At 35.9% G+C, this 72089-nt stretch overlaps 4 protein-coding genes across 5 annotated transcripts; all 4 read right to left on the bottom strand.

The window, feature by feature from the left end:
* Positions 1-7120: 7120 nt before the first annotated feature.
* LOC141906151 (uncharacterized) lies at positions 7121-9953 on the bottom strand. Of its 2 annotated transcripts, XM_074795368.1 has the most exons (6): positions 9374-9953; positions 8757-9128; positions 8469-8629; positions 8071-8254; positions 7934-7957; positions 7735-7862 (listed from the first exon to the last, which is right to left on the bottom strand). In XM_074795368.1, exons 1-6 carry the CDS (start codon positions 9902-9904, stop codon positions 7857-7859), a joined length of 1278 nt encoding a protein of 425 aa, XP_074651469.1. In that variant the 5' UTR covers positions 9905-9953; the 3' UTR covers positions 7735-7856. The 2 variants fall into 2 exon arrangements, with proteins under 2 accessions (XP_074651468.1, XP_074651469.1); XM_074795367.1 differs by having other exon boundaries at positions 7121-7957.
* A 5776-nt stretch (positions 9954-15729) lies between these two features.
* Positions 15730-18055, bottom strand: LOC141906251 (G2/M phase-specific E3 ubiquitin-protein ligase-like). Its single transcript, XM_074795497.1, has 4 exons — positions 17990-18055; positions 17060-17249; positions 16693-16896; positions 15730-16500 (listed from the first exon to the last, which is right to left on the bottom strand). Exons 1-4 carry the CDS (start codon positions 18053-18055, stop codon positions 16238-16240), a joined length of 723 nt encoding a protein of 240 aa, XP_074651598.1. The 3' UTR covers positions 15730-16237.
* On the bottom strand, positions 17551-20764 carry LOC141905966 (uncharacterized). Its single transcript, XM_074795096.1, has 9 exons — positions 20714-20764; positions 20511-20638; positions 20002-20307; positions 19842-19927; positions 19442-19517; positions 19205-19266; positions 18838-18969; positions 18646-18674; positions 17551-18035 (listed from the first exon to the last, which is right to left on the bottom strand). Exons 2-8 carry the CDS (start codon positions 20550-20552, stop codon positions 18656-18658), a joined length of 723 nt encoding a protein of 240 aa, XP_074651197.1. The 5' UTR covers positions 20553-20638; positions 20714-20764; the 3' UTR covers positions 17551-18035; positions 18646-18655.
* A 2694-nt stretch (positions 20765-23458) lies between these two features.
* LOC141906250 (proton channel OtopLc-like) lies at positions 23459-66896 on the bottom strand. Its single transcript, XM_074795496.1, has 6 exons — positions 66893-66896; positions 51428-51568; positions 51184-51344; positions 50950-51103; positions 49999-50094; positions 23459-25216 (listed from the first exon to the last, which is right to left on the bottom strand). The coding sequence occupies exons 2-6, from the start codon at positions 51540-51542 to the stop codon at positions 24303-24305; spliced, it is 1440 nt and encodes a 479-aa protein (XP_074651597.1). The 5' UTR covers positions 51543-51568; positions 66893-66896; the 3' UTR covers positions 23459-24302.
* Positions 66897-72089: the final 5193 nt, after the last annotated feature.

The following is a 72089-nucleotide window of genomic DNA, read 5'->3' as shown; positions in this document are numbered from 1 at the left end:
TGATTATTTCAAAAGTTAGGTTGGGTACATGGGGCGAAAACCACTTCAATGCGTAGCTAAGATGCTGGCCTATGAGGCATACGCAGGATTTCCCCTGAATTTACGCGCTTATATGTGAACTAAACGTTTGAATTTCTTGTTTTTACCATAGGATATAGAAGATTTTGGAATAGTGGTCTGAGCTCAAATGGCAAATTCCGCGCAAATTCCAATACAATGAATGTCGTACTCTCAGAACTTAATCTACACCATCTAATCGAAAGATTTCAAGAAGAAAATGTAAGTAGTAGTAGTAGTAGTAGTCCGAATATCAGAGAGTGTATGGGTTCCTGGATCATGGGAATTACCAATTCAAATGATAATATTACCGCTAGATAAAAGTATTGTTTTATTTTTAACCATTTTGTTGTAGGTAAATATTGATATCGTAAAGCATCTTTCTCATGAACAGCTTGTGGAATTAGGAGTCCACAATCTTGGCGACAGAGTCTTACTGATAGACAAGTGCAAAAATCCAGTTCCACGAGAAGTTGGTATGTCATAATATTGAAATTATTTCTTGCTCAACAATTTGAGGCAATGGCCAATAATGAGATGAGATTGCTTGATTATATTCAGTTAGGGAGCATCTCAAAATGTTGATAGTTACTTCAATTAGAATAACTCGCGGAAGGGGATGGGGGGGGGGGGGTAAAGGCCTCCCGCGGATTCATCACCACTGCCGAACTATCGATTTATTGTGGTGCAATAAAGATAACATTGAATTGAACCGTCTCTCGTTTAGATGCTGTTGATATTTTAGATGTATTTTATTTTGTTTATAAAAGTCTATTAGGCTTTAATGCGGTACAGCCTAGATAAAACCTCCCTTGTGGCTGCGACTAAATCGCGACTAAGTATTTTGGTGCGTCCACAAAGCTAACAAAAGAGACGCGCCTTAAGCGCGTCTCTCGCTGCAAAAATCGCGACTTAAACGCGTTCAACAAAAAGACGCGTTCGCAATTTTGCGCGTTTCGTTCTGGCGAGCCAATCAGAGTACACGACGTTGTTAAGGCGAAAGATAATTAATTCCTTGTTTCTCATTTCGGGCTTCCGGTCGCCCACGTAGGAACTACCCCATTCCTTACATAGCTTCCCTATACGTAGGCCTGTCGTCGGAACAACAAAAACAGACCTGAAATATAGAAATTAACTGACTGCAAATTTGATTACAGTTCATACTTAATAGATGTACACGTACCCGGCCGAGTAGGAGAAACAATTAGTAACATTTTTTGCCTTAACGCTCCTGTTGCATTGGCCGCTTACCGCGCACACTTGTTAGAGTTACGCAGTAGGGCGAGGACGCGCACGCAGAAAAAAAGAATGGAGAATATTGTACAGGCCTGGGATCCGGTAACTGGGGTATGGTATTCGGCACTCGCCACCCCCAAAGATGACTCCGATGGTTTGTTCGCGGTTAAATTCTCAGGATTTAAAGGGAAACACAGGGAAGCGATTCTCGAAAAAAGTAAGTCATGGGTACAATCGTAGACCTACTCGTCACGGTTCAGGTGGGCTTGTTTGATGTGATAGCATGTGTAGGGTTTTTGTTGGACGGGCGATGAGTGCGGGCGATTGTAGTGCCTAATCAACAAGCAACTTGATTGGCCAGGTCTGCATTATACATACAGTATTTGGGATTCGAACCGTACTACGTACGTTTATTGTTACTTCGTGGGAATTCCCTGTAGAGGGCACTGGTATTCGCTCGAGGCTTTCCTTCCGACGATTTGATTTGTTTTTGAAAATTTCAGGAAATGACCAATTACCGGGTAATTTTAGTTCTTTTAGCGGATAAATTGGCTAAAGAATATGAACACAAGGTATTTCTTAGTCTAGTATCTAGCCATTGTTCCTCAAAAACAACGTCTAGGGCCAGGCAAAGTGTCATATAGAGGTTAATTTTTGTCGCGAATTTTTACTTGGACGACCGAAGCTTTGAGCATCTATTTCAGCCCTTAAAACACAATCAACCTCCCTCAAACTTACTGTTCTTTAATCCGATGGATGTTGACTGTTGTTTTGGCATACATTTATAATCCAAAGTATGTTTTGATGACAGTAGTAACTAAAAACATTTGGCTAGTCGCCTCAAAAAACTGTTGAAGTGACAAACATGGCAGCATTGAGGGCAAAAACCGTAATGTTTCCAATGTCTCCATTTTTAACGCATGCGCATGATGTATGTGTTGGGAAAATTCTCTGAAATTCTCTAAGTCCAGAAAGCAGTCGAGTGCGCAGGCGTCACTACATGTCATTGAATGTCAGTTTTTCAAAAGTGGGTCATGTTAGTACGCTGCTGAAATGAACCTGCGTGAACTTTTTTTAACTGGATGAGGTATTCTTTTTTTAACTTATAAAGTTCCGATAAACAATTGGCCATTAAGGACCAGTATTGGCGGGCGTGACGCTTTACTATATAAAAATAACAAGGCATGAAACGTATTTGCCTGTGAGTGTATTGATGCGGTGGATACCACTGCGCATGCGCAGCAACTTTCTGAGCTCTCGTGAGCTGTCAATCAAAGTATGTAGCAGATATTATAGTTTTCTTTTTATGTCAATACAAAAATTATTGATTTTCTTATCTATGTAATTCTACTAATTGTATTCGTGTGACAGAATTTTTAAAATGAAAAATCAATTGAACTTGAACTGATCATGAACTTCGGAAAGTTGCTGCGCATGCAGCAAGGTATTTCTGTATTATTTCAAATTTATTTGCTGTTTAAATTTTAGTGCCATTCTCGCGAGATTATCAACAACCATCAACCCCCTGGTTTAAGTTGATACCACTATAAAACCGAGCCCTGGTATACAGATACAGAAGTGTTATGAAAGGGGTACTATATATGATTGTGGTGAGTTGTAAGGTCATTGCTTTCTTAACATAATCACCAGGGGGCGTAGAATATTGAAATATTCACCAAGTTTCTGATTGTTTAGCATTTCAAACCATTTCCATGGACTCGGCGTCCTTGAAACCATAGTTATTTAAATTTGCAATGGATATACATGTACATTGGATTCTTAGCATATCATTTTAATCAACTTCCCAAGTGGACACAGTGGCCCTGCACCCGTAATTAATGACCTATATTATATCATTGCGTCTGTGTTATTTTTAGGTGTCGATTGTGGCAAGTGGCAGTGCTGATACTTCATCTGTTACAGAAGAAGATATCAAGAAGATGATACTGCAAGATAGCCCCCTTAAAGTTAATCTCTCAGAAACGGAGCTAAAACAAGTAAAAACTAAAGTTGAGGATTTCCAAAACAAGAGCAATGACGTGCAGATAATAAATCAACTTAAGGTCACCAACTCAAAAATGGATTTATTACTGGAAATTGGGCAAAAATGTCTTGATATTGTGTCTAATTCTAAAAATATATCGTTGCCAGATCCAAGAAATCAATCAGCAGATGAACCATCTGTAGAGTCCGATTTAGGATCAGATTTCGATTTTGGTGACTCCCTCTTAGATATTCCGCCTTTCCTATCTATAACCACAAAGCCATCAACTTCAACTACTCATACAAGTAGTATCCCGACGCAGTATCCCGGTAGTTGTATTAATTTTTCTTCCCCAAACTATTGTCACGCGAGCACACCATTTGCACCATTACACATAAATGATAGCAATAATTCGGAAGTTATCTTAGAATCTCTGAGTGAGTCATCATCAACAATCGATAGGTCTGGTCCTAATGAAGAAAATCATTTCAATATCGGGATGATCTCTTATACGCCCAATCATTCGTCAATAATCAAAAGTTTAGATTCGAATTATGAATATATTTCACCTGAAATTTTGAAGATTATGTTCGACAAAAGTAAACATTCTAGAACGGCATTTGTTGCTAAACTGACAACAATTTTATTTCCAGATGTCAGTAATATCGTCAATAGAAATGTAAATGGCTTACAGCGTAAGGCAAAATTAGATGATAGAAAAATAGCATACATCAAAGAAAAATGTTTTAGTTACTTCCCATGTCCACCAGCTACTATGGAGATAGTGTGGAAAGAGTGTGTAAAAGCTATCGATCGAACAAATCGTCAGCGTTTGAGAAATTTGGTAAAATGTTAAACTTTCCATTTAAATGTGAAGCGAAAATTTTCAGATAGTGTGCCTGAATGGGTAAACATAGATGAATAGAGTTATCAGGCAAGGCTGCTTGTTTTAGTAAAAAGCTTTTTGATATTTTAGTAAAAAGCTTTTTGATATTTTAGTTCTCTTTCATATGAGGTTTTTATATACATCTAGGGGCCAGTTGCTCAAAAGTTGGTTAAAGATAACCGGCGGATAAATAATAAAGTAACAATAAACTTTTATTTGTCATTATGTCAACAATCCACTTGTTAGGGGTCATTCATTTATTACGTACGCATTAGGGGAGGAGGCAGGGGGAGGGGTCAGTGCAATTGTGTACTGTAATGGCCGATTTTGCTTACAGAGGGGAGGGGGGGTTAAAAATTCAAATTTTATGGTTACGTAATAAATGAATGATCCCTTAGCTTTAACCAACTTTTGAACAACTGGCCCCAGGTATTGCCTTATGAAATTAATTATTATCGTTCTATTTACTTCCCATGTCCACCAGCTACTATGGAAATAGTGTGGAAAGAGTGTGTAAAAGCTATCGATCGAACAAATCGTCAGCGTTTGAGAAATTTGGTAAAATGTTAAACTTTCCATTTAAATGTGAAGTGAAGACTTTCAGATAGTGTGCCTGAATGGGTCAACATAGATGAATAGAGTTATCAGCCAAGGGCTGCTTGGTTTGGTAAAAAGCTTTTTTATATTTGAGTTCTCTTTCATATGAGGTTTTTATATACATCTATGGGCGAGTTGCTCAAAAGTTGGTTAAAGATAACCGGCGGATAAATAATCGATTGCGCAAGTGGCAGTGCTGATACTTCATCTGTTACAGAAGAAGATATCTGTTACAGAAGAAGATATCAAGAAGATGATACTGCAAGATAGCCCCCTTAAAGTTAGTCTCTCAGAAACGGAGCTAAAACAAGTAAAAACTTAAGTTGAGGATTTCCAAAACAAGAGCAATGACGTGCAGATATTAAATCAACTTAAGGTCACCAACTCAAGAATGGATTTATTACTGGAAATTGGGCAAAAATGTCTTGATATTGTGTCTAATTCTAAAAATATATCGTTGCCAGATCCAAGAAATCAATCAGCAGATGAACCATCTGTAGAGTCCGATTTAGGATCAGATTTCGATTTTGGTGACTCCCTCTTAGATATTCCGCCTTGCCTATCTATAACCACAAAGCCATCAACTTCAACTACTCATACAAGTAGTATCCCGACGCAGTATCCCGGTAGTTGTATTAATTTTTCTTCCCCAAACTATTGTCACGCGAGCACACCATTTGCACCATTACACATAAATGATAGCAATAATTCGGAAGTTATCTTAGAATCTCTGAGTGAGTCATCATCAACAATCGATAGGTCTGGTCCTAATGAAGAAAATCATTTCAATATCGGGATGATCTCTTATACGCCCAATCATTCGTCAATAATCAAAAGTTTAGATTCGAATTATGAATATATTTCACCTGAAATTTCGAAGATTATGTTCGACAAAAGTAAACATTCTAGAACGGCATTTGTTGCTAAACTGAAAACAATTTTATTTCCAGATGTCAGTAATATCGTCAATAGAAATGTAAATGGCTTACAGCGTAAGGCAAAATTAGATGATAGAAAAATAGCATACATCAAAGAAAAATGTTTTAGTTACTTCCCATGTCCACCAGCTACTATGGAGATAGTGTGGAAAGAGTGTGTAAAAGCTATCGATCGAACAAATCGTCAGCGTTTGAGAAATTTGGTAAAATGTTAAACTTTCCATTTAAATGTGAAGCGAAGATTTTCAGATAGTGTGCCTGAATGGGTAAACATAGATGAATAGAGTTATCAGGCAAGGGCTGCTTGTTTTAGTAAAAAGCTTTTTGATATTTTAGTAAAAAGCTTTTTGATATTTTAGTTCTCTTTCATATGAGGTTTTTATATACATCTAGGGGCCAGTTGCTCAAAAGTTGGTTAAAGATAACCGGCAGATAAATAAAACAGTAACAATAAACTTTTATTTGTCTTTATGTCAACAGTCAACTTGGTAGCTTTAACCAACTTTTGAACAACTGGCCCCAGGTATTGCCTTATGAAATTAATTATTATCGTTCTACTTACTTCCCATGTCCACCAGCTACTATGGAGATAGTGTGGAAAGAGTGTGTAAAAGCTATCGATCGAACAAATCGTCAGCGTTGAGAAATTTGGTAAAATGTTAAACTTTCCATTTAAATGTGAAGCGAAGATTTTCCGATAGTGTGCCTGAATGGGTAAACATAGATGAATAGGTTTTTATATACATCCAGGGGCCAGTTGCTCATAAGTTGGTTAAAGATAACCGGCGGATAAATATAAAAGTAACAATGAACTTTTATTTGTCATTATATCAACTGTTTTTTCCAAATAAAGTTCTGTTTTTACGGATCTATAATTTTGAAAATACATGGTTTTCTGATGTTGAATATAATCTTGATACTGGTGTCTCTTAAACTAGTGGATTTGCCTGAATTCAGGGCTGCCAACCTTTCAAAATTCCATTTAGGGATGAATGGCAGATTAATTAGGAATATTGAAGGTTTCAATAGGAATATATCGAAACCGAAGAAATTGTGACTTTTCCAAGTAGGAATATTTTGCTTTCAATTAGGAGGTTCGCCATGTCTTCAATCGCATCGATTATACATCGTTTAAGCCGAGAACCAATGAAACAAATGCTCACATAAAAAAACGTACCGCGATTTTACATGAATTGGCTCAATGCCAACTTCATATCGCTAACAAAGGTAAACCAATAAGCAAGTTCTGCAGAATGTATTTTTTCTTTATTATTTTATGAAAGATGAAATTATCTATTAGCAAAATAAAAAATCAGCAAATTCAACAGAATGTATTTTTTCTTTATTATTTTATGAAAGATAAAAATCAACAGTGTTTATCAAAAATATACAATAGACTAAAAATAAGAACATTAAACTGGCATAAATTGTCAAACGAATTACATAACACTATACAGCTGTCATGTGACAGATTGCAATATAAACCCTTAAAATGGAAATACTGTCCTGGCATACTGTACATAGATTGCCTAACTTAAATACAACTACAGTCATGGGTCAAATTTCAACTCTGTTTTCATCTTGCTAAAATAAAAAAATATTCAAATCAACTATTATTATTGAAATCTAATTTAGATTTAACTCCAGAATACTGATAACTCTACTAATTTGAGATTTTCACATTTTTTTCAGAGACAAGAGTCAGTCAGTATAGACCAGAGACATAGTCACCATTCAGATTGTCTAGTTTGTATCAATATTATTCAAAGCATTATATGTCGCACTTTTCACTTTCTTAAGCAAATCTGAGGATGGTTGAAAGTCTTTGCATTGTGTGGATGTTTTCATAACCATCAGTGACTGCAAGGTCTTCTGACCCAAAGCTGCTCTTGAATCCGTACGGTTCTTCCTTACGAAACTAAAAATTCTTTCGCAGCCAGCATTACTGACTGGTACAAGCAATATATGACACATCACCCTTGGCAGCAATCTGAAACGTATCGACCCAACATCATCCAACATCTTATGTATGATTTTCCATTGTGTCTCAACAGTCACTTCTTTTGATTTTTCATCGGCCCTTGCTGGTGGACTATGGAAACCAGATGGAAAATCATCATCATGCAAAGTTTGGAAGTCAGCATATTCGATTTCCAAGTCATCTCTAAAAACAATATCTCCAAGAATTACAGGGAATCTGTCCATGAAGTATATCACTGACTGGAATGATCTAACCTTACGCATCAGTGGATCAGCTACCTACAAAAATTATTATTATCAATCGTTACACAAAAGTTGATAAGTCTATGAAACAATACAATTACGAAAGAATAAATACTCTTTTGAGTTCTCAAATTCAATGAATATTTTACCTCAGCATGACTCCAAAGAGGCTGGTCTTTTGGATTCACCTTCTCCTTCAGGTAGGTGCAGGCAGCTGAATAAAACTTCACAACATCCTGATAGAATTTCTTCTTGGTTTCGTCAGTGACTGTTTCCACCAATTTCCGAGCCTCATCCCCTATGAACAGGTCTTTTTTGTCTTTTATATTATACCTAGGGGTAAAGAAAATTATCATAAATACATATGCAAGGAGCTGAATAAAAGTTACATCAGACAGCATTAATAATAGTTAACAGCAGAAGAAGTAGTGTAATGCAAATGAAACTCACTACATTTCTTTATGTAGGCCTAAAAGAATCTACTCCAGTGAAAAAAATTTATTCACTTACAAAGGAATTACAATGACACTGGATGGATGAAAAATACCTTGAGGTGAAATCGATTGAGTAAGGTGTACAACCCTGGTTAAATGCTGCTGGCTTGCATATACAGAGAAGTAGTCTGTACATAAGTCGCTCCAAAATTCGTTTCACTTTGTGAACCAATGCACTTTCAGTTTCAAGGTATCCATTTGTGCTCTCAAACACCTGTAAAAAAAGAAATCATAAGAGCTTGTGAAATAAAATCTTTTATCAGTAAGAAAGACCCTATAAAACACAAAAAAGTTTATAATCCTAATTATTTAGGGTTATGACTTGGTGATATAATGCTTACCGAGATCGCTTTAATCAGAAATGCAGTGTATAGTTTTGATGTGCGTCTCTGGAAAAACTTGTGTAATTTAGTTTTTATCGCTCCTGCGGTGACAGGGCCATCATCAAAATCGTCGAGAAACTCTTGATCATCATCTCCATCAGTATCATGGCCTATCTCTTTCGCAAAATATCTCCTCAGCGCTTCCCATTGTTCCAGCATCCTGCTAAGGGCTGGGCCCATACTGAGCCAGCGTGTAGCCACATGCTTCAGTATCGTATGATCTGGCAGGCCGCATTCCTTCTGGATGGTTTGAAAACTTGCAGATCTTTTACTCGTTTTGGTTACATACCAATGCAGCTGGCGTAATAGATCATCAAAGTCAAATAAAGGCTGTAAACAAAAGATATGCGCACCGATTTCAAACGATGAAAGTATAACAATGGTACAGCAGAATAGCAACTACAAGTTTCTAGAACTTTAACTTTATTGAGTTTATGTCATTTGATTATGTGTAAACCATAAGGCAGCACGTGTAAGCTGAACGAATAAGGCTATCCTATCTGAGTTGATGAAAATTAGAAGATGGTGAAATTACTACATATTGAAAATGAAATCAAAAGTAAAATCTTAGTTACCTTAATGGCTGTATTCAGGCCTTTCTTCAATGCTAAATGGAGCAAATGATTAACGCATCCAGCGAGGTGTACCTCTTTTTGGTGATCTCTAACATATTTTATTACACCCTTGTGTCTTCCAACATTGCTATTTGTGTTATCACACACAAGCGAAAGTAGATTCTCCCATGGTATAGCGTTCACTTCTAATTCTGCTTTGATTATATTAAATATTGCCTCTCCTGTGTGCGACTGATTCCATATTGGGTTAGCTAACAGGTCCAATTTTGTTTCTAACTGTTCATCCACATATCTCACAACGATTGGATAATATGTCTCTTGTTTGTACGTAGAACCATCTACACCAAGAACAAAGGGAGATGATTTCAATCTCGATACAGTAGATGACACGATATCAGTCGCAACCGCATTCACAATATGAGTTGTTTTGGTGCGACCGCATTTATAATTCGTAGCATTCGGATGGCCAGGGAACATATCTCTGAATAGTTGCCCAGCCTTATCGGAAACTGCGAGAGGTAAACTGTTCATAACCACAAAGACTGTGAATAATGTCTCAGCCTTGATCAAACTTTCTTTCTCCTGCGAAGTACTAAAAAACTTCGAGATTTTTTCTACATTAGCTGCTGACTTGTGTTTAGTTGTGGAAAAATGTTTTTTTTCTATATCATTAAGGCCACCATGCGATATGTTGATATGCGAACCACATCTATCACAGTATGCGTAATAACGGCCTAGCGAACTAGGTTTAATAAAAGAATATTTCTGAGAATATTCGTTCTTAAACCTCTGCTTCGTTTTACTAGATTCATTTTCTTTGGTTTTTTTCGGAGGAGGCTCACGATCGTCATTGGTGTCATCACCAACATCGGAGGGAAAAGGTTCTTCGTCTTCAACTTCAGATCCTGTTTCAGTGACAGTAAATAAATCCATTTCTGTTAATTTCCAGCATTAATTCCACGTACAGAACTGAAAGATACAAACAGTAAAAAGTCTCTAAATCTACATGCAACTCGATGGTGCTGCCATCTGCCAAATATGCGAACTAAAAGTTTACTTTGAGATGCACTGCTCAAAAGCATCTTAAATTATCTTTTTAAATCAAACTAATACAAGAGTGACAACATTAAGGTTCAAACTAACAAAGCAATTGCTTACCGAAACAATTCAACCACAAATAACGAGTCCACACGTTGAAATCTAACCCGGATCTTCGAATGCTCATCGCGTTGCGAAAACGAGCTAATTACCGCAGTAAACCAATTCTTCTCCGAAACGATGCAGAGCAATTTGACAATAACAATCACATTTTGCCACATGTCATAATATTTTCACAAGAATGATTTAAAACAACGTATTTTAAAACGAATGAACTTTATTTTGATTCTTGAAACAAATTAAGAAGCTGCTCTCCTACTACGAAATAATCGTGCGCCATGCGTAGATAAAATCAATAACACAGTTACTCTCATACACACACACACACACACACACACACACACACACACAGCGCTGTTTATCGCCTGACCCACGTACACAGTATATATAGCGACGCACTCATCCGCCGCGCGCGTGCATATATATTCCCCACCTATTCAATTCTGTTCTACCAAGTCATCATACTGTGTTACAACGCGCTGGCGGGTGGAAAATTGGACATCGCCGAAAAAGGAAAAAAAATCGGAATTTTGTATACCCGATCGTATCGTCGGAATTTCTTCACGCAAATCGGGAGGATTCCGAATAATTCGGGAGGGTTGGCAGCCCTGTGAATTAGTTACTGATTCAACCTTTAAGGACTATTGTATAGTCAAAGCCAGGTTAATTTGGATCATAGAATCAGTCTTCTTTTGAGAAATTTAGAATTGAATATTTTACTTATAGGTGAACCACAATCAGTATCCAAATCAGGTCAAAATCTAGATAAAGCGTGTTTGTAATAGAAATGTGGAAAGGAGCTGTTTCTCAAATTGCCTGCCAGAAGTTTTGGTCTAGATCCAAAAACTCTTATTTTCTTATAACTAATGCCACTCAAAATTTTAAAATTTCTAACATCCCATGTTCAAAAAGCGGGTAGTTGAATCCAGCTGAAATAGGTTCATCCCATGTTTACCTCCAGGTAAATTGACAATTTCCATAGTATTTCTATGAATTTGTCCATTTGTTCTGATCCTATTCCGTGCAATAGATGGCATCCTGATCGATTATTGGCTGTCAAAATTTGATGAGGTTTAATATAACCTCAGTAACCTTATCAAGGATTTGTAGAATTTAATTCTGAAATGCGGTAGAACTCACTTAATTCTGATATTGAAATCCAGATTTTTACTTAGTCGGGATGAAATTATTGGTACTATCAATCAGAAACTATGTAAACTATTGTTCATTATTCAGAGAAAAATCTGGACAGTCCCTAGACATCAGAAAAAAGTGAGTTATACTGTATCACAAATGTCGGAAGCATTGAAGGAAGTTTCCATTGGATTGAGTCGACTGTACATGGATTTCAAGTCAGTAACATATTTATTCAGGTCCTTTCAGTCTTAAGAAACAGCTGGGATCCATAGTTACTGTTGTGCATGTACAGCCAGAGATGACAAAAGGGTTAATTCCAACTGCAGAAGAGACTAGAGGACAAATGTAATGAAATATATAGTTTTTGAACCAAAGAGTAACTTGAATATTTTTTTTTCAAAACAAGAGGGTCCTGTAAAGTCGAAGTCGCTTAAGTTGTCAATAGCTGGGACGATCATTACGTTAGCGAGTAATCCAAATGACATAGAACTGAGTAAATTAAACTAGAATACGACTTATCCGAGTTGGACTATATGGCCGATGTAGGTGAAGGAATACTTATTCTTAAATGGACCTAGTTTGAGAAGAGTCTGATGTACATCGAAAGTCAAAAGCAAGCAAAAGCAAGAAATTAATCTAAACATGATTAAATGACAATGTTGGTAGTTAATTTATTTTGACTTGTTTGCATAGCAGGTAGAGCATCTCAAAATTTCGATGGTTGCTTCAATTAGAGGCTAACTCGCAGAAGGGGGTGTAGGGTTGAAGGTTTCCCATCGATTGATCACTACTATAGGATTCGAACCCGCTCTCATAATGGGCGACTTCATATCAAATTGTTTTAATAAAATCAATTAGAGTTTGATAGGTTTTTCAAATTAATTTTTCTATTCCATTTTCAATAAAAAGTTGTTACCAAAATACATTCATAAGAACTTATCCTTAGCGGAGCGCAGATGAGTGACGATCGATCGCCGGTCGCAGCGATTAGCAATCGCGTGCGATTCATTATCCAATGATGGGTAAAACCAGGGACTGTGTGCACGTGCATGCGACTTGCGAGCGGCGATGAGAGCGATTGATAACAAAATGGCAGACATCGAGGATGATTCCTTCAATGCTTTGTTGGGAGCTTATTTGATTTTGTTGTGTTCAGTCGAACGCTCTAAATACTTGGTTCGAAGTTGGATATCAAGCAGGCACAGCCGTGGGCATTATGGGCTGTGTGGCATATTTTTGTAAGAGAAAATATTCAATTACATGTAATTATGTTCCATGAAAATAAAGTCAATGAATCTTAGCTTCATAACAATCTCATAAATGAGCTGGAAGATAGCGTATCCTTTATTGGAAGTACCACGTGATGTATCGGTGGTCGCTGATTGGCCTAAAATTATTTTTCCATCGTGTCGCTAGCTCCCACGACTGATGAGCGATTTCACTGCGACGTGCGATTTTCCGTCGCACAATATTAACATGGTTCCCACAGAACAGGGAAATTGGGAAAAACTTGGGAATTTTGAAATAATAATTCCCGGTTTGGAAATATTTGGGAATTTGAAAAATTCTCATATCAGGGAAATATTTGGGAAATTCATTACATTTCACGTATTGCATTTGCCAAGGGAAACTTTCTTCAGCAGTTTCCCTTGAGAATCACCTTTATCAACCAGTCACTACTAAAATGTTGACTGTAGCATGACAATATGTGTTCATTTGCATTTGGGAAAATTGAAAAGTCACCCATGAAATACTTGGGGAAAACTTGGGAATTTTGAATTCATATAACTGTGGGAACCATGTATTAAACATCCTATTTCTCGAATCACACTAAAATCGCACGAAAAAATCGCCCGTCTTCGCCAGACTTTTGTCTTTGTTCTCATTAGAAAACCAATTGTATCCGATCGACATCATGAGGAAACCAACGCAACATGTCATAAAAAAGCAACAGTCCTAAAACATCAACACGTGAAAGTTACCTTACCTGTAGATACCTGCTGGTAAAACTGCAGATCCGCTTTTATTAGCCGTTGTTGTAACAAATAGTCAGGGTTAACATATGTTTCCTACAACACTATGAATTCATATCATATATTACGTATTTCTGCCATCATACCACCTTTGATTGTAAATTTTATTTCCGGATCCACAAGATTTAACGACGACCTTGAATTGAATTGAACATTATTGACGACTACACTTGCCGCAGGTGGCACTTACGTATGATGATACTGAATAAAATTTAATTGATAATTTGTTCATCGCGATTAAACGCTAGAGGGCAAAATAGTCGCGACTTTTAACACGCGATTTAGGCGCGTCTTATACGCACTCGCGTTTAATCGCGCCTGGAACAAGCGCGCAACAAAGTAACAACTGCGTGTAAAATAATCTTGTTTTAACCGCGGTTTAAACGCGTTTTGTGGGAAGTTTTATCTAGGCTGTACCGTAGGTTTTTCACTTGTAATTTTGTTATTTTATTTTTCAATTAAAAGTTGTGATAATTGCGAAATACACTCGTGAGAATGTCTTATCTTTGTCTGTGGTTTCTCATTAGAAAATCAATAGTTCCAACTTTGAAAGGGTGGGGTGGGGGGTTAGAAAGAATTAGACAGTTATTCTAATTGAAGTAACTATCGAAATTTTGAGATGCTCCCTTTAGTCATACTCGTATGTCTTCTCTTCCTATTAATCTGATGCTAGATAATTAAATTTCAGCAATGGTTCGTGGAAGACCTAAAAGAGAGATACCATATCAAAGTCTTGAATATCTTATTCTACATACATTCACTTATAAAGAGATTGGCATTATGTTCAATGTTTGTGAAAGAACTATTGCTCAACGTGTTATGGAATTTGGACTTCGCGTCTCTAATATGTCAGATAAATTATCAGGTGGGTAAGGTCTTGTAAATCACCTATGATATCTGAATACAGCTACATTGGTTTTCGCATTTCTTTAAACCGGTAAACGCCTAATTCGGTGGAAAAAATTAAAGTCCCAACTGTACTGGTTTAGGCGGAGTCTACTGTATTTCTTACTAGCAAATAAAGCATAATTTTTCTATTTGCAGATGATATTCTTGATGACATCGTGGCAGATGCTGTAGCCATTCATCCTAATTGGGGAGAAAAGCTACATGCTGGTCACATACAAAGTTTAGGCCTTAGAGTTCAGCGTGACCGGATAAGGGAGTCGTTAAGACGGGTCGACCCAGATGGAATCGATGAGAGGAAACGGAAAACACTGAAGAGAAGAGAATATTGGGTTCCAGGGCCAAATTTTATATGGCATGTAAAAAAAAACACATGCACAACTTTTTCAGTAGAATAATTTTTCAGTTAATTTATTTATAATCATATTCTTTATAAATTGGTAATACAAGTTTTGAGCTCAAAATGATGTGTGCCAATTATATTCTCTTTCATTTAGGAACTAATGGCAGCTAACTTGGATGATCACGAGAGAGTTATGGTGCCCTTAACTCCATGTCCCATAGATGAAGCAGATCTACCAGTGTTCCAAGAGTTGTCAAGAAGTTCAATGGAAACAGAACATGACTTAGGAAAAAATGCTTATATTGAAATCCGACAAGCTTTCCTGCATTTATTATTGTAATATACAGTCAACTCCTCTTAATCCGGATCCCATTAATCCGGATTTTTAATTATTCCGTAGTCATTTCAAAGTCCCGTTTTTTCTTGTTCAAATCCTTAATAAATTATTCAGTTAATCCGTATGAAATAATCCGTATTAATTCTTAAGTAATCAATTTACAAGTGAAAAAATTAATAATACACCCCTTAAGGGCTATTTCCTGCCTATACTAGGCCAGGTATTAATATTCTGAGAATTTTCAAATAATCTGTATTTTCAGTTAATCCGTATGATTTTGCCAGGTCCCACTTCTACGGATTAAGAGGAGTTGACTGTAGACTGTAGACTTGACTGTATATAGATAGAAACCAGCTGAATCGTTTATCTGAAACACCAATGTTATGTATTATTTGTTCAAAAAATATAAAAACTTAATGGACTGAATAAATGAATAACGAAGTAGTCTTATGAATAAAACATAAGTTCATAAACTGGAATGTTAATTGTCAATCCACAACAAGCCTTTTGATATCAATATGATTGAACTGAAACCTTGACTGACAAATTCAATGACCGGTTTTCCCTTGAACCTGTTACCCTTTAAAGCCTGGCCCACTCTAGGGATATATCAAAGGTGAGTGTATGATGGCACATTTCCCATCACCTGCCTTTGATAAATTCCAAGAGGGGGCACTTTTAAGAGTCAACAACCAGTATGCTGGGCGGGGACGGAATTTATATTCGTGAGGGATCAGGCCCAATTCCCGACCACCGTCATACTAGCTATTGACAAAAAGGGTGCTTTGAGCTTTAATGGGTAAAGATTCTAGGACTATTATCCGACTTAATACATAGTAAATAAAACATACAAACAAATGGGATGTGTGTCATGAGGATTTCATGTTGATTTACTTCGAATATCCATTTAAAATGAATGCATGTATAAAATCATTTTATATACATCCAAATCACGGGGAATTGTATATACAAAATGTCATCTCCTTGACAAAACTTTTAACCTCAAGCATCTTTTTATTCACTGGAAGTCTTATTACCATGGCACAAGTATTGGCATGTACTAAGTATCCATCACCACTATGATTGAACTCGATCCTAGGCTTGTGGTGGAAACCTATTATTGGTTTCTGAGAAGATCCTGTGACAAACATGTGAATATCCTCCAAGGACAGGGTCATCTCACCAACATCTGTTTTTTCCTTGATATTGCCTTCTGTAACAGAATTTAATGAAAATAACTCATTGTTTGTTTCAATTATCAAGTTCAGAATGCAGAGAAATAATAATTTTGTTACATAAGTTTGTTCTGTGAAAAATAAAAGTGAAATTAAAAAGAATAGCAGCCTTAAAATGGATTTTGACTGTAGATGTATAAATGATAACACCAGGAGGTGCTTAAACCTACCAAATGATTCTTCGAGTAAGAACGTCCAATTCATGATAATTTGTTCTTCTTCTACCCTCTTATTTGATCCAGGAGGGGAGTAATCAACATGAAATAACTGTGTCATGTAGTCTACGGACATTGGACTTGGAGCCCCACTAAAGACCTTTTCGAATGATGAGGGGAATTTGCGGATGAGATCCAGAACTCCGAGAGTCGACATGCCTGCATAACATAAGATGTACAAGAATTCAAACATTGTAGCCCTAATGAACAGAATCGTACCGAGCTCTCTGCGTGAACAGAAAACAACCTTAAACCCAAGCTGAGACCGAAATGTAATATAGCTGCATTCGCAAATTCTACTGCTAAACTGTAAAATACTAACCTTCTAGAAGTTGGTTTAGCTCTGATTTTGAACGGTGAACCAGGGAGTTCAAGGCCAGATACTCTACTATCTTTTGTTTGTCGGACAATTTTATGAAAATAGAGGGTTTTGTAAAGCCCATTTCAAAGCGACATTCTAGATTTTCATCTACAAATTTCACCAATTCAGCTTCGTCACAAATCTCATTTAGCTGCAAAAGAAAGTTGAAACAATCAAAAGTGTATTAGTACTGTCTTATAATGAACCCGAATACAAACTCTTGAACTGAGAGTCCAGGGAAACCATGCCTACTTTGTGAAATGCTTGACAATTTGACAATTCAATATTCAACATCATGGTAAACATATACAAATCAATGAGCTTGAAACTCATTAGGAAGCTACAGGTCGAGGAATTAGCAATAGCCCAAGTGGGCTAAAAAGTGAATGCAACAGCCCACTAGGACTTCAGTACAAATGGGCTAAAAAAATTAATGAATACTACACCTGTTGTAGTTTTTTGCGTAAATCGACATCAGGCACTTCTTCGACAACGATTTTTTTGGCATCATACTTCTCGTACAGGATAATTTTGGCAATTAATGAATTAAAAAAGCGGGCCCCAGCCCCGCCATGAATAAGGTTCAAAGCTATTAACTGGCCAAAATGAAAAACATGATCTGTTATCCAGAGCTACCAAGTCATGACTCAGTGATCTCGAATTTTCTGGCACAAGAAGAAGCGGAGATCTAGCAGCCTCTGAAATGACTAATTCCAGGAATTCCCTTCGAGGACCACCATTGTCAATTCCAGCCTCTCCCAAGAAGGTCACTTGAACAGGCTTGGTTAGTTTTGAAGAATTCGTCCTCTTCAGCTTAGCAACGGCATCTTTAAAGATAAACTTTCTTCTACACGTGAAACTCAATGTCTCTTCGGAATCTTGTTCAACTACCTTGGCAGCGTGGTCTTTTACGATAACCTCAAGAGAACGGCCATCCCTAAAGTGAAAATATTTCATTCTATATTTAACCTTTGAAAATAAATTGAAAAGACCTTAATGAAGTGCAACATAATGATGTGATTTAAACTTGGTTACAGTCGCTTTTGTGAATGTTAACAAATACTTTTTTTGGTTAGGGTTAGAGTGTATGGGGCACCCACACACCGCTACTGCGGCAATCGAGGATTCCACTCATGGCAGGCGAGGATCCGCCAGGTTCGGTGGTAGATAGTTGGTCGTCCGCGTTCAATTTCTTCCACATTTCGATTAATTAAATCTGAATGAATTTTTCTCTCATCTTTCCGATACCTAAGTAAAAGAATGAATTTATTGCATATTTGCATAGTATATGGATTCGCGAGTCTAAAAATTCAGTTCAATGAAATTCAATGAACTGATTTTGAGAACGGAAGACCTGTCGCCATCTGGTGGGTGAATCGCGTTCCATAGATAGCTGGTGTTGTGGGTTCCCCATTGAGAAGGAAAGCATGTACATGTACCATATATAATAAATCTACACACCGATAGCCTAAGAAAGTACACATAGACATATAAAAAGCAGAGACCTGAATATAGACTGGGTAACAAAAATATATCCATGCTACTACCTTTGTTCTTTTAGATAATGATGCCGTAACTGTAAAATAAATTTGGATTATCCATGACAAGTGTGAATGTGGCATCGTGAAAAGCTGATAGGAAATTGTCTATGAATGTTAATGCAAGAAAATATAGTTTTTCAATTTCCTGAGTTTAATACAATTCACGTTGACAGTGAAAAGTTTACGACCGTGGCTTACCGTTCCTCTTTCAATTGTGGTTCCACCACCTCGGCTAAGCTGTTAGCAATTGCCTGATTCAAATCTGCATCACTGTCATCATCTGGAAACATCATATCTAAATCGGTAGTAAGATCAATAAACTCCTGGTGCCTAAAATAAAACCAATTATGCATTTTATATAAGCTAATTTAGTACAAGAATCAGAGGGTGTGTCCAGGATGCTGGAAAGAAGCAAGCCATTTAAGACAATCATCTCGGCTTTTTATGAAACTAATAATGCATTAAATATCTTACATTTACATGTATGGTAGGTAGTATTGACACCTGATGATGAATTGTAAAACATATACAGCGAATATGGAATATAGCTGCTGAAGAAACGTACCTGTGGAAATTGTAGGCTGAATTAGGCCGAACTTGTTTAGGATTTCTTTCTGCATCATTTGTCTGTAATCCATAATAATAATAATCCTTAGGTCCATTATAGAAAACTTATCACTGATAAAATATTTAGTGAGTGTACTTTTTAATTCAGCAGATACAACAAACATAATAAACTGTTATTGCCTGCAATCTGAAACATCTTGTTACAATGTACATGTATATTACAAGCTATACATACAGACGAAATGCTCCTCTTAACAGCAGCAACAGCTGCAGCAGCAGCATTTGAAATCTTCGGTAGATCATCGATCAAACTAGCGATTTAAGAATAATATTTAAAAATTTAATTCCTTTCATCTGTAGAGTGGAATCCTCATCATAACAAACAATAAATCAATTCATCAGATACGGATAACATACATGTATATAGAATTGCGACCCAAGTAAGACAAATTAATTTTATACTGGTTTTAACCAACAGGACCCGGTTCCACAGTAGTGAGTTAGAGTTAACTCTGAGTTAAAATTAGTTCATTTTCAATGTTTTAACTCGGAGTCAAATCTTAACTCACAACTGTGGAACTGGGTTCTGATTTTCTGGTCCTGTGAAGTTCGTTGTAATAAGAAAAAATATATACCCGTCACAGCTTTCAGTGTGTTCCCTCAACAAAGAGAGTGGAAATTCCTGATCGCATTTCAAGCACTTTTCTTTCACTGATTCCGCCTACAACCAGAAACAAATTTTATTCATACTTAAGATCATTTATAAGAACAGCAGAAAATAGTTCATTGACTCACCTTTGGAGTAGTTTGCGACAATATCTCTCTTTGTATGGGGCGAATATAGATTTTTCCTCGAGCCACAAGGCTCTTCAAGGCATACGGTGTGATGGAGCTGCTTTCAATGTCAAGCAGCTCCAACATTTTATTTGCCCTGGCAGCAAGAAACTCGAAACCACCACCGGTGGACAACTGTGGAAACACTTCGAACAATTTACCTCGAAGTTCTATGAATGTTGAATCTTTTTCTATTTCCAATGTTTTCTCGCCCAATCCTGACTGTATCAGGCTAATTCTACTTTCCCTGTCATGCGGAATAACCATCTGGAAGCAATGAAATAAAACCATTATTGAAACAGATCGTATTAGTGATAATTCGAAGATAACTTCTGCAAAAGCAAGTTATTAACTTGAGTTATACAATGTACAGTTACTTTGGTATTTTTTAATCAAAACAGCTTTACAATAGGCCTATTAACTTTTCAATGTCTGAACTGCTGGTATATGAATGAAAATCTATAACTTACACAGTCAGGATTGCCTAGACAAAAGAAAGTTAATTTCATCATAGCCGACTTGTTTTTCGGATCCTTTTTTTTGGATGTAAATAAAGTTTTCCTCTCCTTGCCTATGTCATAGGACGGAATAGGTACAGCTAAAAATTTAAAGCATAGGTTTAGTACTGGTACTCGTTATTACAACTTATGATTGTAAATTCCCATTTACTCACTTGGACGATTAACACAAGTTGATGATATAAAGTGCCGACATTTCACTTTCAGGAGTGCTCGATCGCCCATTCTTGTTACTCCCATGGAGGTGAGGTCAGTGTCGAGCATTGCTACGACAGCTGCTGGAGTTACCTGAATAAGATAATGAAAATATTCTGCAAAACACATTATCTCGCTTGTGCTGTGAGCCCAATTATGTTACCGCTTCGAGAGAGTAGGCCTAGACTCTGCGCCTGGAAAAATGTTGTTACCGGTTATTGAGAAATACCAGCGCCAGAAGAGCACTTAGTTTACATCCTTATTACACGTCACAAGACATTACTTCAGGCTTGTAAAGCTGCCTAGCCTGTCATTAGTCATTATAATAATAAAATGATCTTAACATATCACAATTCATTTCCATCAACAGGAGACGATCGTCCGGGAGTGGGTGCACGTGCCGGGCGACGATATGGTCTGGATCTTCTCCATATCGACGATCCATCCATCCAGATCCATCAACGTATCGTCCGCCGGCAGCGGCACTCGACACTGGTGGTAAGTGGTAGGCCTATGTATATATCTGGATGGATGGGCTTATTGTCCTTATATTGAATAGTTATCCTTACATTTTCCCTCCGGAATGTTTCTATTACTTCATCAAGTTTCAACTCGGAAAGAATTGCATCCATGATTTGTATACCGGCGTGATTAGATTAGATTAGATTCGAAGGAAAGCGCGAAAGTTTCGGATTGTGGCGTACTATGTTGCGTCGAAAAGAGCGATATGATTCAATTAAATTCTAACTTTATTGAATATATAATACCGTGGCGCCACCATACGGTGAACTATGGAACCTTCACGTAAATAAGCTACGTCGTTACAAACTACCCACGTCGCAGCGAAATAGATGCGATGAAAAGTAGACACGTCGCAAATATACTACGGTGCAGCAATTATCCTACGTCGGAGAAAATATACACCGACGCAAATATACTACGGCGCAGCAATTATCCTACGTCGTAACAATGGTCATGTTTATTGCATGAATCGCGTTCCATAAAGAACAACCTTACGCGGTTCTAACTGTTCCTGACGTTTAAATCCCATCCTCGTCGCCAATGTGGTGGATGAGTGGGCCAAGTCCAGAGGATGACAACGGATTTAACCAGGAAATAAAATTTAACAACTTTATTTATCGGCCATATTGTACAAACACACTTCCGGTTTGCTAACTACCGAACATAACCTTCACAGAGCAAACACTACATCTAGTATTTACATTCACATAACTGCTATGAACTGACATTGACAAAAACGGTACGCCTCAAACTACGACATCTGATCCAGCAAGGCAGAATCTCGTTGTCGCTGCTTTGCAGCCATATTTTATTATCTTTTTCTGTTGGTAAAATTAATTCACAATAATCATGATTATCGCATATTTTTTAATGAAAGATTCATAAAAGAACTCTCAGAATAAAATTTAGTAATACATTTTCTACTCACACTGTATATATATTTTATTAGTATAATCATTTTCTATTAAAAAAAAATTCAATTTGTTTTAACCACACATAATGATTCTCATAGATATAATGGGTGATTTTAAAGTCGGTGTTGGTGTTAGTGTTGGTTGTTAGTGTTAGTGTTAGTGTTAATATCTACCAACTTAACAACCGGTGTTGTGTTAACACTAACACTGGTGTTGGTGTTAACACTGATGTCACCACCGTTGTTAGTGCCAAGATCAGCCTGATTTTATCATCAAGGAGGGATTAATATCATCAGTGGCAGAAGGTAAATAAAAATCTTACTTCACCAATCTAGGCATGTTTTTCCATAACAAAAAACAATGACTGTGATCAATCAGTACTGTGTCCAGCAGCTCATGAGTTTCCTGGAAACATGATTCCTTGAATCTCTTCACTGCATGCATGCACTGCAGTCACATCTCATGCATCATGTGTTTCTCTGGTCGCTCTGTACTGAAGGCAGCTCGACGCCGAACAAGATTTGGCCCTCTAACATTTTAAAATACCAGCAACAACTTCTTGAAATGGAACAAAGATCATTTTGTTTGACTTAGCAGCAAAATTTCAGAAGAAAATGGCTGCTAACACTTTTAGAGCCATAAACTGACGTTGATGTTGACGCCTAGAGGTTAGTGTTAGTTGCAATTGAAAACCCATTGAAATTTTCACCAAGATAACACTACCTTGATATTAAGGTCAGTGTTAATGTAACACTAACACTAGCTGGAACACTAACACCGTTGATCACACTAACATTCGTTGTTAACACCAACACCGAGTGGGCAGTTTATTTCTGATGTTAACACTCAGTGTTAACACCTACTTTAAAATCACCCAGTGTATCTATAACATCATTTTGATCTTAATCTTTTGATAAATATAAAAGTTGTGTAAAAGTGAGTTTGTTTACTAATGTAAAATATTTTCGGAAGGAAATAACTAATTCACGTAGTCTAATTTACGTATCAAATTACTTAACGGAATATCCTCCTAGAACAGCTGGGGTAGGTCCTGCACGTTGATCCCGACTGAATGAGGAAACAAACTCCTCCTCCAGGATACATTTTCAACTCTCCTTCCCCCCATGTAGTACATGAATGCCTTTTTCCATTGTCCCAAACGAGGTTTAACCCTGGACGCATTACCGTAACAATCAATACATTAACTGGCGAAACAGCAGGAACCAAATCGATTTATAAACACCAACAAGTCATATGTATGTACCATCACAATGCTTTTTATTTTCACAGTTCCCCAGGATGCAGCACTAATTAGCGTGTACATCATACAGTATAACCGTGATCACACGAGCGTTTTTGGGCTGGGCAATCTCTTTACACGGGCCAAATTTAGCCCGACCAAAAACGTCGGACCAGGCACGAGCCTAATTTTTGGACAAATGATTGCGTTTGGATTGCAACTGATACCGGAAATGACCCACTTCACTTCGTTATATCATTAGTTAGTATCGAGTGACTGCTTTGTGTGTGTGAGCGCTCTCTCTCTCTGATTAGGCAAGGGCCAAATTTGTCCCGATTCAAATCCTGTCCGTGTGATCGTGGCTTTTAAAGACAAAGACGAACTCACTTAAACTTAGATTTTATTGTAATGTTTCTGTAATTTCTGTACTGAATAATAATTTAAACTGTGATCGTTTATCATATACCAACTGAATTTGTGTCTTGTGTGTAGAGTTTAAGTCCACCCTTTGACAGGTAATGATACACATCGTATTTATTTATACTGCATATGTCACTATTATAAATGAATAAAATCGATCAATCATTATAATTCATTGCTCGGGAACCGTATGGCACAGCAAGAATATCGTGTTGACAAAACCGAATTTATGTTCACAAATTACATTATTGGGAGAATTGGGAGAATACAGTACAAAACGTTGTCATGGCTAGGCAAATGAATTCTCGTACAAACAAGACACGTAACGGTGAATATTACAAAAGACGTGCAATGTATCCGGCTGATAATATAAACTTACGAAATTCGAAAAAAAATGTCTATAGTTTATAGTATTTGAGTACAAATTACCAGAGAATAGCTATCAAAATAGATCTATTCTATCTTTCCTCTTTTAATATAAGCCTGGTGCCAAATATCAGATAAGCATACACTCGAATGGAACCGGTAAAATATAACTAACGGAAGACACAAATGCATGATGATACTCCATGGCAAATATGTGTAAAACGAAACGTGTAGTTCTGCTACTTCAGCTTTTTTTACTTCGAAAGTTGAAGTCGCCCACATGGCGAGATTTACCACGAGCAAGAATGTAATTACTGATCGGCCTGGTTTCCTGTTTACGTGATCATCATTTGCGGCACATCGGCTAAAACCATCAAAGATGAAGAAACTTTGTGCAGTCGTTTGTAGGAAACCCATCAATGACATCACGAGGTAAAGAGGTGACAACGGAATATGCTTCGACTTAGCTAATGCATCGGCAGATGCTAGAGCAACAAAGGTTGTAAGCATATAGTAGCCAACTTGAGCAATCATAAGTAACTTATCGTCAAACGTATCTTCATCTTTCCCCGTAAAGTCTAAATTTCTTATCATAAAAATTCCAATTATCGATGCAAAAAAGCTTATAGTGTTTAGGAATATTTCTGAGCACACAAATATTAAGGAAGATATCGTTTTATTTGTGTATTCCGAACGATCAAAAACAAAGAACAAGGCCACACAAACGAGAGTTACCAGAATCATGAATAACCCAAGGAAAAGTCCCTTTGTTGACCGATGACACTCGTCCTTGCTGTGAAAACTCGTAAATTCTTCAATGCTCACTTTTCTCCGGACAATCGCTTTGCCGACGTTCAAAAATATGCGGTAACTGGCAGCAGCTCCTATCAAACTGTACTCAATCATACATGGATAGAGGTAAGGAGCTGACAAGTCAGACAGAGTATGAGTATCGTGGCAATTGACTCGAGGATGTGAATTGTTTGAATGATTGTCAATTACTGAAATAAGAACCAGAAAAAAACCATCATAAGACATACAGATAATTAGATCGAAAATGAGGACGGAAATATCACGAAAAAATGTCTTTTTTTCGAATTATGATATGGAAACGCGTAGGCCTACCTATCTTCGGCATAAAGTTTTTGACAGAATTTCAGAGAATCCGTGCTCCACATAATAAAAAAAGCTTAAGATGTCCCCCTCGATTAAATCCAGAGGTTTTCATGAAAATCTGTCTATTGATACGATCTCCATCACACACAACTGCATGACCATTCATCATGAATATACATGGTAGCGTGTTTTCCCCACTGACTCAAATAGAAACTCTCCACGTTCATGGTGTGACGATTTCTATACACTATGTACGAAGTTTGTTAGACAATTCATTATCGTAAATTGAACAATTTCCAAGTTCCTAATTTTACTGCCCTTCTATGGAATTCATTGCTTTTCACGGCGAGCCGCGACGAACCCTGGCTGTTGAATCATTTTAAGTTTCCAGGAAAACATTAACTAGGCCACGTGCGAGGCGCGCTTTTCATATACATGCACAGATCAATACATCATATAGCAGCGAGTCAGTAACGAGAACGTGTGTGAAGCATGAATATACGTAAAAGGGCATGTGTTTTTCCGAAACGAAATGTAGTTCCAACAACAAATAAATAACTAAATTGATAAATAAGCAACGGATTCCGATGAAATTCAAATAGGGTTAGAGCTTTAATTACTGCATTGAATGTTTTAAAAGTTCCAAAGAGAAACTAAGCCTCGTTTTGAATTTATTTCGTACCAAAGGAAGAAAGTTTCATATGCGATAACAAAATGGACTTTGCTAAAGTGAAAGTCCATAATAAAAGATTTGAAGATTATTTAAAAGCAGTAATATTAAAAAGAACGGCAATGGAATTGTATAAACCGATATTTATTGGTTCAACTGTTTTAGAAATATCAAAATGATTAATGAATGATTTTTAATACAATGTTTTACAACCATATTTTGGTAAAAAACATTTTGAAATTTTACATTTTGATTCTGTAGCTGATACTCCAATATTATTAAAATACAATAACGAAATATTAATACGAAGAATTTCAGAAATAATTCCTAGACAAAATGAACTTTATATTTCATATGGTGTAAAAGAATTAATACAAATAAATTGATTAATTGATGTTTGGACAAAAATGGATGTAAACAATTAAAAAATATAATAAGGTATAAAACAAATAAAAGAATTAACAGAGTTAGAACGAAATAAGAATATTTTCATGTTACCGAAGATCATAGTTCGATTGAAAATAATGGTGATGAAATAAAACCAACATAAAATATAAAAATTGGAGATGAATCATTACATATAAGATTTTTTCAAAAAATGAATCGTATGTCATTTGATGAAATAAATTAACGATATTTATATCATAGAACCTGAAACATTAGAAGAAAAAGAATATTTTATTAAAGGCTTTTAAAGGCTTTTTTAATGGAGATGGTTCACTGGAGTATATAAATATATTAGTGGAAATAAATATTGTTGGTATTTATCTAATCCAGATTTAAAATTATTAGAATGAATAAAGAAATATTGTGAAGAAGTTTACCCAAATAAAGATTTTAAAATCAAAGATTAAATGAAATCATCACAATGTTATAGAATACATGTAAATAATCCTAAAGATTTTTGTATAAAGTATAATGATAAATTGTATATTTCTTCAATAGTTAAAAGTAATGCTTCAAGAAAAAAAATAGTGTCAGATTATGTATTAGATGCAAAATATAATTTGAGAAAATAGAATTTTATAGGATTTTATGCTGCAGATAGCGCAAAAAATTTACAAAGAATAAAAAAATGTTCCTTTGCACAAAAAGGAAAATGTGGTATATCTGGTTTGAATGTGTTCTGTAATTCATTGATTCATTAGGTTTTAATATGCGTTTAGAAATTATAAAAGATGAACCAAATATATTTCAATTAACACATGTAGAAAATGAATTAACCATTAACTTTTCTGTACGAATATGATTTTCGAGTTTAATTCTTTTTTGATAATTTGATAATTCTTCATGCGTTACAGTTTTATGTTCTGGACAGTATGCTAGATTTCTAGATTTAAACTTAATATGTTCAGGATATTCCAAGTCTACAACGAAGAAGAAACCAGTATCTGAATCATCTGCAATATCTAGAATTCTTTTCTTCCAATCAAATTTATCATTATTTTCATACTGTAAAACTTCAGTTATTTCAAATACTCCATAAGGCTGAGGTTCCATCATTGCCCATCTGTCAATACCTTTTCTCCAGAAAGAAGTAACTTATATCCAAGATTATCATTTACATTGAATTATCTATCACCTAATACACCTGAAACACCTCCTCTTATAGATTTTTCAAATAATAATAATTGATCTATATTTGTTAATAAATCCATTTTTATATCTGTAAATTTTAAACCACAGTCCCGAGTTAAACCTGGTGATGAATAACAATGACATGGATCAATATTAAAATATTTTAGATTTACATCTCTAAACCTTGCGAATATATCAGTTAATAATAATACATCTGACTTTAGATATAAATCTACTAATTGTCCATGATTTTTTATTCCAAAATGATTCCAAATATTCAATGTTCTAATATAAACTTCATCTTTAACATAAGGTAACGTGGGGTGACTTGGCCATTGGGGTGATTTGGCCACCATAATCAATAAAAAATTAAGAAGGCACGACCCAAAAAATCAAACTGTGCTTATTATTTTCTTTGTGATATAGTTTTATTGTCATGATCGTACTGTATTATAAATTGATAATTGTCAAGAAGTCACATGACCAGTCATGTGACTTGAAGATATTCAAAATGGCGGACTGCAAACTCACGCTGTGAAGTCAAGGAATTAAGGTAGGAAAAACTTGTAATCATGAGCACTGGAACTGAATTGTTATGTGTCATTATAATTAGTTAGTTAGTGACGTATAATTTAGAAATTGAATCTTCTGCAAGGTATTTTATACTTTAATGTAATCAAGAAATTACTTGTTTTGGGGTGACTTGGTCACGGTGGCCATGTCACCCCACGCTTGTACCTATATAACAAGTGGTCTATGTATAAACTCTTGGATAATAACTGATGTGCTAAACCTTATAAGCTGATAAGGTGCAATCATCGGTAGGTCTACTGGGATCTAGCCTACTGTATACTATCACAAATTTGTTTTTGTAGTACAATACCTGGTAACAGGTAAACAGGTAACCCCCCCCCCCCCCAAATTTGATTTCACAGCAAAATTCAATAAAAATACTTCTATATTCTTATGTTGAAAAACTTGAATAGTTTTCAAAAATTTCACATTTTCCATGGCGTTTTTCACAATATTCACCTTGGATAATCTGTGACTTTTACCAAGCTACGTGCATAGAAATGACATTATTCTGTGACTTTTAGCTACCAACATGCATAAAAATCACATTATCGTAGTTTTGATAATTTCTATAAAGAAATCTAGTTTGTAATGGTGAAATATCTACGTACCCTAAGTAGTATTGTAAAAACTATTATCTGTTTTAATTTAGGTTTTATACTTAAGTTTGATAGAAAACTGATCTGGGGGGGGGGGGGGGGATTTTTCCCATGTCGGATTTTTACCGGGGGGATATTTACCGGTGGGATTATTACCTACATTCAAAATACCTTATTATCTAAGTATTTTTCGTCTTTATTTTCAGGGATGCCACGAGATTATGTTATAAAAGTTGGTGGGCGCCCATACAATTGCTATGATGCTGGTGATATGCAGGCGGCCATTCAAGCCTGCGAAGATGGTCTCTCAAAAAAGAAAGCAGCAGAATTATTCCATGTTAGTCGTACTTCTTTACGTAGACATCTGGAGGCATACAGACGTGGCGAAGAAATAAAAAAACCAGGAGGACAGACAGTTCTCACAGCGGAAGAAGAGGAGTTGGTTGTTCATTCGTTGCAAATCCTCAGCGATTGGGGCTTTGGTTTAGATCGCAATGATATAAGATTGATCGTGAGAGATTTTATAAGAGGCCTAGGAAGAAAAAACCAATTTAAAGGCGATCTACCAGGGTTGGATTGGATGAGACTATTTGAAGAGCGCCATAAGTCTAAAATATCGCGTCGGATTGCACAGAATTTCCCTCTCAATCGTGCCGAAGCATGTTCTCAGAAAATAGTGGATGATTTCTTTATGAAATTAGAAAAACTGTTAGATGAAAACCAGCTGCTGCATAGTCCAGGTCATATCTTCAATATGGATGAAACAGGCTTTCAAACTGACATTGGCTCGAAAAAAGTCCTATGTCGACGAGGTGATAAAAACCCACACGTAACGGTTGGTTCTAGTACCAAAACTATGTACACAGTTGTTGAATGTTGTTCTGCTGATGGTAATTTTCTAGCACCTTATGTTGTCTACAAAGCAAAGAACTTGTATGAGTCTTGGTGCACTGGTGGGCCTGAGCGAGCGAGATATAACGTATCAGACTCTGGATGGATGGAAACTCCTCAATTTTCTGAATGGTTTAAGAAAGTTTTTCTAGAAGAGACCAAAACCATACCTGGAAAAAAGTTACTGTTATATGATGGACACAATTCTCACATCAATTTGGATGTGCTGAACCTGGCTATGCAGAATGATGTGATCATCTTTTGCATACCAGCGCACACTAGTAGTATTCTTCAACCACTTGATGTAGGGGTATATAAGGCGCTAAAACAAAGTTGGCGGAAGGTTCTAAATGAACACTACGTATCAACTAGGTTTAAATCTGTAGATAAAGCTACATTCCCTTCCCTCCTGAATAAAGTCCACCAATCTAGTTGTATGTCGCGAATGAATGCAATCAACGCATTTGAGAAATGTGGAATATACCCGCTTGATAAAACCAAGATAGGCGATGAACTACTCAAGACATCTTGCGCTTTGCCTGAAACTCCCACTGAAACTGTAACTAACGACAACGAGATAACCAGAACTGATGCCTCAAGATCCCGTGAGAATATATCCGTTCAACCGAGAGACCTTCTACGCTCGAGTACACAATTCAGAGAAGGCCCAAGTACAATCACTGTAACTGCTGAAGTCCATAGTAAGCCACCTGGTAGCAACGTCATCACCCCTCGTCCGGAAAGATCGCAAAACTCTGATGTCCTCAGTCCAAAATCTAGTCTTGAGAAGGCATTGCTTGATCATTTCAAGTATTCTGCTCCTGAGCCTCCGAAGAAGAGAAAAAGACTAGACAGGAAATTTGCTGAATGTCTCACAGTAAATGACGTTGTTGAGCGGCTCGAACAGGAAGAACAAAAGAAAGAACAGAAGAGAGCTAAAAAAAAGAAACCAAACTCAAAAATAAGAAAAAAAGTGAACGGAAACAAGGAAAATGTGTCTGATTCTGAAGATGGTAATGAAGAAGAACCGGAAATTGATGATGATAGTGATGACGACATCGGTCAACTGGAAAATGATAGCGATATGATTGGCCAAATGGAGAACATGATAGCTAGAGAGTATGAAATTGGAAAATTTGTTATTGCAGTCTATAATCAAAAGTGGTATGTCACGACAGTGTTGAAATCAAGTCCAGCAATTTCTCCAACTGTATTCTTAAAGTATAAACGATGGCATGGGGTGAATAGGTTCTCGTCACCACCTAAGGATGATATTCTGGAAACCTGTAAGGAAGATATTCTCTGTTCCATCTCTGAGTCAGATATCATCAATGTTGGTTCACGATTTGTAGGTGTGACATCAGAAAAGCTGGCCCTCATAGAGAAATGTTTTTCGAAATGGTGTGATGAGTATGGTGAATAATATTGTTCTACGTACTTGTGTTTTATCGTTATATAGCAATTAGTTGCCGTTATTCATGTTTTGTTGATCGTTAGAATTTTACTAAAATTTGATTGTTTAGTGTTCTTGAATAAGATTGTCTATGAATAGATTTGAATAAATTCTGGCATAACACACAACTGTACTTATGTGAAAAGTTGATAATGCATGTATATAGCATAGATTTATGAGGTATTCTGTCAGATATAAAAAAATATAGCAAGGTTCTGTTTGAAAGATTACATTCCATCAGCCTTCATTACTTTTATTCAAGAGAGAGTCATTTTCAGTTCAGACTATGGTTTTTATAGAGCATGGGATTTAACCCTGTAACGTCAGAGTTATCAAGGTTTCCTGAAGTTATTATGCTAGAATGAAAACACCACAAACATTACACCCTATTTGTAGCGTTTTTATTCTAGCATACCGTTGTATTATATCGGAAAACAGGATTTTCTGCATGTGACTGTCTAATCAAGGGATCCAGAAACAGACCCATTTACTACCCAAGCCTACTAGTCATTAACAACAATGAATTTAGTCGCAGCATGATCTTGTTCAGTATAATGGTCAGTTGTCCACAAGTAACCTATGATTGCAGAAGTAATTGCGGAACACTTCTACTAAGCTTATAGGAGATCTCTGCAATCGCAAAACCATCCTTTTTATCTTTTGACCAAGGTACCGGTGGGTAAAAACATTTTACACCGGTCAGAATAAAACTTCTCCTGAGGGTAGGGCCATGGGTTGTCATATACATGTATTATAGCTAATATGACCAATTCACCCCATGCACTGACCAAGTCACCCATGTTGTATGGGGTGACTTGGTCACACAATAATTCCCGTTTACTCCTGATTATACAAATCATCCATAGCACTTTGGCTAACTAATGACAGGTACAAGATAACCTATGGTCCATACTATCAAACATAATAATTGGGGGAATGATTATGCAATCAAGTGATTAAGAATATCGGATTTAAAAGACATATGGCCAAGTCACCCCACGTTACCTTATTCATTTTTTAATTCATCATAAAATTGTTCTTTTAATAATTCAGTTATGTTAAAATCATTATGATTTTTATAAAATTAATATGGAATCGCGCCTTTATATCTCATTAATTGAAAATCATCATTATTTACATAGTGGTGCTTAAACATTTAATTCATCATCGATTAAACTTTTTGATAAATTGTCTAATGAACTACTTAAAAATCTATATGAATCTATAAATCTTAGACACCCAAATTGAAAAGATATATAATTTTCAGATGTTTTAGCTAACATTTTAAATTTATAAGTTGGTATTTTAGCAAAATCTTTTGATCTATTTGAATTTAATCTTTCTATTTCATTATTGATTTCTTCTATCTTATGACATAGTTGCTTGACGAATAAATGTGTATCATACCCTGATAAGTTATGAAATATTACTGGAACAAAATTGATTTTCTCAGCTTGTAAGTTACAATTCTCATGTGCTGCACCTCTAAACCTTCCATTCAAATGATCATGATCTCTTACTTTTTGGTTGACCTTTGTTGAAGTTGGCATTGAGCCAATTCATGTAAAATCGCGGTACGTTTTTTTATGTGAGCATTTGTTTCATTGGTTCTCGGCTTAAACGACTTATAATCGATGCGATTGAAGACATGGCGAACCTCCGTCGATGACATGGTCAACTACGCCATCTGTCACGAAAAACTTCTACGAAAAACTGTTTTTGGCGGGAAAATTCTTAGTTCTCGCGTATAAAATTGCAACGACCTCGATTGGGGGGCGTTGTCTCTACGAGCGAATGTGATTGACTGTTTTTGGGATATTCCGGCGCTACTAGAATAATTATGGGGAAGCCGTAGAATGGCGAACGTTTCATTGGACAAGGTGCCATATACGTGCGAATTTCAAATGCTCATTACTGGTGAGAATGTAATTATTATCCGCCATAGGTATTGTTTCATTTTAATACCCGGTGATTGTAAGCGAACATTCACTTACACAAGGCCTCCACGTGCGCGCGGAAATCATTAGATTAGACTGTTGCACACACTAACACACGCGTGCACAGTATACACTACTATAGTGATACTGTAACGCTGCTTGCTGGCGCGTTTGACATTTCATCAGAAGAAGATGAGTGCTGTGTTTTCTGTTTGATAGAATTTGTAATAGATTGTAATTTCTAGTGACCTGAAAATACTAAGCAGCAAACCATAGGTATAGGTCGAGGTCTGAATATTGTAGTGGTAAATTCCAGGATTTAAAACGATCTAATACGCCGATTTCTTACTGCACCGGTATTTTAGCCTCCGCGGCCATACAGCCACCCTCTGATATGTGACATCATATGAATTTTATTTGAATATTTTTTCATATTATGAAAAATATTTCTTTGAAAATATAAAATAGTTTCCATGCCGCGCCTACATGTACCCTACGAAATTTTGGATGTGTACCGTAAACAAATGTATATCTTTGGTCTTATTTGACTACAAAATAATCCTTTAAGCAAGATAAAATACAATATTTAAACTTCAGAACTTTTAAACGTAGAACTTTGAAGTCACGAATTAAAAAGATTTTTCAAGCATTGCCCTTACCCCAAACAACCTCTAGCTTTCAAGGTAAACCACACTTTGCCCATGGGCAATTTATTTATCTTTTAGATTAAATAGTTTTAGATTAAATAGTTAAACATTTATCTAAAAACTCAAATTCTTCTTTATCTTCTTCTGTCATTATAATTTCTTTATTTTCATTTGACAATTTATAGAATTTTATTTCATACTCAATTAACAAGTCACAAAAATCATTGATAACATTCTCGTTTCTATAATCATAATATTCACTTTTAATAAGTTCTGGATAATCAGATTTAATATATTATCCAAAAGCTGCAGCACTTTGATGAATCTTTTTAATAGTATTTGTTATTAGAGGATCTGAATAATCAATAACATCATTTTCATTAGAATTTAATTTCTTTCTTTTATAATATATTTCTTTTCTATCTTGGTCAGTTAATTCTTTATTTAATGATTCAAAATCTCCATATATTACAAATGGTACTTTATTTTTGTAATCATATTTTTTGAATTCTAATATCTTTGGTAAAATCATTTTACAATAATCATGATTATCACATAATTGTTTATGATTTAATAATGCAATTTCAGATCTAAATTTATGTAAACATTTTCTACATAGATATATTTTAGTATCTAAATCATTTTCTGATTTGAAAAATAAATCAATTCTTTTAATCCACATATAATGATTTTCATAATATAATATATCTATAACACCATTTGAATCATAATCTAATGATAAATACAAAGGTTCTAATGTATAATGTTTTATATTATTACCTTTTGTTTTTGGTAATTTGATTAAATCAAATACATTTATTTCTAGATTATTATCTTTTTCTATTTTTGGTATTTGTTTAATTCTAACAGGATAATTATCTATCTTATAATTATTTTCAAATGGCTTATAATTTGATACTCTACGAATATAATCAGTTGCAGGATGTAAGCAACTAATAATGGACCATAAAAAAAACATTTATCATCAGAATTTTATACATTTATAACAGCATTAGTTTTAAATGGTAATTTGATATAACTTGATGCTTCAATATCTGGTTCTTTATAATATGATTAATTATTTTCACCAATTGGTTTTGATTTAGTTAATTTATTATATTTTGTGTTATACACATGTTAAGTCATAAATATTATTTCTTCAAATATTAAACCTGATCCTTCAAAATATTTCTCTTCTATTTTATTTTTTATTTCATTATAACATTTATCTAATCTATCATCTATATGTTGTTTAGATATAATATGTTGTGAATGGGAATTTATATTATATATTGGTTTATCTTCAGATTTTATGAATTTAACTTTAACTGATATGCTAATTTTAGGGTATTCAACATCAGTAATTTTTCTTATAATATTTTTCATATTCTTAAATGTTTTTTATTTTCATCTAACGTTTGACCTTTATAAAATTTAAATTCAATAGCAGCAGGTCAAATATCGCTTTTAAATGCTTCAGTTATCTCTATTTCTTTTTTAATATCTAATGAATTGATATAATTTCTTACATCTTCCATGTATGGTCTTTTGTTGTTTAATATATATTTTTTATTCTTTTAATTGTCTTCTGTTTATTATCAATATGTTTGTCAAAATAATCTTCACCTAAAATTTCATTATTATTATTTCTAATATGACTTTTAGATTTTAAATGTTCTTTAAAATATCTTTTATCACTGAATGATTGGTTACATGTATCGCATTTATATATTTCTTTTTCATTCTTTAATTCCTCTAATTTAGTTTCTAATATGTCATCTTTATATTCTAACATTAATTTATTCTCTAAGTGAGATTTAGTTTCATTATGCCTTGCTTTTTGAGATTTATCTATATTGATTTTACATGTTGGACAGTAGAACTTCTTATTTGCTTCCATTTATTACATAATTTTTTATTGAAATTGATTTTATATTATTCGAAATCTATTTCATGGTGCCCTTTTTATTCTTACCCTTATATATCAAATAGAAATCACCAGAACATAATTCTTCTAGATCTTCACTTGATAATCTGTGAAATCTATCTGGTAAATATGTTCTGAAGTTATATTTATTCCTTTTAATCCTTCATATTCTAAGTGAATAACTAATTTTTCTCCATATCTATTAGTAATTAAATATTTTCTTATATCATGATCATTGACTTAGCAGATTCTTAAGATGAGATTCTTAGAACAGATCATTTTTAAGCGTGGTGATACAAAATAAATGCTTGGTCTAATCAATTCATATTTATTTATTTTATGTCCACGTAAGTTCGGTTTCAAAGCTGAATCGCATTAGACGTTTACACAGTGGTTGCATATTAGGTTCGAATCTGTCAATACATTATCGAATAAATTTTCGATGATTCCTATCATCCGGAATGGCATGGTGTGTCTTCGCAGAAAACTCGTATATCTATAATTGAAGGTCGAGATCACAGGTGATGCTTTTACACATGCCAGTACAGTAGTTGACGATCCCTCCATTTCATTGCAGTTTTTAAGATTTGTGTCAATGGTAGGGCCAACTGTACATGTAGCCTTATAGGTCTGGGTTGATGACAGAAACAATGAATGAGGGAATGTAATTGCATAGTATTTTCAGGTCTGAATGATGTAAATGTGAAATTGCCAAAGGCCTATAAGGGCCGTACTATTTGTCGACTGGAGAGTTATTTTAATTTTAGAATAAAGTATTTGGACCGATTAATAATAATTGGACTGATGACAACATGAAAATCGATTAATAACTTAATTTCATTCAAAATAAAAATTGCCCATGGGCCAAGAGGATTTGCCACAGCCTTATGAGCAGAGATGAGATGATAAGTCGAAGTTCAAAATACCAATTAACGATAGAGGGATGTAATTTTTTAATATATGAGTAGATTAGTTGACGGTCAAAAATAATGAAGCGTAGCAGCTACCGCGGCGTGTTGCGTGTACAAGGACAGAGCTGTGATACAGTGCCGGATTTTTTGCCGATAATCCGTAGTAAAGCCAGACTCGCTTTATTGCGCGAATCCAGACAGCCGCTGCCGCAACCAGGGATCAGAGCGTCATGACGGAATGTGATCATGCATCTCATTCTATCTATTAGCATCTCTATTCATCTCGTCCTATACGAAGACGGGATCGCTAGGTACAAACCGTGTCGTGATCGTGAATGGCTATACGTATATCCTTTACAATACTAGTTCACCTGTTCGGTGTTTTCTATATGCATAAGTATTGCGTAAAATTCATCCGAATATTCATACGCACGCTTCATTCACCAAAATACGCACTGGTGCACCAAAAATCAATTATTTTGGAATGCAAAATATTTTCAAATTAATATTTCTATTTTCATACAATATAGATTTAGAATAGAAGTTTGGCAAGAAAATGTATTACTAAACAGTCTATCGACGGAACTGCGTAGCAGGTGCGCGTAGCTCTGATTGGTTGGGAGCACGATAAACGGCCATGGTTAGTGAATGTCGATGACGTCACTAATTTGACAGGAAATCCCTCCTACCAATAGCTCCACATACGCAACAGCCCATACATTTCGCTTTAGGCCTACCTTCAATGCTTTGAATTTGCATCAATTTTTTGCGAAATACTCATCTTCAATCAAAAATGAGAAAACAAATTATTAAGAAGATCCCCTTAGTTCCACCTTCTAAAAAATTCTAAAAAATACCCAATACAAAAAGCTTTTCACAATAAATTTTGATTCCCTGAATGATTTGGAAATATGAAGACTTCATTTGTTGAGTTTGACTGTTCTATATTATCTACATGTGACATTGAATAGAGAAGTGGAAATGGCAGAACGACAATCTTTCCGCCTGAATTTGTAAATTTAGTCTTTTTATAGTGCGATTCATACTGCCATAAAGAAGTTTCCAGTTTCTAGGCGCCATATTGTGGCGGTCCCTCGAGTTCCCCATTGTTGCGATAATTTGCGCTCATTTTCAAAACATAAGTTTCGATTGAATATCACATAGTTCTGCAGTCCCTTGCTCGATTAACTTAATTTATACACCATTTTAAAGGAAATGAAATGCAGATATTTGTTGGTAATTCTTGGATTTTTTGAACGCAACAATTGAGAACAGTAACGATATGAAACCAAGGACCGCATATCTTAACCGCGCGTAAATGAAATCGCGATATTTATTAATTTTGAAATATCTAAGTATATCTTGAAGCTATATTTCCAATTTTCACAGAGGTTAAAGAGGGTTATTTGCAGTTTAGGCCTGCTTTAAAATTTTTTGAATATCTTTCCTGAAGACTGATCTGTACCCGCTTGAGTTTGAGATTACGCGCAAAAGGGGTCTCCCACTGCGCACCGCCATTTCACTGAACATTGAGATTTGTGAAAAGAAATCGCAAAAATAAGATTTTATACTGGTTTGTAATTATCAATATTGCTTCTTATGGTTATATATTACCTTTATTTTCGTACGTTTAAAAATGGACTTTGAGTGCTTTGAGGAATTCGAGTTTTGTAGCGATGGGAAATTGAAGGATTTCTTGTAAGAGTGGGGACGTTCTGTGTTGGTTGCATAGGTAGCCTAGTTGAGAGCCTAATTTGCTTTTCAACAGAATGTTCCACTCATGGATGGACACTAGAACAATCTAATCTAAGTTTTTATATATTTTTGAATATGCGGCGCAGCTTTAAGTAGCCTAACTGGACGTTGAGCCCCTAAAACAGAATATCAAATGGGGGATCCCCTTTAAATATAATATTGATATTTTATATCAGTCAGGTTATCTGGTCGATGTTTTCCAGCAAAAAGGTTGAGATTCAGTAAATTCGTCGTATGATCCCAGGATGATGGATTACCGGAGAGAGATATGTGTTGAAATATGTCCTAAGCGTTTAAATTGACTGGCACATTTCACCATGGACTCTAAAACGTTTTGGGCCCATGATTTCACCGGACACAAAATCGGCGCTAGGCTGGACGGGCTGCATGGCGACAATTCCCCAACTGGGCCGTTCAAACTTCAAAGCGGGACAAACTGGATCCCGAAACCAGCTAAACTAATTGCCCCCGCCAAAATACAGTACAAACAAGATACGGATTATAATCTCAAAATATCCCCATAGAAAAAGTGAAGAAATCAAATTGCATTTAAAGATTTCTTGGTTCAACTCCAGAATAGGTCAATATAGTTCCATCGTGGAGGATTTTCTTTAATGAAGTGAGTGGTTCGGTTTCTAATTGCCGACCTATTTTACTCGTCGACAATTCCGACGATTTAGAATTGCCGACCTATTTTACTCGTCGACAATTCCGACGATTTAGAATTGCCGACCTATTTTACTCGTCGACAATTCCGACGATTTAGAATTGCCGACCTATTTTACTCGTCGACAATTCCGACGATTTAGAATTGCAGACCTATTTTACTCGTCGACAATTCCGACGATTTAGAATTGCCGACCTATTTTACTCGTAGACAATTCCGACGATTTAGAATTGCCGACCTATTTTACTCGTCGACAATTCCGACGATTTTAAATTGCCGACCTATTTTACTCGTAGACAATTCCGACGATTTAGAATTGTTGAAGGGAAGATAAATTTTCAAGCAACGACACGGCCACTTGATGCCGATTGCAGTTTGTATCTATAAAGGGTAATCTACACACGGTCCTTCATCCCAGCCATTTTATATCAGGGTAATCCACACAAACACCCAGCCCCTCGATCCCAGCCACCTTATTCAAGGGTAATCCACGCAAACACACAGCCCCTCGATCCCAGCCACCTTATTCAAGGGTAATCCACGCAAACACACAACCCCTCGATCCCAGCCACTTTATATCAGGGTAATCCGCGCACACACACAGCCCCTCGATCCCGGCCACTTTATATCAGGGTAATGCACGCACACACAGCCCCTCGATCCCAGCCACTTTATATCAGGGGTAATCCACGCAAAAACACAGCCCCTCAAAACCCAGCCACCTTATTCAAGGGTAATCCACGCAAACACGCAGCCCCTCGATCCCAGCCACTTTATTCAAGGGTAATCCACGCAAACACACAGCCCTCGATCCCAGCCACATTATATCAGGGTAATCCACGCACACACACAGCCCCTCGATCCCAGCCACATTATATCAGGGTAATCCACGCACACACGCAGCCCCTCGATCCCAGCCACATTATATCAGGGTAATCCACGCACACACGCAGCCCCTCGATCCCAGCCACATTATATCAGGGTAATCCACGCACACACGCAGCCCCTCGATCCCAGCCACATTATATCAGGGTAATCCACGCACACACCCAGCCCCTCGATCCCAGCCACCTTATTCAAGGGTAATCCACGCAAACACGCAGCCCCTCGATCCCAGCCACATTATATAAGGGTAATCCACGCACACACACAGCCCCTCGATCCCAGCCACATTATATCAGGGTAATCCACGCACACACACAGCCCCTCGATCTAATCTTGTAGTGCAATCTATCAAACAATTGGTAATTCATAACTGTGTGGGTGATTAAACTTTAATAGTTATCAATCAAGAACAATCTCTGAGTTGTGCTTCTCTAAAGCCTGATGCACACGGCATAGGAAAAAACATGGAAACACAGCAGAATCAAGCATGTTTGATCTTGAAACAATGTTTCTCGTAAACGCACGGAAAAATATTTATGTCTTCTTTGTCCTTGTTTTCCTGTGCCCTGTGCGTCGGACTTGCAATTTTTAAATCGTCTAGTGACGACAAATGAAACAGGCCGGCAATTCTAAATCGTCGGAATTGTCGACGAGTAAAATAGGTCGGCAATTTAAAATTGTCGGAATTGTCGACGAGTAAAATAGGTCGGCAATTCTAAATCGTCGGAATTGTCTACGAGTAATATAGGTTGGCAATTCTAAATCGTCGGAATTGTCGACGAGTAAAATAGGTGGGCAATTCTAAATCGTCGGAATTATCGACGAGTATAATAGGTGGGCAATTCTAAATCGTCGGAATTGTCGACGAGTAAAACAGGTCGGCTACCTGGCTCGCGGAAGAATACGTGCTATGTACTCAGCCTGGGCAGATCTACTTTTACCTGTTCTGGAGTTGAGCCGATTTCTTTTCACAAATCTCAATGTTCAGTGAAATGGCGGTGCGCAGTGGGAGACCCCTTTTGCGCATAATCTCAAACTCAAGCGGGTACAGATCAGTCGTCAGGAAAGATATTCAAAAAAATTCAACGCAGGCTTAAACTGCAAATAACCCTCTTTAACCTCTGTGAAAATTGGAAATATAGCTTCAAGATATACTTACATATTTCAAAATCAATAAATATTGCGATTTCTTTTACGCGCGGTTAAGATATGCGGTCCTTGGTTTCACATCGTCACTGTTCTCAATTGTTGCATTCAAAAATTCCAAGAATCGCCAACAAATATCTGCATTTCATTTCCTTTAAAATGGTGTATAAATTAAGTTCATCGAGCAAGGGACTGCAGAACTATGTGATATTCAATCTAAACTTATGTTTTAAAAATGAGCGCAAATTATCGCAACAATGGGGACCTCGAGGGACCGCCACAAAATGGCGCCTAGAAACTGGAAACTTCTTTATTGTATTCATCTACACCCGAATTAGGCTAGCTCTCTTGAATGAATATCTAGCCATTTTCTATTTTGAAAAAAATCAATAGATTTTTGTACTTTAAAAACAATCTGGACTACGCTTTCGACATGTTTTTTTTAGATCAAGTTAAATCTACCATAAACTTTAAATGAGCAGACCTGCCTACAAATGTAGAGGCATCAGGTGAGTAAAGGCCAAGTGCCCTCTAAATATAATATTGTGTAAAACCTATTTTCTAAATGTGATATGTGTATAAATGATAAGTGTGTTACTAATTTTGATTTTAGTCAAGCCGTTACTGAGAAATAAGACTCAGAGTCGGCTATTTTCACCAGTTTGCCGTACACAGCAGGTGCACGTTTACTGTGAAAAACCCACGATCGCTGACGTCATTGTAGTCAAACAAACATTTCTACGCACGTTGTACGAGTAAAGAATAACAAACTTTTGGTGCGCTTATGAATAGCAAAGCTATGGCAAACTAATAGATTTGGTTCAAAACAATGAACTTAGCTTTATTAGATATATTTTAAAACAATCCGTGGTGAAATTAGCAGTGTACGTCTGAAATGATCCACAGTTTCCAGTCTCTAATCGTGAACCGCATAATCACCGTTCGTAGCGTATTAAAGCTTTTCGAATTGTTCCTAAATTCTTTCTGATTTATAGCGTTGATACTCAACTGTTATACACAACACAACAAACATTCGATGGATAGCCAGCAGTAGAGCTGTTAATATAGTGAAGGAATGATGTTGTTTTATGGATTTCATAACAGTACTGAGTTCACACACGTGTATGTTTGTTTGGCAAAAAAGATGACGCGTGAATGTAGCACTGACACGCGGCTGCAGCCGAGGTGCATACGATATATAGGTAAATGATCCGGTTATTTAATCTTACTAATTTAAGACAAATAAGTGATGTTTTTTTCTATTAGGCTGACCCCAGGTCGTCATTTATATACTAAAGTATCATTTGGAAAGTAACTCTCTAAAAGTACGAATTAGAGGGCAGTTAACCTTTAAATATCCCGATAATTCAGGGAGCAAAATATAATTGCTTTAATAGACAAAATTACCATTTCTATGTCACGCGATAAAAATCTTGTGTGGGATTCGAACGCAAACATTGCCGAGACTTAAGTTCACCCACAGTCCTTTGCGCCGCAGCCATTGTTCCGTCCCCAGTGTTTTGGACCGTTGGGTTTGTTGGTTGCTTCAGAGCTTTGGTATTATTATGTTTCTTTTCGCTGCTGTGTTTTTGATTGCACGATTTGATTATTTGCGGGTTTAATATTATGTACGTGCATTTCTGTTCAGTTGGGTTTGTGACTGCGTGAGTTTTGGTCACTGCAGTGTTGCGTTACGCGAAGAAGCGGAGTAAAATGTAAGTTGGTTGGTTTTCCTCTGTTTCCGTCCAATTTAATTGATTTTTGATAATCACAACAATATTCTGTAAACCTTAATGTTTGTAATTATTATTGCAGTTAACGGTTATATTCTAATAAACCAGTAAAAATTGTCCGCGTATTCCGTCGTTGGCTTTTGGATTCGTCCTCGGACAAAGAGTTCAAATTTACCGCCAATTACATGTCGTCGGTAGTAAGTCTGAAAAAATCAAGGTCCAGTTATGCTGGCTGGTTCACTCGGAATCTAGCTAAGGTTGCTGACTCATCTGCTATAGCCGCACCTATTCTGTGAAGTAGAATCTTATCGCAGTTTGAAACTTTGTAGTCAGCCAATTCGCAGTATTTGCTGGCCGCAGGATTGGACGTCGATGCGGAAGTCGAAGAAGCTTGGCTTGATGATTATCAGCAGAGAGTTACTGACGCTGTGGAGTTGTTAGAGAAAACTTGTGTATTTAGATCACCGTCGTCGTCGCTGAATGCGAATGCAGGGGAGTTTACACCGACATAGTTACCTACAGAAGTTAATCCGGATTCACCTAGTTCTCAACCGCGGCAGTCTGTGGAAGCCAGGGCGGATACACGTGATCAACTGCAGCAGTCTGTAGAATTCGACGCCTAGATAGATGAGGCATAGAGACGATCCTGCCACCGGCACCCAAAGTAAGTTTTGAATTCAGAATGTCAAAGCTTATCGTTGATAGAGACTTGCCGAAAATTGAGATTCTCGTATTTGATGGTTCACCGATTATGTGGCCAAAATACATAGAACAGTTCCATTCACAGGTCCATTCTCCTCCTGGAATCAATGTCAAGGGCGAAACTAAGAGATAAATTGAGGGCCTTAGTTTTAGTTCACTTAATTACGCTCAGTGTCTCAAGGAGCTTAAGTTTGCGTTGGGCCATAGAATTCATATAGCACGGGCGCATATTGACGCTTTAGTCAATGGGAGTCAAATCCTTATGACCCACTTGCCATGCGGGAGTTCTATATCTCCGTAAGGGATTGCGTAACTACTTTGAATCGTCTTGGTTATTGGTACGAATTGGGAAGTAGTGAAGTTGTTCAACGTGCTTCTCGTAGAATACCCATGGAAAAACGTAGTAAGTGGAATGATTATGTAAGACGAATGCGTCAACCCTCATTAATGGATATGATGAACTGGTTACGAGATTTTGTAGACTCTGACTTCGGTCCGTTTGCCATTCCTTGCAAGAAGCGTAGTAGTAACTCTGGACTGTCGAATAGTAGTATGAATACTGTAGTGTCTAGAAAAGAGACAGACCTTAAGTCTGGTTCTAGATCTTGTTCGTTTTGTCACCAATCGCCTCATCTCTTATCTAGGTGCAAATGTTATTTAGAAAAGAGTGTTATGGGTCGCTTTAATTTTGTCAAGAGTGCTTATCTATGTATTAATTGTCTTTATCCAGGTCATCGTATTGTAAGTTTTCCGTCGCAAGCAACATGCAAAGAGCCGTCATGTGGAAAGAAGCATCATTCCACCCTCCATCGTAGTTGGTCTTCGAGGTCCGAACAGTCGCAACCCCAGTCGTTAATTACAGATAGCCAAAGTGGTGAAAATGATATTTCTACCGTAAAAAGTAACACATATTCAAGTGAGGTCAATATGAAAGTAAATTTTCAACTGCTCCCAGTTGTGATACATGGTTATAATGGCCGAATCATAGAATCTTATGCCATGTTGGATTCGGCGAGTGATGTAAGTTTGGTTGATTGCGAATTAGCCTGTGATCTTGGGCTAAAAGGTAAGCGTCGTACGCTGAAAATCAAAACATTGGGTTCTAATAAAAGGGAAACATCGCAGTTCGTGTCATTCAGAGTTCGTGGTTGCGATCCGAATTCGAGTCCCATAGAGGTAAAGGCATGGACTCACAGGAGGGCTCTATTGTCCCGCTCAAATCACTGATCTTGATTACCCTCACCTAAAGGCATTTCGTTGTCCGAAGTTAACTCTTCTATGGCAAGACTTTTGATTGGTGCAAACGTTCCTAAAGCCCATATCCAGGATGTTCGAACCAGTGATGATGATTCTCAGCCCTTTGCTTTGTTGACTCCTTAGCTTTGTTGGCGTTTGTTTGGTTGTTCTGTCGTGAATGATCCTTCGTCTGTTAATTATATTCCTAGGGTAAATACTGTCGTCAATGAGGAGAGTGATCTTCATGCGCAGGTAGAGAGATTTTGGAACTTCGAATCATCTGGTTTACATGATCCTAAGTTGGGCGATTCGGTCGAGGATTTTGCTCGTAAGTTAACTCCTCAGGAGATCGCTGCAGTAGGTCCTAAAACTTGGTACCTTCCTCACCACTGTGTGATAAATCCTAATAAGCCTAAGCCCGTGTCGTGTTTGATGCAGCTGCTACTTGCAATGGTATTTCTCTAAATAGTCTGTTGATGAACGGTCCAGATCTTCTTAATTCTCTATTTGGAGTGTTGCAGCGATTTAGGTTGTACGAGGTTTCTATAGTTTCGGACATCGAAGCTATGTTTCATCAGGTTCGGGTACCTGATTCCAATAGTCTTAGGTTTCTCTGACAGGATGATTTAAACAATGATAGACCTCCGGATATTTACAAAAATGGTTGTGCATATTTTTGGAGCCAAAAATAGTCCTTGCTGTGCAAATTACGCTTTAAGGCGCTGTGCTTACGACAATATTGGTGATTTTAGTTCATTATGTACGCAAACTGTCTTACATGATTTCTATGTCGATGATTTGCTCAAATCTTTAGTGGACGCTGGAATTGCTTTGTCTTTGGTTGATGAGGTAAATCGGATTTTGGAAAAGGGCGGATTTCATATAGCCAAATGGCTGTCAAATGATAGGAAGATTATTTCGCGGATTGATAAGTCTGAGCGCGCAAATCCAAAGTTAGATATTTTCCTGGATGAACTTCCTGTTGAAAGAGCATTAGGTATTAAGTGGAGTGTAGAGTCAGATAGTTTTGTTTTTAGACTCGTCAGAAGGGAGGGACCCCCCCCCCACAAAGCGTTGTGTGTTGAGTGTAGTCCCTTCCATCTTTGATCCGTTTGTTTTCGGACGCCTCTGAGCGTGGTTATGCTTCTGTAATTCATTTGCGATTTAGTGTCAATGATGAAGTAGGTTGTTCGTTTATTGCCGCTAAGTCTCATGTTGCGCCAATTAAGCAAGTCGTTACTATCCCTTAGTTGGAATTAGAGGGAGCACTTTTATCCACTTGATTATGTAAACTTTTAAAAAATGAGTTGTCCAGTTTGACTGCTGGTAGTGTCTTTTACTGGTCAGATTCCACGACTGTGCTGAGATACATCAACAATTCCGATACTAGGTTTAAAACGTTTGTCTCTAATCGTTCGTCGAAGATTCACAGTTGTTCGTCCCCTGTTCAGTGGAAATACGTTCCATCGGAGATAAATCCTGCAGATGTTTGTACTCGTGGACTTTCCATTCGTGATCTTATCAGTTCTCGGTCCTGGGTTAACGGTCCAATGTTTTTAAATGGGGACGGTTGTTGGCTAGATCAAAGTATCATATCAGGTTCTGTTTCTGAAAACGATTAGAATATTCGTAAACACGTAAATGTTCAAACGTGTGTTCACATTCCTACAGTTCACCCTAAATCATTATCTGATTTGGATCTTAGTGAAATTGTTGATAAGGAGAGGTTCTCTAGTTGGTATGAGTTAAAGCGTCACGTCGTTTTACGTGCTGTTAGGAAATTGGCTGGTCGCCGCATTGGGAAACCTGTAGGTGCGCCGTGTATATATTTTTTGCCGTCCAGATGAGAGCGGCCGAGGACTGCCTTATGAGATTTGCACAGTCGCAAATGTTCGCTAGTGACATTGCCTCTTTAAAGTTGAGGTCACTTTCAACGTTCTCTGCGGCCGTTTACGCCATTCTTTGATGGTTCGTTTATCAGAGTAGGTAGTCGTCTGCCTAAAGCCGAAATTCCGTCCGAAACTAAGCATCACATTCTTCTGCCTTATGATCATCACGTTACTAGATTGATTCTTTCCAGTATACACGAGTATTTGGCGCATTGCGGTCCTGAGCAAATAGTAGCTGAGGTCCGCCAGCGGTATTGGCCTATAAATGCTCGCGTCATGGCTCTCTCAGTTCGCCGGTCCTGTAAAGCTTTGTGTTGCGTTCGTTTGCTAGTCCTAATTCCATTCCGTTGATGGCTGATTTACCATCTCCTCGAGTTATCGGAAATTTTATTCAGTCATTATTATTTCTGTATTTGTATCTAATAATTCATTGAATTTCATTAATAAGTCATAAAAATGATTGATAACATTTTCTATAATAATGATATTCACTTTTAATTAGTTCTGGATAATCTGATTTTACATATAATCCAAAAGCTGCAGCACTCTGATGGATTTTTTCAAATGTATTTGTTATTGGTGGTTCTTCTGAAAAATCATTTTCATTAGAATTTAATTTCTTTCTTCCAATATTCTTTTTCTATCTTGATCAGTTAATTCCTTATTTAATGATTCAAAATCATACAATACAAATGGTACTTTATTCTTGTAATCATATTTTTTAATTCTACTATTTTATCTTTTTTATTTGGTAAAATTAATTTACTATAATCACGATTATCACGATTGTTTATGATTTAATAATGCACTTTCAGTACTGAATTTGATTATACATTTTTACATAGATATATTTTACGAGTATAATCATTTTCTGATTTAAAAAATAAATCAATTTGTTTTATCCACATATAATGATTCTCATAATATAACATATCTATAACACCATTTGAATCATAATCTTTTGATGAATACAAAGGTTCTAATGTATAATGTTTAATATTATTACCTGTTGTTTTTGGTATTTTGATTAAATCCAATACATTATTTTTAGATTATTATCTCTTTTCTCTATTTTCTATTATCTCTTTATCTCTCTCTATTTTTGGAATACATTTGATTTTAACAGGATAATTATCTATCTTATAATTATTTTTAAATGGTATATAATTTGTTAATCTAAATCTATGTGTAATATCTTCTGTTGGATGTAAGCAACTAATTATTGACCATAAAAAAACATTTATCATCTTCATTTTGTACATTCATAACAGCATTAGTTTTAAATGGTAATTTGATATGACTTAATGCATTTATATTATCATATTTATAATATGATAAATTATTTTTATATAATAGTTTTGATTTAGTTGATTTATCATATTTTGTATTGTACACATGTAACGTCATAAATATTATTTCATCAAATATTAAACCATATCCTTCAAAAATATTTCTCTTCTATTTTACTTTTTATTTCATTATTACATTTATTTGATCTATCATCTATATGTTGTTTTGAAATGACATGTTGTGGACGAGAATTTATATAATATATTGGTTTATCGTCAGATTTTATGAATTTTACTTTAGTAGATTTACTAATTTTAGGATATTCTGCGTCTGTAATTATTTTTATAATATTTTTCATATTTTCTAGATGTTTTTTATTTTCTTCTAATTTTTTGCCTTTATAAAATCTAAATTCAATAGCAGCTGGTCCAATATCACTTTTAAATGCTTCGGTTATTTCAATATCTTTTTTATCATCTAATGAATTAATATAATTTCTAACATCTTCCATGTATGGTCTTTTATTGTTTAATCTATCTTTACTGTTTAAATTATGCTTTTCATTTCTTATTAATATCTTTATCAAAATAATCTTCACCTAAAAAATCATTATTGATAATTCTTATATGATTTTTAGATTTTAAATGTTGTTCATAATATCTTTTGTTACTGAATGATTGATTGCATGTATCACATTTATATATTTCTTTAATTCATCTAATTTAGTTTCTAATATATCATTATTATATTCTAATTTCAATTTATTTCCTAAGTGAGATTTAGTATTATTATGTCTTGCTTTTTGAGATTTATCTGTATTGATTTTACATGTTGGACAGAATTACTTCTTTTTTGCTTCCATTCTAATATCAATTTTTTCATTAAAATTGATTTATATTATTCGAAATCTATATCATGACATCCTTTTTCATTCTTACCTTTATATATGAAATAGAAATCACTTGAATATAATTCATCGATATCTTCACTAGATAATCTATGAAATCTATCTGGTAAATATGTTCTGAATTTATATTTATTTCCTTTTAATCCTTCATATTCTAGGTGAATAACTAATTTATTACCATATCTATAAGTAATTGTTTCAATATTTGTAATTAAATATTTCATTATATATGTTATGTTAATTCTGTTAACTTTTTGAATTTATAATCTACAGATTTGACATTTGTAGTACATGTATCTTTAATTCTAGCTAAGGATTCATTGTGTATTTGTTTACTCGCCATTTATTATACATATTTTCATATATATGATATTCATTTATATAATGTTCATATCTATTCGAATATTATTAGAGTAATAGGGTGTCTTGTTTCAGATTAAAGGTTGAAAGGTTGAGTGAGTAAAAAATAAAAATAAATTCGAGCGTGTGAGAATTTATTTTTATTTTTTATGAGCTCGACCTTTCGACCTTTGACCTGAAACAAGACTTACCCTATTACTGGTGTCACTGAGGAAGGCCGGCTCACGATTGTTTGTTTGTTTTTTTTGTTTGTTTGGCTTGCTTTGGATCTTGGTTTCGCGATGGGACGGCCTTTGAAGTGTTGACCGCACACTGTAAGCAGTCAATGGTAGGATTCGAACCCACTTGTCTCTCAGCACTGATAGTGGATGCAACTTATCGCACTGAGCTACCGAGGGCGCTCGATTCAATTCCAAAAAAAAACTTCAGCAGCGCAAATAACCATCGCGATATTGCAATCTACGATGAATATTGTGTAAAATTTAAGATTTAATCACTGTCCTGGTGTTCAATGCATGGAAATGATAATCAACGTTATTTTTCCCGGCGCGCGTTACAAAACTAAACTGTCTGCCGAGTGCGTACGTGCTGCTACCACCTCGTGAGTGTGCAGGAGGCGGGAACGGCATTTTAAAGTGAAAAATTATCTTAGAATATGGCCGAACCGATGGAATTTTACAATAAACTATCAATCAACTGATTGATGGATTGACTATACAACATAGTTGTTCTCAGCGTACTTATGATATTTTCCTCTAACAAACAGCTCTGGTAAAATTGAATAGAATAAGCTATCTTTTTTGGTGATATCGTAGCATGGCTGGGTTGTACAGTTTACCGTTTGATGTTTCGGTTAATGGTGAAATGGTTTTAACTTCAGTAAATGCTTCCCGCATGACCACATTACTTACCTACACGGGTTTCAGTTATGAGTAGGCCTACCATTCCACTGCTACAGAAATATGTATTCTGCCGCTGAGAATTAATTCCAATTAATCTCATTGCTTCTGATAGGAGGAATAACAGTGATATGTAAATACAATGATATTTATATACATATATTTTTATGTATATGAATTTATGTTTTTGTATTCAAAAGTGGCCTTTCCCGATTCTTAACTCCCAAGGTCAATGCGTACATATCACTACGCGATTGCTTAACCCCCTCTCATCTACCACTTAACTAACTAGCAAAATGCGATAGTATAACTGTTTGGACCATTATATCAGAAATCTGGCGATGCTATCTTGTAGGGAATAATTGAAACATTATTTTGAGTCATTTTCATCTGTTTCTCATATTTTACGTTAACGGAGTTAAAATTTGAAGTTACTATGAAAATACGAAGATTCGGCCCTTTTTTTACTACGACTTCCGATCGATTTTACTAGTATTGGTTTGACGTCATAGACGTCAACCAATGCTAAAAACATAAAATGACAACAATGGTTCATGGGTATATCCTCCCTGGAAATGTCAACATAAAGAGTACGGTGTATACGCCTATAAGTATGGTGGCTGATAAGGGCCAAATGCATTAATTTTAACACGACCTCGATTATTGAAAAACGCAAAACGAAACCTATAGAGCAAAAACGAAAACTTCACTTTTTGCGCCCTAGCAAAAACGAAAAGTTCGTCTTTGCGCGGTAGCAAAAACGAAGTTTTCGTTTTTGCTCTATAGGTTTCGTTTTGCGTTTTTCTATAATCGAGGTCGTGTAAAAATTAATGCATTTTGGCCCTTATCAGCCACCATAAATAAGCCCTTCGCAAGCTCCATACCAAATTCGTTATACATGTATATTAAACGATGAAATAGACTCTGAGATCGGAACCGAAATCATTAGATATGGATATGTACCTCTTTGGTGAATTTTAGGCCTGTAGGTATGTGGCGCCCTGCCAATATCTTCTGCAGTTTCATGCGTTACAGCTGATAGCCATACGGATAGATTAGTAGCCAAAAGATGCATCAGGCATAGTCTAACGATTGGTTTCCGTCGATTAATGATGACCTGTAACATCAAAAATTCTATCGGTGTCTGGTCTGTAGGCTTTCTGCGTGTGTCAATATATAATGCTTCATTATGCTTACTCGGTGGTGTTTGAATATAAAAAATGTCTGAGTAAAAACAAAGATGATCATGAGAGCAGCATTGATTGGAAACAATGTACTTCGGCATTCCAATGTGACACTGTTTTCTAACCGCTCCGATATACGGAATCCAGCCAATAACATTGTTCCGAGACCGAACCCTTAAAGAGAAAAGCATATCTGGTTTCTTACGATATGTTTTGCAGATTTTTATTCAATGATTATTATGAGCAACGCTTCTTACCAACTGCACCGAGACGTAGATAAAAATTAACCCCGTTCCCGTCGTGGGAAACATCCGGGTATTCAAATTTTTCTTTTAAATCCGATAATTCTTCATCTTTATCGCTGGCTGGCATTTCCACGTTCACTACAACATCTTCACCTTTAAATGAATAAACCTGATAATCTTATAATCTGCAGAGAAATTTCAATTTGATCTATTCGTATACATCCCTTATATGTAATGAAACTTCATGTGGTTAGTTTTAAACCGACATAGACAAATACGGGTTAAGTCGTATTACCAACGGTGCTGTCATAAAAGAAACCACGATAGTGATTTAAACTACTACGACTCTTGTTTCACTGACGTTTCGGATATTATCCTGTTTACTATAGTTAGCTTTTATTATCTACCAATCCTTGGTTTGATTTATAACTATTCTGGTGTTTCACTCGATATCACAATACGTTCGCATCACGGTTACTACGGTTCACTGCGGTTACTTTGCAGTGAAGAATTAAGTTTACAACAAAATCACGTGAAATAGTAATTTAAGGACGCACAGTTGGAGCTAATCGCTCAGAAAATTTATAACGAGGGGATTGCAGTTTAGCACAGCTACGCAGCAAAACTATCAGTATTGAGTATACACAGATAAATTCTATTTTCCCGAGGAAAAAAAACGATTAACATAGGTCTATTGGTACGTTTTAGGAAAAATACACTGTTGTACCAGAGAGGTGAATGGAGTATGAACGGGTTAGCTGTCTTTCATCATACGCGAGTTAATATTCACTCGGTGCTCCCCGTCAGCACTTAGCAATTTCCGCCATGAAAGGTCGAAAAAACAACAATAAGTCACTATTTTTGAACCGATCTTTTTGATCTTTGTTGTAGACAACTGTTGATCATGATGGTCTTTTCAAATGGCAATGTCTACAACTTTTTAACACTATTAGAGGATATTGTTGACTGCTGAACTGAAAGTATCCGAGCAGAAGACTCATGTTGGAAAACAATCAGAGAGCCATAAAAGCACACACGTGCTGATTTCGACAAATGGACATCTTGATTATGATCAGGTCAGTTTTTGGGCACAGGATAACCGACGGGCATTATTCCTGTTATATATGGGCACTATTTTGCCCATAATTTGCTCTGATTAGAATCCCACACTAATCCCACGACTCAAATAATCTGAAGAGAAAATATAGCAGAGAGATAAGAACAGTATTCGAACTACAAGCACTAGCACAGTTACACTGCTAGACCAACGAGGCAGCCAAACACAGTTGGATTGTTTTACCTACACAGAGCCCTCAACCTAACTTTATTCAAAACCCTCAAAACCCTGTGCATCCTATCTTTATTAAATGCATAATGAAATGAGATAACGTTTTGAATGAAGTGAATTTGACGCGTCAAAAATGCTAGTTTAATTTCGACAGTATTTCCATGCCATATCAAACAGCTACTATAGAAAACCATCTGAATTGAAAGGTAGACTATTTCAGATAACTGTTTTGTATACTACTGGAATGTAGCCGATATTGTTAATTTCTTTTTGTTCTCAAGTGGCTACTAAGTAAAATGAGACGCTAGTAATTACAAAATGTGGTTTTGAAACCAGAGTACGAGAGTACGACTCGCCACCACTCGCCACCGGTGAGTACCAAACAGAAAAAAATTGATGCTAATAAAAATCGATCTTATTGTCCATATTGTAAAAAATACATCAATAAATCTAATAAATCTCATCATGAAAAATCTGCAATTCATATAAAAATGTTATAGATTTTGAAACTCCAGAAAATTCCAATGAAAGAAAAGAACAATTACAAAATATGAAAAAGGATGAGATGAAATGCGATATTTAAAATGAACTTATAAGTAAAAGGAATTATCATAGACATCTCGAATAAAAAGAAACACCAACAGAATTTAAGTAACAATATTTTAGGAACAGATGATTATATTCTGATATTCTGATTATAAATCTCAACAAGTAAAGAAATCTATTAAATAAACTAAATCTATTTCAAATAAACCTTATACGGAAAATGTTAGAAATTATATCGATTCATCAGAAATTAAAGATACAATCAAAATTTTAGAAACATTGCGTAGTAAAATTGGCCTTGCAGCTATAATATTTAGATTTTTAAAGGAACAACAAAAGAAGATTATAGTTAAGTTATTGAAAAAATGGAAAAAAATAATGGATTTTGTAACAGATGTTGAATATCCAAAAATTAGGATTTCCGGAAAGTAAGTTTTATAAAATCAGAAGAAAAATGGAGTATAATATTGAAACACATTCCGAAGAAATAATTTCGAAAACACAAATATAAGAGAAACTGGAATAAATATTTAATGAATTTAGACGTCATATCGAAGAAAGATATTTCGAAGGTTCGGTTTAACATTGAATGAAATTATATTTTTAGATTTGAATATGTATGATACAAAAAGAAATAAAACATCAAAAAGTAATAAGATCTTTCCAAATTATTCAAAATTAACCACAGAAAAAGATATTGAAGCATCATCTTATATTAAATTACGATTTTTATCAAAAGCAATTATAAATGTTCAAAATGCAGACAACAATTGTTTTCTGAGGGCAATTATAAGTTGTTTGCACCCAACAGAAAATTTAACGTTAATTCAAATAATTTTTATGTTGATCCTTGTTATTGTTATTCAAGTCCTGGTTGATCTTGGCAATGTGGTTTTGCCACAAGACATTTAAAAAAGACATTTTAAAGCAAACGACGAATATAAATTATTATATATTAATGTAAATAGTTTATATGGTTGGGCAATGATGCAATATCAACCATATAAAAAATTGTATATTAACAGAAGTTAAAAATGATGTTAAAACTGATTGGGAAAGCGCAATATGAGTTTAAAAGATAATGCTCCAATTGGTTATTTCTTTGTAGTGATTTAGAATATCCTGATGAAATAAAATTTAAATCTAAAAATTTGCCATATTGCCCAGAACGTTTAACCGTAGATGATAGTTATTTGAGTGAATATCAGAAAAAAAATAAAACCGAAAGATCAAGTTTTTACAGAAAAATTAATATTTACACAAAATTTTAAATTTTAAATTTTATTTTATCGTTCATTACAGAATGTTAAAATTTTACTTAACTCAGGAAATGAAATTAAAGAAAGTTCATAGATATATGAATTTAATCAATCGAAATGGTTAGAAAAATATATAGATTTCAATACTCAACAGAGAACCATATCAAAAACAGATTTCGAAAAAAGATTTCTTCAAATTAATGGATAATAGTTTTTTTATGGTAAAACATGCGAAAATATTAGAAATAGAAGTGATATCGAATTAGTATATAATTCTGAAAGATTAAGGCATTTACAATCAAGCCCAAGACATTAGCGTAATAAAAGATTCGATGATTATTTGACGGCAGTGAAATTAAAAAGAATGGCAATGCAATTTAATAAACCTATATTCATTGGTTCAACTGTTTAAGAAATATCAAAATTATTAATGTATGATTTCTATTATAGTGTTTTACAACCACATTTTGGAGGAAAAAATAATGAAATATTACAATTTGATTCTGTCACAGCTGATATTATTAATATTATATTATAATATTATTAAAATAAAATAATGAAATATTGATAAGAAGAATTTTGGAAACAATAAACCTAATCAATAAAGACTTTACATATCATATGAGGAAAAAGAATTAATACAAATAAATGGATTTATGGATGTTTTGACAAAAAATTTCTTATAAAACAAATAATAAAATTTACAGAGTTAGAACTGTTAGGATTTGTAGATGTTACAGAAGACCCTAGTTTAATTAAACAAAATGGTGATGAAATCAAACCAACTGATATAATAATTGGCGATGAATTATTTCATAGAAGATACTACCCAAGAATGAATCATATGTCATTTGATGTAATAAATAATAATATCTATCGCATTGAACCTGAAACATTTGAAGGAAAAGAAAATTTTGATAAAGGTTTTTTTCACCGGAGATGGTTCAGCAGGTGTGTAAAAATATATTAGACGCACTGAATATTGTTGGTATGTATGTAATCAAGATTTGAAATTATTAAAAAGAATTAAAAATATTGTGAAGAAGTTTATCCTTATAAAATATTTAGAATCATGGATCATATAAAATCATTAGTAGTTTATAGAATACTTGTGAATAACCCTACAGATTTTGCTATAAAATATAATGATGAGTTCTTTATCCCAGCAAAAGTTAAAAGCAATACATCAACAAAAGAAAAGTATCAAATGCACAATATAATTTAAGAAAATCGTACTTCATTGGATTTTATGCTGCAGATGGCCGGAAAATAAATACACAACAAAAAACTATTTCATTTGCACAAAAAGGCAAAAAATTTATTATTAAATTTATTATGTTCATCATTAGGTTTTAATATGTTAGTTTGTATTTAAAAGATAAACCAAATGTATTCCAATTAACACATGTAGAAAAAGAATTAACTAAAGAAGTTAGAGATTTATTTGAAATATCCAATCTAACAGATTATGTTTATGATTTAACTAGTGAAGATGATACATTTACTTGTGGATTTCCATTAATAGCCAAAAATACTGACAGTTACAAAAAAATCAAGACAAATAACATAAAAAAAGACTTAAAAATATTAAAACATCATTTAGATTTTAGTAATTATCCAAAAGATCATGAATTATTTAGTATTGAAAATAAAAAACGACCTGGAACGTTTTAAGATGAATAAGGCGGTGATATAATAATTGAATTTGTTCTAATGAGAAGTAAAATGTATAGTTACAGAACTAAAGATCATGAGGCTAAAAAGTTAAAAGGAATGACAAAGCATTCGATTGACAGACATCGAATTTTAAGATCATATAAAGTCATTATATAATTCAATAACAATGAAACATAAAATGAATTGTCTACGTTCTGAAGATCATGAAATGTATATATATGAAATTGAAAGATCTAGTTTAAATCCGTTCGATGATAAAAGATATATTTTAGATGATGGAATAAAAACGTTACCTTGCGCTTATTAATTATTAATATGTTTCATAGCTAAATGTATTTGTTAAATGATCATATTTCATGTAATAATAACGGTTTTTTAAACTAGTAACTCGTAAACATATCGTTTTCATAGGTAAATAATAACTGTTTTCATCTAAATATTCAGCTAAACGTTTTCTATAATTTCTTTAGGTTCTTCAATTTCATTTTTTTCATTTGAATAAAGTTCTATATTATTCCACATTTCATCTCGCTCAATTTGTTTCTTTTTGTTTGTCAGTTCATGAAATAGAATTATAATATCGATATTTAAACAATTTTACCGTAGATTTTGGTTTTAAGAATCCCTATTTGATTGCAGAGAAGCCACTTAATGTCATCAAGTGAGCTCTCTGTTGTCTACGAGGTGTGATCTTTCGATTAACCATGCAGTAGGTCATCCCCGTGGGCCTACAATCGGGCTATACTTTTTTTGACAACAAAGAAATGCCGACTATGAATGGAGCCGGCTATCATAAGATGCCGATTCAGTAATAATAATAATAGTAATAATAGTTATCTATATAGCGCAGTTTTCCATAGTAATAAAGTTCAAATGAGCTCCTCCGGGTGGTTCAGAAAGTCTGTGGTGTGAAGATGAACGTAGTTGACGCGCAGGAGCATATAACTGAATGAGTTCACTGATGTAAACTGGTGCACATCCTGTTAATGCTTTAAATGTAATTAGAAGAATTTCGAACTCAATTCTTGCTTTGACTGGCAGCCAATGAAGGTCGTTAAGAACTGGTGTTATGTGATCATACTTCGATACAAGACAAACAAGTCGTGCTGCACAATTCTCCAGTCTCTGTTAACCATCAATGAGGTCCTTAGAGGCTCCACACAATAAACTATTACAGTAATCCAGTCTCGATAAAATTAATGCTTGAACGAGGGATTTAGTAGCATCGGTAGTAAGGTACTTTCTAACTATGACAATATTCCTGATGTGGTAGTATCCACTCCTTAAAAGTGATTGAACATGATCTCTCATAGAGAGCTCACAGTCAAATATGACACCAAGATTCCGCACAGATTTAGTACTAAGAGCAACGCGAGTGCCAGCAACTGTCAGATGATCTATGGAAACTAATTTAATCATGGCTGGTTCCGAACAAGAAAACCTCAGTTTTAGTGGCATTGGCCTTCAGGAAGTTTGCAGTGTACCAATTGTACACAGCCGCAAGACACGATTCCACCTTTGCAAGTTGTGATGTCACAGCACCCGAATCACGAATTGATGTTATTAATTTGTACACCTGCTTATCATCAGCAAAGCCATGCCTATTGATATTGTGAAATTGTATTAACTGCCCTAAGGGCAGAACATATACGAGAAAAAGTAGAGGGCCAAGTACTGAGCCCTGCGCTACTCCAAAGTGTACATTATGAGGTTCAGATTTAACACCAGTACTCCATTACAAAACTTCGTAGATATCTAGAGGAAGTCTCAAAGTGTGGTTCCAGCAGGATTGGTGAGCGATGTCTTACAGCACGCACAATAATTGATGTTCTGCATAGGCATTTCGGTGACAGAATCACTGCGCTGCAAACTGTAAACGACTGGACCCATACTCATGTGACCTAAATCCAGTGGACTTTTACTTGCCAGCTGAAGAATACAGTGTACCAAAACAAACCAGAGACTATTGGTGATTTAAAGATAAACATCTGCGATGACACTGGTGACTGGCAACGTACTGAGAAATTTCAACAATACACTGAATCGTGTGATAAAATTGAAAGGTTCTCCCATCTAGAATATTTTGTAAACTAACTGGATTTTAGTTAAGTAATTTTTGTGTGGTGAAAAGTATTGTTATAGTCCATCCCTCCTGAAGATTTGGCGGATTTATCTCAAACGGTTTGAAAATGACAGGCAGTTCTTTATGTATAGTAATTAATGGGACACCCTGTAATAATAATCAATGTACAATATTTACAATAATATGTTTTTCTTACTTATTCATTATATTGTTTTTCAAATATTTCAAGTGTTTCTTTATTATTTGATGCCGTTTTCTCATATTTCATTTTTTCAAAGAAATTATTTGTTCTCTCATTAAATTCTATTTAAGATTTATTAAAAATTTCATTTAAATGTGCACCATTTAATTGATGATTCTCCCAATCTTCTATATTTTCAGGACTAAATTTTATTTGGCAATACTCGCAGCAATGATTTTTTATATTATTCTTATCATAGAATAAAAAAGGTCTTTTCCATATTATATCTGGTTCAATTTCACCAGGATTATTATCATTTTCGTTACTATCAACTATTAATTCATCGAATTTACATTTTTCTGAATGTTTTAAAAAATAATTTTTTGAAAAGGTTTTATTACAATTTGGGCACGTTATTTTAAGGGGTTCATCATGTCTTTTCATGCGTCTAGCCATGTGACTTTTAGTTTGCAATTCACCACACATTTTACAAGGTTTCTTCTTATCCATGTATTAAAGAAAAACTTCATCAAAATTATTTTTGTAGGGTTTGAGGTAATCTTTTAAAGTAAATTAATGTAGAATTAAAAGAACATAGAATATTTGTTGATTCCAGAATCTAGATTCTGGATCGGCTGGATTTGGAATTAAATTCTTAAAAAGTGATAATAGTAATAGAGTTAGAATAAAGTTAGCTAATGATGAACAACATAGATTTATAGTAAGAAAACCGTTAGCTAAAATTTTAGGTATTACACCTAATAAACTTTATTCAAATGTTAATTCTAGATCAAATTTAATGATGAGTTTTACTAATTTTTATATTTATTGCAATTTAATTGACCCATTAAAAACATTCAAAGCAAATGAAAATAAATTTTTAAAACCATTAAAAATGTTAAACGATTTGGAAAACAAATAAATTTTTATTTAGCTGAATGTGATTTTAAACCATGTATTCCGCGATTTAATAATTTTGAATTAGAAGTTTGAAATCATAATGGATGTTTAATCGATTTAAATGATTTCCCTGTAATTTATGAATTAGTTATAAGATGTAAAGAATAATTTTTTTCAATATAAATATGAAAATAACTGTATAGGCGAGTAAATGTTTTGGTTTTGAATTTAAAGAAATGCAATTTGAAATGAATGATGTATATTAAAAATATTATATTCACTTATGTAAAAACAATAAATAAAGAAACTAATAATGTAGAAAAAATTACTTATTTAATTATAAATTCTTTAAAATTGTATGAATTAGATGAAGATTTTATTATTGATGATATTAAAAAAATAACTGAAATATATGAAAATGAAACTAATAAAATTATAAATGTTGAAATAATAACAAAAAATATGGCTGCAAAGCAGCGATAACGGGTTTTCTGCACAGTCTTAGAATCCTGTTCAACGGTGGATTTCAACAAAGCATTTGATAAGGCTCAACATCAGCCATTACTGAACAGGCTATTAGGAAACAGTATCAATGATAGGTCGCCCAAATGACACAGCAGTTATCTCTGAATGGAAACTTGTAACCGAAATCAACGGAACGCCTCATCTTGGAGTGAGACGTGGAAACTTGTAACCGAAATCAACGGAACGCCTCATCTTGGAGTGAGACGGTCTAACTAGTGGAGTCACGCAAGGTAGTATCCTAAGTCGTCTTCTGTTTAATGTCCTGACAAATGACATACACAGTAATCCAAAATATACCAGACCGAGTAAATTTCCAAAACAACCGTAACACACTGTTCGACAAAAAACTTAATGTTCCGACAAAACCACGGGCGACAAAACCAAAATTATGAATTGTCGCGGGTGAGAAAACCAAAATATTGAATTGTCACGGGCGACAAAACAAAAATAATGAATTGTCGCGGCCGATAAAACCAAAATAATGAATTGTCGCGGGCGATAAAACCACAATAATGAATTGTCGCGGGCGTTAAAACCAAAATATTGAATTGTTGCGGGCGATAAAACCAAAATAATGAATTGTCGCAGACGACAAAAACAAACTATTGAATTGTTGCGTGCGACAAAACCAAAATAATGAATTGTCGCGGGCGACAAAACCAAACTAGGGGTCCAGGGACACCATGCTCACTTGGGCAGTGGTTTCAAATGCTCAACAATCTAACAATTTCAATACATAACGCCCTCTAGTGACCATATACAAAAACCAATGACCTTGAAACCCACCACAATCATAGAAAATGTGAGCAGCTATGATTTTGTAATTGATTGTGATAACAAAATATGCCTCGTTACCAATTTAATATGGAAATACTAAGTTATTCTACTATTCAACGCCCCCTGGTGACCATATGCAAAACCCAATGACCTTAAAACTCACCACAATCGTAGTACATGTCATGAAATACAACTTTGCAATTGATCATAGTAACAAAATATGCCTAGGTACCAATCTAATAAGGAAATACTAAGCCATTCTACTATTCAGCGCCCCCTGGTGACTATATGGAATAACTAATGTCCTTAAAAACTCACCACAATCATAGACGATGTCATGAACTACAACTTTGCAATGGATCATGGTAACAAAATATGCCTTGGTACAAATATAAGATAGCGATACTAAGTTATTGTATTATTCAACGCCCCCTGATGGCCACATACAAAAATCAATGACCTTGAAACTCACCAAAATCATAGAACACGTTATGGGCTACAACTTTCCTATTGAATATAGTAACACAATATGCTTAGGTATCGATTAATTGTGGAAAAACTTTTTCCCACCTACGAATGAGTACTGATGACACCAAGATGGCCGCCAATTGCGTCATAATTGGCTGATCAAAAATACCTGTCCCAGGTATAAAACATCCCTCTCTAAAGAATATCCATCAGCAATTGCAATGAGAAATGGCAAACCAGTAGGAAGCTACAGGACCTAGAATTCTGGCCAAAGTTGACATTTTTGGGCACTAAAAAGGTCATAGGACGGCCATCTTGAGTCAGATCGACCCAATTTTCTTATGCTGATGGGCCTTTGGTAGATTCAAATATAAACGAAACATCAAGGTAATTGATCAAAGCGTCTTCAAAATTTTCTTTGGGCGGCAAAACCAAAATAATGAATTGTCGCGGGCGATAAAACCAAAATAATGAATTGTCTCGTGCGACAAAACCAAAATAATAAATTGTCACAGGGCAATAAAACCAAAATAATGAATTATCGCGGGCGATAAAACCAAAATATTGAATTGTCGCAGGCGATAAAACCAAAATAATGAATTGTCGCGGGCGACAAAACCAAAAAAAGAATTGTGGGGGCAACAAAACAAAAATAATGAATTGTCGCGGGCGACAAAACCAAAATGGTGAATTGTCCAGGCGACAAAACCAAAAAGGTGAATTGTCGAGGGCGACAAAACCAAAATGGTGATTTGTCGCGGTCGACAAAACCAAAATAATGAATTGTCGCGGGTGACAAAACCAAAAAGAAGAATTGTCGCGGTCGACAAAACCAAAATAATGAATTGTCGCTGGCGATAAAACCAAAATGGTGAATTGTCCAGGCGATAAAACCAAAATGATGAATTGTCTCGGGTGACAAAACCAAAATAATGAATTGTCGCGGGCGATAAAACCAAAATAATGAATTTTTGCGGGCGATAAAACCAAAATAATGAATTGTCGCGGGTGACAAAACCAAAATGGTGAATTGTCGCGGGCGACAAAACCAAAATGGTGAATTGTCGCAGGCGACAAAACCAAAATAATGAATTGTCGCAGGCGATAAAAACAAAATAATGAATTGTCGCGGGTGACAAAACCAAAATGGTGAATTGTCGCGGGCGACAAAACCAAAATGGTGAATTATCGCAGGCGACAAAACCAAAATAATGAATTGTCGCGGGCGACAAAACCAAAAAGAAGAATTGTCGCGGTGGACAAAACCAAAATAATGAATTGTCGCTGGCGATAAAACCAAAGCAGTGATTTGTCGTGGGCGATAAAACCAAAATATTGAATTGTCGCGAGCGACAAAACCAAAAAAATGAATTGTTGCGGTCGATAAAACCAAAATAATGAATTGTCGCGGGCGACAAAACCAAAATATTCAATTGTCGCGGGCAACAAAACCAAACTAATGAATTGTCGCGGGCGATAAAACCAAAAAAATGAATTGTCGCGGGCGATAAAACCAAAATAATGAATTGTCGCAGGCGATAAAACCATAATATTGAAGTGTTGCAGGCGATAAAACTGCGACAAAAAGAAAAAAATTGTCGCGGGCGATAAAACCAAAATAATGAATTGTCCCGGGCGATAAAACCAAAATATTGAATTGTCGCGGGCGACAAAACCAAAAAAAGAATTGTGGGGGCAACAAAACAAAAATAATGAATTGTCGCGGGCGACAAAACCAAAATATTCAATTGTCGCGGGCAACAAAACCAAACTAATGAATTGTCGCGGGCGATAAAACCAAAAAAATGAATTGTCTCGGGTGACAAAACCAAAATAATGAATTGTCGCGGGCGATAAAACCAAAATAATGAATTTTTGCGGGCGATAAAACCAAAATAATGAATTGTCGCGGGTGACAAAACCAAAATGGTGAATTGTCGCGGGCGACAAAACCAAAATGGTGAATTGTCGCAGGCGACAAAACCAAAATAATGAATTGTCGCAGGCGATAAAAACAAAATAATGAATTGTCGCGGGTGACAAAACCAAAATGGTGAATTGTCGCGGGCGACAAAACCAAAATGGTGAATTATCGCAGGCGACAAAACCAAAATAATGAATTGTCGCGGGCGACAAAACCAAAAAGAAGAATTGTCGCGGTGGACAAAACCAAAATAATGAATTGTCGCTGGCGATAAAACCAAAGCAGTGATTTGTCGTGGGCGATAAAACCAAAATATTGAATTGTCGCGAGCGACAAAACCAAAAAAATGAATTGTTGCGGTCGATAAAACCAAAATAATGAATTGTCGCGGGCGACAAAACCAAAATATTCAATTGTCGCGGGCAACAAAACCAAACTAATGAATTGTCGCGGGCGATAAAACCAAAAAAATGAATTGTCGCGGGCGATAAAACCAAAATAATGAATTGTCGCAGGCGATAAAACCATAATATTGAAGTGTTGCAGGCGATAAAACTGCGACAAAAAGAAAAAAATTGTCGCGGGCGATAAAACCAAAATAATGAATTGTCCCGGGCGATAAAACCAAAATATTGAATTGTCGCGGGCGACAAAACCAAAAAAAGAATTGTGGGGGCAACAAAACAAAAATAATGAATTGTCGCGGGCGACAAAACCAAAATTGTGAATTGTCGCGGGCGACAAAACCAAAATAATGAATTGTCGCGGGCGATAAAACCAAAATGATGAATTGTCTCGGGTGACAAAACCAAAATAATGAATTGTCGCGGGCGATAAAACCAAAATAATGAATTTTCGCGGGCGATAAAACCAAAATAATGAATTGTCGCGGGTGACATAACCAAAATGGTGAATTGTCGCGGGCGACAAAACCAAAATGGTGAATTGTTGCAGGCGACAAAACCAAAATAATGAATTGTCGCGGGCGATAAAACCAAAATAATGAATTGTCGCGGGTGACAAAACCAAAATGGTGAATTGTCGCGGGCGACAAAACCAAAAAGAAGAATTGTCGCGGTCGACAAAACCAAAATAATGAATTGTCGCTGGCGATAAAACCAAAGTAGTGATTTGTCGTGGGCGATAAAACCAAAATATTGAATTGTCGCGAGCGACAAAACCAAAAAATGAATTGTTGCGGTCGATAAAACCAAAATAATGAATTGTCGCGGGCGACAAAACCAAAATATTCAATTGTCGCGGGCAACAAAACCAAACTAATGAATTGTCGCGGGCGATAAAACCAAAAAAATGAATTGTCTCGGGTGACAAAACCAAAATAATGAATTGTCGCGGGCGATAAAACCAAAATAATGAATTTTTGCGGGCGATAAAACCAAAATAATGAATTGTCGCGGGTGACAAAACCAAAATGGTGAATTGTCGCGGGCGACAAAACCAAAATGGTGAATTGTCGCAGGCGACAAAACCAAAATGATGAATTGTCGCAGGCGATAAAAACAAAATAATGAATTGTCGCGGGTGACAAAACCAAAATGGTGAATTGTCGCGGGCGACAAAACCAAAATGGTGAATTATCGCAGGCGACAAAACCAAAATAATGAATTGTCGCGGGCGACAAAACCAAAAAGAAGAATTGTCGCGGTGGACAAAACCAAAATAATGAATTGTCGCTGGCGATAAAACCAAAGCAGTGATTTGTCGTGGGCGATAAAACCAAAATATTGAATTGTCGCGAGCGACAAAACCAAAAAAATGAATTGTTGCGGTCGATAAAACCAAAATAATGAATTGTCGCGGGCGACAAAACCAAAATATTCAATTGTCGCGGGCAACAAAACCAAACTAATGAATTGTCGCGGGCGATAAAACCAAAAAAATGAATTGTCGCGGGCGATAAAACCAAAATAATGAATTGTCGCAGGCGATAAAACCATAATATTGAAGTGTTGCAGGCGATAAAACTGCGACAAAAAGAAAAAAATTGTCGCGGGCGATAAAACCAAAATAATGAATTGTCCCGGGCGATAAAACCAAAATATTGAATTGTCGCGGGCGACAAAACCAAAAAAAGAATTGTGGGGGCAACAAAACAAAAATAATGAATTGTCGCGGGCGACAAAACCAAAATTGTGAATTGTCGCGGGCGACAAAACCAAAATAATGAATTGTCGCGGGCGATAAAACCAAAATGATGAATTGTCTCGGGTGACAAAACCAAAATAATGAATTGTCGCGGGCGATAAAACCAAAATAATGAATTTTCGCGGGCGATAAAACCAAAATAATGAATTGTCGCGGGTGACAAAACCAAAATGGTGAATTGTCGCGGGCGACAAAACCAAAATGGTGAATTGTTGCTGGCGACAAAACCAAAATAATGAATTGTCGCGGGCGATAAAACCAAAATAATGAATTGTCGCGGGTGACAAAACCAAAATGGTGAATTGTCGCGGGCGACAAAACCAAAAAGAAGAATTGTCGCGGTCGACAAAACCAAAATAATGAATTGTCGCTGGCGATAAAACCAAAGTAGTGATTTGTCGTGGGCGATAAAACCAAAATATTGAATTGTCGCGAGCGACAAAACCAAAAAATGAATTGTTGCGGTCGATAAAACCAAAATAATGAATTGTCGCGGGCGACAAAACCAAAATATTCAATTGTCGCGGGCAACAAAACCAAACTAATGAATTGTCGCGGGCGATAAAACCAAAAAAATGAATTGTCGCGGGCGATAAAACCAAAATAATGAATTGTCGCAGGCGATAAAACCAAAATATTGAAGTGTCGCAGGCGATAAAACCGCGACAAAAAGAAAAAAAATTGTCGCGGGCGATAAAACCAAAATAATGAATTGTCCCGGGCGATAAAACCAAAATATTGAATTGTCGCGGGCGATAAAACCAAAATCTTGAATTATCGCTATTGTCGCGTGCGACAAAACCAAAATAATGAATTGTCGCGGGCGATAAAACCAAATAATGAATTGTCGCGGGCGATTAAACCAAAATAATGAATTGTCGCGGGTGACAAAACCAAAATTATTGTTTTGTCGCGTTATTTTAGTTTTGTCGTTTTGTCATAATGTCGCCCTCATTTGCATATACATGTTTTTTATACGCATGGCCCTTATCAGCCACCATACTAAAGCCTTAAGGTCGCGTAAAACTCGATAAACACTTCAAGCGACACAGCGAACGATCTCCTTTCCCCCACAGCGAACGGTTAACCTAGTAGAGGCTACTAGCCTATGTAGGCCTATGTATATGCGTAGGCCTAACATCCGGACAGATTGGTCGGAGGCCTATTGAATTTAACAACCCACCTAAATATCGTAAATTTTGTTTTGAAGTTCAATCCAATGAGTCCGTTAATAAACGCAACAATTGTACTGTGTTTGTTTGATACGGTAAAGCTCAGTACCGGTAGGCCTAAAGCCGCGTCAAACTCGATAAACACTTCAAGCGACACAGCGAACGATCCCTTTCCCCCACAGCGAACGCTTACTCCGAATGTCAAGTGTGAGTCCAGCATACGGATAGGAGTGTGTTATATACTTTAGTAAATACCTTGTGCATTTGACAATGATCGGTATGTACTGTAGGAAATATAGAGTATTGATGGTATTGATATAGAGGTTGAAGCCCGCGGCCGAATAAAGTAATATATTCTTTTATTTTGATACCTCGTCGACATAACAGCTTTTCTCCGCTATATCTCTTCGGCGTGTTTCGTTTAGGCCTACGATTCCCCGGTACACTAAAGATTTATCTTAGTAAATACACGGTTAATTCGGTAAAGAAATAAAGGTATTGTTATACTAACTCCTTGAAACCCGCAGCCAAATCACTGGTAGTAATAAATTAATTTGTACTCGATTTGATTCTCATGATGAGGAGAAACTCGCAGCTGATCCCCGGAACGACGATGTAGTAACACACGTCGATTCGTCGATGTTTACGGCTCGACAGTGCTTTTAAAATCTAAAGGAGTAAATTTCCAGTGTATCGGTAATAGGATTTGATGAGGAAAATGGGCTATTGTTAAAATCACTGTTTGAAGACCGCGACTGAATTTGAAGTCTGCGGCAATAAATTAGTTCATTTATACTTGAATTGATAATCGAAGTGACAGTCGGCCTGCGGGTTGATTTCGGGATGACGACTCGAAAAACATGTCGCTCCATTGAATGGGGCTAAATTTTCGATGTTTACGGCCCGACAGCGCTTTTGTAACGATGATTCGTGAAAAAACACGCGGGCTATTTGTAGATCTCAGTGAGCTGAACGATATTATATGGATTGTATATGAAACAGCGGTAAGGTAACAAAAGCTATGTTCTTTTGGTAAAAATAGTGTGGAAGAAAATGATAATAATAAATATAGCTGCAAAGCAGCGATAACGGGTTTTCTGCACAGTCTTAGAAGCCTGTTCAACGGTGGATTTTGATGAAGCATTTGACAAGGCACAACATCAGCCATTACTAAACAGGCTATTAGGAAACAGTATCAATGATAGGTCGCCCAAATGGCTCAGCAGTTATCTCTGAACGAAAACTTGTAGCTGAAATCAACGGAACGCCTCATCTTGGGATAAGTCGGTCAAACTAGTGGAGTCACGCAAGGTAGTATCCTAAGTTGTCTTCTGTTTATTGTCCTGACAAATGGCATACACAGTAATCCTACATATACCAGACCGAGTAAATTTCCAAATCGACCTTAACACGCTGTTCGACCAAAAAACTTAATGTTCCATCAAGAAAATCTTGTTCGAATGAAAATAATTCTGTTTGATCGAACAATACGCTTTTTGCTTGAACCAAAAATTTTCTTCATTCTGACAAAAAATGTGTTCGAATAAAAAGCTATGTTATTGTTGAAATGAAAAAAAATTTGGTTGAGCGAAAAGAATTTTTTTCGAACGAATGTTTGAATGAAAACAATTCTGTTCGATTGAACGAAATACTTAATACTTTCGGTTCGGAGAAAAAACTTTTTTCAATATACTTGTTCGAACGAAAAACTTAATGTTCTGACAAGAAAATTCTGTTCAAATTAAAACGATTCTGTTCAATTGAATGATTGTTCGAACGAAAAACCTTTCGTTTGGACAAAAAAAAGTTTGTTCAACTTTGTTCTAACGATTTTTTCAAATTGGTTCAATTGTATAGAATATTATTGGTTCGAACGAAATAAATTTTGATCTGACGAAAGAATTTTCAAGCGAAAGGTCTTTTGAACGAATAAAAAAGATATTGCTGGTGCTCCGCAGTAACTTAAAGCCAGACGTAGGTTGTTCTTGTGACATGATGCGATCCTCACGTTGCATCGCAAGTTTCGATGCAAGTCGCTTGCAATACGATTGTGTGCGACTAGTTTCTGCCAGTTGCAAGAGCGCGTCGGTTGGTTGTGACAGTCGTGTCGCGTCGCAGAAAGTAGAACACGTACGACTCCATGTGACTGGCGTTGCTGAAAGATGAGGACGCCAGTGATATGACGACTGAGTTTCAAGTCGTCAAAACGTCAGGATATGTCGACATATTCATGTCGAATTGTTGCGATATATCGACATAAATATGGCGACTTGTCGAGTTGGAACGCAACAACTCGAGGCTCACTTGAATGATCGCTTTAATATCACTTTAAAAAAAAGAATCTGCCGAAATGACCTTAATATTCGACACTATATCTACGGAAGCGATAAGGGGCCTCGAGATGACGCGTTCCAACTCGACAAGTCGCCATATTATTGTCAACATACCGCGATATATCGCGTCAAGTCGACATGAATATGTCGATATATCGTGACGTTTTGACGACATATTTCGTTTTCTCAACCATTTTCCTTGACGGCTTGTCCCGTGGAAAATGAGCAAATAAGCGCAATTTGTCGTGAAAACGTCACGAAATGTAGACATATTCATGTGGACTTGACACGATATATCGCGATATATCGACATAAATATGGCGACTTGTCGAGTTTGAACGCAACAACTCGAGGCCCTTTATCGCTTCCGTACTATATCAGATTAATCGACTTCAAAATAGGCGAAAGCATAAGTCTTTATTACGTTATCAATTGGCCTAATTATTCAAAAGCTAATAATGTGGGCGACAAAACCAAAAAAATTAATTGTCGCGGGCGATAAAACCAAAATAATCAATTGTCGCGGGCGATAAAACCAAAATAATCAATTGTCGCTGGCGATAAAACCAAAATATTGAATTGTCGCGAGTGACAAAACCAAAAAAATGAATTGTCTCGGGCGATAAAACCAAAATAATGAATTGTCGTGGACGACAAAACCAAAATATTCAATTGTCACGGGCAACAAAACCAAACTAATGAAATGTCGCGGGGGATAAAACCAAAATAATAAATTGTCGCAGGCGATAAAACCAAAAAAATGAATTGTCGTGGGCGATAAAACCAAAATCATGAATTGTAGCGGGCGACAAAACCAAACTAATGAATTGTCGCGGGCGATAAAACCAAAATAATAAATTGTCGCAGGCGATAAAACCAAAATATTGAAGTGTCGCAGGCGATAAAACCGCGACAAAAAGAAAAAAAGTTGTCGCGGGCGATAAAACCAAAATAATGAATTGTCGCGGGCGATAAAACCAAAATATTGAATTGTCGTGGGCGACAAATCCAAAAAATGAATTGTCGCGGGCGATAAAACCAAAATCTTGAATTGTCGCTATTGTCGCGTGCGACAAAACCAAAATAATGAATTGTCGGGGGCGATAAAACCAAAATAATGAATTGTCGCGGGCGGTAAAACCAAAATATTGAATTGTCGAGGGCGACAAAACCAAAATATTGTTTTGTCGCGGTCGACAAAACCAAAATATTGTATTGTCGCGGGCGACAAATCCAAAAAATGAATTGTCGCGGCAGAAAAACCAAAATCTTGAATTGTCGCGGGCGACAAAACCAAACTAATGAATTGTTGCGAGCGATAAAACAAAAATAATGAATTGTCGCGGGCGATAAAACCAAAATATTGAATTGTCGTGGGCGACAAATCCAAAAAATGAATTGTCGCGGGCGATAAAACCAAAATAATGAATTGTCGCTGGCGATAAAACCAAAATATTGTATTGTCGCGGGCGACAAATCCAAAAAATGAATTGTCGCGGCAGAAAAACCAAAATCTTGAATTGTCGCGGGCGATAAAACCAAAATAATGAATGTCGCGGGCGATAAAATCAAAATAATGAATTGTCGCGGGCGATAAAACCAAAATAATGAATTGTCGCGGGTGATAAAAACCAAAATATTGAATTGTCATAGGCGAAAAAACCAAAATATTGATTTGTCGCGGGTGACAAAACCAAAATATTGTATTGTCGCGGGCGACAAATCCAAAAAATGAATTGTCGCGGCAGAAAAACCAAAATCTTGAATTGTCGCTATTGTCGCGTGCGACAACCAAAATAATGAATTGTCGCAGGCGATAAAACCAAAATAATGAATTGTCGCGGCAGAAAAACCAAAATCTTGAATTGTCGCAGGCGACAAAACCAAACTAATGAATTGTTGCGGGCGATTAAACCAAAATAATGAATTGTCGCGGCAGAAAAACCAAAATCTTGAATTGTCGCAGGCGACAAAACCAAACTAATGAATTGTTGCGGGCGATTAAACCAAAATAATGAATTGTCGCGGGCGATAAAACCGCGACAAAAAAAAAATTGTCGCGGGCGATAAAACCAAATTAATGAATTGTCGCGGGCGATAAAACCAAAATAATGAATTGTCGCGGGCGATAAAAACCAAAATATTGAATTGTCATGGGCGACAAAACCAAAATATTGATTTGTCGCGGGTGACAAAACCAAATTAATGAATTGTCGCGGGCGATAAAACCACAATAATGAATTGTCGCGGGCGATAAAACCAAAAAAATGAATTGTCGCGGGCAACAAAATAAAAATTATTGTTTTGTCGCGGGTGACAAAACCAAATTAATGAATTGTCGCGGGCGATAAAACCAAAATAATGAATTGTCGCGGGCGATAAAAACAAAATATTGTATTGTCGCGGGCGATAAAACCAAAATAATGAATTGTCGCGGGCGATAAAACCAAAATAATGAATTGTCGCGGGTGATAAAAACCAAAATATTGAATTGTCATGGGCGACAAAACCAAAATATTGATTTGTCGCGGGTGACAAAACCAAAATATTGTATTGTCGCAGGCGACAAATCCAAAATAGGAATTGTCGCGGCAGAAAAACCAAAATCTTGAATTGTCACGGGTGACAAAACCAAACTAATGAATTGTCGCTGGCGATAAAACCAAAATATTGTATTGTCGCGGGCAACAAATCCAAAAAATGAATTGTCGCGGCGGAAAAACCAAAATGATGAATTGTCGCGGGCGATAAAACCAAACTAACCCGCGACAATTCATTATTTTGGTTTTATCGCACGCGAAAATTCATTAATTTGGTTTTGTCACCCGCGACAAATCAATATTTTGGTTTTGTCGCCCATGACAATTCAAAACCAAAATTATTGTTTTGTCACGTTATTTTAGTTTTGTCATAATGTCGCCCTCATTTGCATATACGTGTTTTTTTTACGCATGGCCCTTATCAGCCACCATACTAAAGCCTTTTAAGGTCGCGTAAAACTCGATAAACACTTCAAGCGACACAGCGAACGATCTCCATTCCCCCACAGCGAACGCTTAACCTAGTAGAGGCTACTAGCCTATGTAGGCCTATGTATATGCGTAGGCCTAACATCCGGACAGATTGGTCGTAGGCCTATTGAATTTAACAACCCACCTAAATATCGTAAATTTTGTTTTGAAGTTCAATCCAATGAGTCCGTTAATAAACGCAACAATTGTACTGTGTTTGTTTGATACAGTAAAGCTCAGTACCGGTAGGCCTAAAGCCGCGTCAAACTCGATAAACACTTCAAGCGACACAGCGAACGATCCCTTTCCCCCACAGCGAACGCTTACTCCGAATGTCAAGTGTGAGTCCAGCATACTGATAGGA

Source organism: Tubulanus polymorphus, chromosome 5 (assembly GCF_964204645.1).
Source record: "Tubulanus polymorphus chromosome 5, tnTubPoly1.2, whole genome shotgun sequence".
NCBI lineage: Eukaryota > Metazoa > Nemertea > Palaeonemertea > Tubulaniformes > Tubulanidae > Tubulanus > Tubulanus polymorphus.
Note: the sequence above shows the minus strand (reverse complement) of the source record. Positions and strands in the feature narration are given on the sequence as shown.

What these genes read in the sequence shown, in the direction of transcription:
- LOC141906151 (XM_074795367.1), bottom strand. Translation starts at nt 9,904, where the DNA reads ATGAACAGTTTACCTCTCGCAGTTTCCGATAAGGCTGGGCAACTATTC. An exon ending in TTCTGATTAAAGCGATCTCG is followed by an intron (nt 8,630 to 8,756) that starts GTAAGCATTATA and finishes CTTTTTTTACAG; the next exon opens with GTGTTTGAGAGCACAAATGG. An exon ending in CTCTTTGGAGTCATGCTGAG is followed by an intron (nt 7,958 to 8,070) that starts GTAAAATATTCA and finishes TAATTTTTGTAG; the next exon opens with GTAGCTGATCCACTGATGCG.
- LOC141906251 (XM_074795497.1), bottom strand. Translation starts at nt 18,055, where the DNA reads ATGAAATATTTTCACTTTAGGGATGGCCGTTCTCTTGAGGTTATCGTA. An exon ending in GCTAAACCAACTTCTAGAAG is followed by an intron (nt 16,897 to 17,059) that starts GTTAGTATTTTA and finishes TATGTTATGCAG; the next exon opens with GCATGTCGACTCTCGGAGTT. An exon ending in CTTACTCGAAGAATCATTTG is followed by an intron (nt 16,501 to 16,692) that starts GTAGGTTTAAGC and finishes ATTCTGTTACAG; the next exon opens with AAGGCAATATCAAGGAAAAA.
- LOC141905966 (XM_074795096.1), bottom strand. Translation starts at nt 20,552, where the DNA reads ATGATGAAATTAACTTTCTTTTGTCTAGGCAATCCTGACTGT. An exon ending in GTCTAGGCAATCCTGACTGT is followed by an intron (nt 20,308 to 20,510) that starts GTAAGTTATAGA and finishes CATTGCTTCCAG; the next exon opens with ATGGTTATTCCGCATGACAG. An exon ending in TGTCGCAAACTACTCCAAAG is followed by an intron (nt 19,928 to 20,001) that starts GTGAGTCAATGA and finishes TTCTGGTTGTAG; the next exon opens with GCGGAATCAGTGAAAGAAAA.
- LOC141906250 (XM_074795496.1), bottom strand. Translation starts at nt 51,542, where the DNA reads ATGCCAGCCAGCGATAAAGATGAAGAATTATCGGATTTAAAAGAAAAA. An exon ending in TCTACGTCTCGGTGCAGTTG is followed by an intron (nt 51,345 to 51,427) that starts GTAAGAAGCGTT and finishes TTTCTCTTTAAG; the next exon opens with GGTTCGGTCTCGGAACAATG. An exon ending in GCCTAAAATTCACCAAAGAG is followed by an intron (nt 50,095 to 50,949) that starts GTACATATCCAT and finishes TCCTCCTATCAG; the next exon opens with AAGCAATGAGATTAATTGGA.